Source organism: Rhagoletis pomonella, unplaced genomic scaffold (genome assembly GCF_013731165.1).
Source record: "Rhagoletis pomonella isolate Grant_MI unplaced genomic scaffold, Rhpom_1.0 Rhpom_scaffold_00007, whole genome shotgun sequence".
Classification (NCBI taxonomy): Eukaryota; Metazoa; Arthropoda; class Insecta; order Diptera; family Tephritidae; genus Rhagoletis; species Rhagoletis pomonella.
This window is the reverse complement of record NW_023458561.1, coordinates 6,925,307-6,997,395: the sequence shown is the minus strand read 5'-3', so window position 1 is coordinate 6,997,395 and position 72,089 is coordinate 6,925,307. Positions and strand designations below refer to the sequence as shown.

General features: G+C 37.1%; 1 protein-coding gene and 1 long non-coding RNA gene across 2 annotated transcripts; one reads left to right on the top strand and one right to left on the bottom strand.

The window, feature by feature from the left end:
• Positions 1 to 17,989: 17,989 nt before the first annotated feature.
• On the bottom strand, positions 17,990 to 67,014 carry LOC118742286 (mannose-1-phosphate guanyltransferase alpha). Its single transcript, XM_036474241.1, has 7 exons — positions 66,892 to 67,014; positions 66,635 to 66,833; positions 66,017 to 66,576; positions 65,823 to 65,959; positions 65,652 to 65,772; positions 65,444 to 65,587; positions 17,990 to 18,355 (listed from the first exon to the last, which is right to left on the bottom strand). The coding sequence occupies exons 1-7, from the start codon at positions 66,929 to 66,931 to the stop codon at positions 18,255 to 18,257; spliced, it is 1,302 nt and encodes a 433-aa protein (XP_036330134.1). The 5' UTR covers positions 66,932 to 67,014; the 3' UTR covers positions 17,990 to 18,254.
• Positions 25,578 to 26,151, top strand: LOC118742287. The gene is made up of 3 exons (XR_004993359.1): positions 25,578 to 25,774; positions 25,828 to 26,065; positions 26,127 to 26,151. It is a non-coding gene; the product is annotated as an uncharacterized LOC118742287 (long non-coding RNA).
• Positions 67,015 to 72,089: the final 5,075 nt, after the last annotated feature.

Genomic DNA, 72,089 nt, shown 5'->3' with positions numbered 1-72,089 from the left:
CACCCCGGTGGACGAACGACTAGCCACAATCCGCATCAAAGCTAGATTCTTCAACATCTCGCTCATCTGCACCCATGCCCCGACGGAAGAGAAGGATGAGGCGCCCAAGAATCTCTTCTATGAGCGCTTGGAACGTACATATGAGCGCTGCCCCCGACACGATGTCAAAATCGTGCTTGGCGATTTTAATGCCAAGGTGGGCAAGGAAGGGATCTTTGACGCCACTGTCGGAAAATTCAGCCTCCACGACGAAACGTCCGATAACGGACTGAGGCTGATGGACTTCGCCGGGGCCCGAAATATGGTAATATGTAGTACTAGGTTCCAGCATAAGAACATCCACCAAGCTACATGGCTGTCTCCAGATCGAAAAACGAGAAACCAAATCGATCATGTTGTGATAGACGGAAGGCATGCTTCAAGCGTTTTGGACGTACGTACACTCCGAGGGCCAAACATCGACTCGGACCACTATCTTGTTGTAGTCAAGATACGCACCCGCCTCTGTGCAGCAAAAAATGTGCGCCCAACAATGCAAGGAAAGCTTAACGTCGAAAAGCTGCAATCACAACAGACGGCCAATTTATTCGCCACTCGACTCACACACCTGCTCTCTGAGAGCACTCTTCAACAATCCAACGTACGCGAGCAGTGGAACCACATTTCCCGATCATTAAGTACCGCCGCCGAAGAAGTAGTTGGATTTCAGCGAGCCCGAAGGAACAACTGGTACGATGAGGAATGTCAAGAAGCCGCAGAGAAAAAAGATGCCGCCTACAGGGCCACGCTGCGATCGAGCGCAACGCGAGCAATGTGGGACCGTTATAGGGAACTGAAGAAGGAAGCGAGACGTATTTGCCGCAATAAGAAGAGAGAGGCCGAAATACGTGAGTGCGAAGAGCTTGAGATGCTGGCCGACAGGAAGAACGCCCGAAAATTCTACCAGAGGGTTAGGCGACTTACGGAAGGTTTCAAGACCGGGGCGAGCTCTTGTAAGAACAACAATGGCGACCTAGTGACCGATGTCCAGAATATACTTAAATTGTGGAGGGAGCACTTTTATAACCTACTGAATGGTAGCAGCGCTGAAAGTAGTGAGGAAGACGAACCCGAGTCCCCAGTTGATGATGATGGAGTAGCTGTCCCACCGCCTGATTATGACGAGGTACGTATAGCGATTACGCGGCTGAAAAACAACAAAGCTGCTGGAGCTGACGGCCTGCCAGCCGAGCTATTCAAGTACGGCGGCGAGGAGCTGATGAGGTGCATGCATCAGCTCGTATGCAGAATATGGTCAGATGAACGCATGCCCGACAACTGGAATTTAAGTGTGCTCTGCCCAATCCACAAGAAAGGCGACCCCGCCATACGCGCCAACTACCGCGGAATTAGCCTTCTAAGCATAGGTTACAAGGTCTTATCGAGCGTATTGTGTGAAAGACTGAAGCCCACCGTCAACGAGCTGATTGGACCTTATCAGTGGGGCTTTAGGCCTGGAAAATCATAAAAAAATAGATCAGGTATTCACAATACGCCAAATCTTGGAAAAGACCCGCGAGAATAGGATCGACACACACCATCTATTTGCCGCTTTCGACAGCACGAAGAGAAGTTGCCTTTATGCCGCGATGTCTGAATTTGGTATCCCCGCGAAACTAATACGGCTGTGTAAAATGACGTTGAGCAATACCACCAGCTCCGTCAGAATAGGGAAGGACCTCTCCGAGCCGTTTGATACCAAACGAGGTTTCAGACAAGGGGACTCCCTTTCGTGTTATTTCTTTGATCTTATTTTGGAGAAGATAATAAGAGCCGCAGAACTGAACCGCTCAGGCACAATACTTTATAAGAGCGTACAATTGCTGGCGTATGCCGACGACATCGATATTATCGGTAAAAACAAGGGCTACGTCTGTTCTGCCTTCTCGGGATTGGATAGAGAAGCAAAGCGAATGGGTCTGGTGGTGAACGAGGACAAAACGAAGTATCTCCTGTCATCACACAAACAGTCAGAGCATACGCGTCTTGGCACCCACGTCACTGTTGACAGTTACAAGTTTGAAAAAGTAGACGACTTCGTTTATTTGGGAACCAGCATTAACACCAATAATAATGTCAGCCTTGAGATCCAACGGAGAATCACTCTTGCCAACAAGTGCTACTTTGGGCTGAGTAGGCAATTGAGAAGTAAAGTCCTCTCTCGTCGTACAAAGATCACACTCTATAAGTCACTCATCATGCCTGTGCTGGTGTATGGCGCGGAGGCATGGACAATGAAAGCATCTGATGAGGCGGCTCTTGGAGTTTTCGAGAGAAAGATTCTGCGAAAGATTTACGGACCTTTACGCGTTAGTGATGGCGAATATCGCAGACGATTTAACGATGAGCTGTATGAGCTTTACAACGATATGGACATAGTGCAGCGAATTAAAATTCCGCGGCTCCGCTGGCTTGGCCATGTCGTTCGGATGGACAGAAACGCTCCTGCTCTGAAAATAATCAACGCGGGCCGCGATGCTGGTAACAGAGGAAGAGGAAGGCCTCCTCTGCGTTGGAAAGACCAGGTGGAGAAGGACTTGGCTTCACTTGGCATTTTCAATTGGCGTCAGTTAACAAAGAAGAGAAATGGCTGGCGTGCTGTTTTGGACTCGGCCAAAATCGCTTAGGCGGTTACAGCGCCAATTAAGAAGAAGAAGAGACAAAAAGAGAAAACTAAAAACTACAGTACTTAGCAAAAGTTAGTTTACATAAGGTAATAATATAAATTAAGCACTCCAGTACACAACATTCCGGCGCCCTTGATGTGTCCACTGACAGATCAACTTCATTCGGGTTTTGGAATTGGCGCCCCCGGATGTTTTTCATCGCACGGCATCTTTGCATTTTTCAAGCGACCACCCACACACAGTATATCCACTCCATAGCAGCTCAAGCACTTCACCTTACTCGTTGACGGCACCATACCATCGCGCTTTAGTGCATGGTACTCGTTGTTAAAGTAGTATTTTTGTAGGCAGAACGCTATGCGAACCAACGTTTCGTCCAGCATCGTTGTTGTGAGAGGCGGCAGTTTGTCGCGGCGACCTTTTATTCGCCGAAAAATACAAATAAAATGTGCCACTCGTTTTTGTGTTTGGATGTAATCACTTCTCCCTTCAAGCCACTCGATAAAGGAATTTTTCTTTACTTCGGCCGCCAGCGTTGTCGTCTGCTTACGGCGTTCTTCTACGTCTTCCTCTGGTGCACTACACAACTTGTTGGCAGGCCATTGGTCGCATGGTTTCATTAAGAATGCTGGCCCTGCAAACCAAAAAGATGTTAGTAACTCATCAACATCTGGATATAACGTCAGCTGGATTTTGCCGAGAGGGAACATGTCTCCAGATTGCTGATTTAGTTTCTTCTTGTATCAAGGCCACCCTATTGGCGACGAAAGTTGTCCAGGTTGATGGATGAGCCCTCAGCCACTCCAGCACAATTTCGGAGTCGTTCCATAGATATAGAGCATCTGGTTGAATTCGGAAATTCTGCTGCATCTTCACTACTAATGTAGCTAACAGATGAGCTGCCATGAGCTCCAGCTGCGGAAGTGATTTTGTTTTGAGGGGTGCAACCCTCGATTTGGCGCTCCATAATTGCAAGGTTACACCATTATCTTCATCGATCCATCGCACGTAGATGCAGCAACCATAAGCCCGCTGTGATGCGTCAGCGAACCCGTGCATCTCTACTCGTACATGCTTTTTTGCGCTCAGAATATAGCGCGTCACTTTGACATCTCGAATCGCACTCAGCCTCTCTCGAAACTCGACCCATTGGTTATGTAGGTGCATTGGCAGTGATTAATCCCAAGCCAATTTTTTTATCCACAAGTCTTCCATGAAGATTTTCGCCTTTGCGATGACCGGATTCACGAGACCCAGCGGATCGAAAAAAATGGACAACTCTGCTAGCACTACCCTCTTTTTTACGTTTTTTGTGGACGGTAGCTCTTGCCAGACATACCTGAAGTGGTCTGCTCCCAAACAATGGCGAGAGTTTTAATGATCTCGACATCGTTCACTCGTATTGGCATCTCCTTTTCGCCTTCGTCTATCTGCAGCATAAAACAATCGTTGTTTGAATGCCATTTGCGTAATGTTAAATGCGCTGAATTTGTTAGTGCACATACCTCACGATAGACTTCCATTAATTCCGCTTCTGTATCAGCTCCGCTGATGAAGTCATCCATGTAGAAATCAGATAATATTTTCTTCGATCCCAATGGAAAGTGCTTCTTACCATCTTCGCCCAACTGCTGCAGGCAACGAGTTGCTAGAAACGGCGCTTTCATCATTACGTCATTGAGGGACAAACCGCTGCTAGTGTTGCAACTACAATCAAAAACTACTCGAAGTTTTGTGCTGGTAGACTCCAGGCGTAACACGTGTTGATGAGGCGAAAAATACTTCAGCTGCTCAATGTCTGCTGCCGTTACCTTTTCCATGTGTCCGAGTTTTATATACTCTTCAATAAAGTCAACATATGCTTTTTTGGTGTTTAAATCTTTATTAAGCCGCCGTTCCAATGCCAGAAACCGCCGCTCAGCTGTGTAAAACGAATCTCCAAGTTTATCAACGTTGTTCTTAAATGGTATTTTTACGACGAATCTTCCACTGTCATCTCTGCGCACGCTCTAGCGAAATATGCGCTCACACTCTTCTTAGACTTCGTCGATAGTTGCTCCATCTTCCAGAATCGCTCCACCAAGTTAAGTCTTTCGTTTTGCTGTTCCGTCACGGCTACGTCGCTTACCTGGCTTTGAGCCCGCTCGCGTTCACCATCGACCATTTGTGTGCTTCCGGACACTACCCAGCCACATGCCGTTTTTTGTAATCGAGGTACACCGCTCAACATCTTTATTTGACCCACGTACAACAACTCAAGAAATATTTCTGGTTTCAGGTTTTCTTGATGTTGGCTTAGGCAATATATAAAATTGCAATGCTACTTCGTAGTTGTTGGTGCGTGACTTAATCATTGTATGAGCCTTTTTGGTGATGCTTGTTCTTACTCCATTAACGCCATTAAGGTCAAGCAGGCATGTCGCCTTTGGCAGCCTTAACATCTGCGCCAAATAGTCGCACATAAGGTTAATTTGCGACGCTGAATCTAAAATGGCTCGCGCCGGATGATACCGTCCACCAGTATCTTTCACCAGAATAACAGCAGTTTCCAAGAAAACTTCTAGCACAACTGCGGCACTGCAACTCGTATATAGTGATACTTTTTTAGTTGATGAGCTGCTCTCCTTATTCTCCAAGGTAATGACTTCATTCGAGACGGATCCTGTGTCGTCTTGTCTATGCAGCAATATGTGGTGGGAATGATTGCATGCTATGCATTTCGCAGCGCTACAATGCTTTAGCCAATGACCTTTTCTCAAACATACCAGACGTAGCTTGGCGGCCCGTGCAGCAGAGTAGCGCTCTTGAGAGTCACTACCTCATGACCACCTTTGTGACAAATGGTGCAAGGTGTATGCTCAATAGCCAGTGCCGTTGACGTATTACGCTTACCGGAGAATGTAGTATTTCTGAACAATTTCCCCATGAGGATAGCTGTGTATAATCAACAGATTCCTCCCATTTTATTTGCGACTCAGCATCCAGTTTGTCCATCACCAGGTATATTATGAGGGTATTAGTAACGTCTTGGTAGTTGCCCAGCGACAGCATTGCACTAAAACGCGCGTTAGTGGTATCAATTATTTTGCGTAAATGCGCAGCTGACCCTTTGGTGGCCTTTTGCATTTCAAAAAGCGGTGCAATGTGTTCTTGAAACATAAGCGCTAGTTTGAATCCGTTTCATCGAACTCCGCTATTGCTGAAAGTGGTCTTGGACCCAAACTATCTTTGAGTATCAAAAACCTCTCGCAGTTATCCAAGGTTTGGTCTTTATCGACCATTTTTGTAAATATAGCGATAAATTTAGGGAAATCAGCGTATTTCCAATCAAACTTAGGAATTTTAATTTCACGGCGTAGCTTTGACGCGGGTGCAGCAAACGATGCAGTCTGCGAAAAACTTTCATCCCCTTGAGCAGGACGTTGCTTGGGAATCATCGACATAATATTTGACTTAGCACTGACATATAATTCATCTACGTCACCCACGAAGGTAGCATTGGACGCCCTCTCCGCTTCCGGACAAATCTTATCGATGCTGGCCTGAACGGTAAGTATTTGCTTAAAGTAAGCCTCCAAAATACCAAGCCTGCACTCCAATTCCTCTTCGGGCAAGGAAGAACCTTTCTTCGCTATCAGGTTCTTAATTCGTGTTATGTTGCCTTTTGTTGACGCACGTAAAGATTTCAGCTCCACTAATTTTGGACTCTCCTTTTTGTCGGCCGCAACTTCCTCTTTCTCGGTTTCCGATGTCATTTTGGAACAATTCAATAGCAATTTCTCCACGCTCTCTCAGAGTTGTTCTCTCACGCAGTTTTCGATGCACTTGTGCTGGTCACAAAGATTACTTCTATGTTGATCCGAGGTAGTGTATGCTGCGTTACGTAGCTGCGGCTGATAAAAACACGTTTTCTGTTTTTTGTTAACCGAAGTTTATGGTTATGTACCAATAAACTCAACTTTACTCGAATTCGTTATAAACTATTGTTCGCAATCGCGGACCTTATGCTTGAAACACAATACCCGGCGAACGGCAAATTTCGCCAGCAGAGCGATGCCGACGACCAACTTTCGCCCAGCTAATTCGCTTACTGAAACACAAATTCGAATGCTGTCAGCTGATAAGGTGACCATGTTTCAAGAAGGAAGCTTTTACAACGAAGAGGGAAAATACCAGCAAGAAGAAGTTTACAATATAGAAATAGTCTTTAAATATAACCACTAGTAAACTTACGTTTTACTAGATTAATATCTGATAGAAAAATATAAGGTATATTATTTTACTTTTAAACAAAAATTACGATAACTTTTAAAGTATGGTCATCATGGCCTTTTTTTTGTCGTTGCCGTTGACCGCGGCGATAGAAATAAATCTATCGTCGCGAACAGTCGTCGAGCAAACTTCGTCGTTTGCTTTGGTTGTGCGCGTTCTCATATAAATCAGTGTGTTTTAATTATTTCGGCGAACATTCGCGACGAAAAATTTGCCGTTCGCCGATGTTGTGGTTCAGCTTTTAGCCTTCTTTTACGGGCGACACGACTAATTTCCTACTTCGCGTGGACTTGAATAGTCTGAAGTTTCTTTTTAAATTATATTGAAATTTAATTACAGTTGGACCAATGTCCCGGGTTTCGGCACCAAAATGTTAGGACATGATAGTTTCCATGACCCCGAAGTACGTAGAAATCCTAATCGCCTCGAGCTTTCGAATGAAACACCAGTTTGCTTGAATTTAATATACGCGTTTTATTCTGTTTGAAGGCTAAGTCACCACTAACCCTATGCACTCAATTGTATTTTTATATACTGCTTTACTTTCAATTCAGCACTGCCGTTATTAGTTTTCATAGAGTCCAGTTAAATCGAATGTTGTTTGTACAACTTTACATACATACATATTTATCCAAAATAGACAAAAAGAGAAAAGTGAAAACTACAGTACTTAGCAAAAAAAAACACCTTAGAGAAATAATATATAAGATAACAGGAAAAAGAGTTCTTTCGAAAAAAATTTGCTGCCAGTTGGCGCTGAAATTGTATATGTACATACAGTTGTGTCTCTATATAGCGAACGCCCGCTATAGTGAACTCCTCGATATAGTGAACACCGAAATATTTACACAGATTACTCTAAATAGTGAACAAACGAAAGCCTATAAATAGTGGACAAAATTTTAAAAGCAACGGCAAGCATAAATTGACAAAAAAAATACCAAATTTAACCGGAAATGAAAGCGGTTATTCCCTGCAATTTATCACTTTGGCCCCTATTGCGAGTGTCGACTGGCAGTAGAATAGAAATTTGTCGATCGAGTCGATCATCTTTTATTTTGCTATTGTGTAACTTGATCGATAAAAATTTGTATTATTGTGAATGGTTGACAGAATTATAAACAGCTGTTTGTTTGTTTACATTTGTTTCTTGAGTGTTTTATTTACATCATTTTTAAAATAATTGCTTTTATTATAAAATTAAAAAAATGGACACAGTTGAAATATGGTTTAGTGAAGAGGAAGATGATGCGGAAGCTAATAGATTAGTAGAGTTAGCTAAATCAAGGAGGAAATTGCGAGATTCGTCGGATCCCTTGGACTTGGAAGGTGTATGTACATGTGTGAGTTTTATGAATAGAAGTTGCGTTCCCGATGCTTCACTGTTTTTAGGCTTTACATGATTTGCAGGAAAAGCTGTTTTCCGCATTAATAAACTTTATGGAAGTTTAAGAAATACGGTACGGTTAAGTTTTTTGTACAATGATGTTGGGTTTTTGTGTCCAAACGCGTGACCCGAGTTTAAAAACTTTAACATAACAACATAACAAGTGTATTGAAAGAATTCAACTTTAATTTAAAATAAAGATTTCAAATTTCCGAGCACTAGTCAATTAATAAATTATGCAGTTTTTTTGTATAAACTTTTGATGTTGGCTCTGCGCAAAAACACTGTGGATGGCGTAACCGGAGTTATATGCACAAGAAATATTGTATATGTATTTTTTCTAATAGAAGCGGAGCTTCCTACCCTACTCTTTCTGGAAATTCCTTTGCCCATGTCTTCACTCTTCTGCATCAGTACGAACAACCGCGCAAGTTACTTATAATTTTTGATCTGTAATTCAGACACATACATGCATATGTATATTTCACTATTTTTTACAACTTCCAGTTCAATTGACTTACTTTTTATCCATTATAGTACCACTTTCTTATGTAAATTTTATAAACGCAAACTCCAACGACTATAAAACAGCAATAGAAGGATGAGCGATTAAAAAGTATTCACAGTCGCTAATTGAGCGACTAAGCGACACTCGCAATAGCATCGATAATCGATAATCGCTTAATAGTCGTTTATCTACTGCCAATCGACATTCGCAATAGGGGTGTTTATGTTTATTACTAGAATAGCTGCTACTATTTGATGCTAATGTTTTTTTGTTTCTTGTCGAGTTCCAGCCGCTTGTGAGTGCATGTGTGCTGTTTTACGTGTTGTTTTTTTTTATTTTTTGTGTGCTAATAAATTTAGCATTTAAATAAGTTTTAAGTGTTATCATGTCTGCGAGTAAATTCCTTTCGTTGAAGCAAAAATCTGAAATTGTTGAAAAAATCGGAAATTTATGGTGTAACTGCAGACATCTTCATAGAATGTTTTCACCATTGCTTCGTCCCTCACGTTCATGAATAATACATTTAAAACTCCTAACAGTTTTACCGAGTATGTTTTCGTTTTTAATTGTTATTAGGTTCAAAATTATTTGCTACAAAAGGGTTTACCAACCAAAGCTATCCTATGCTTGATAACGCCCCTAGCCATCCGCCAGAAGGTGAACTTAAAACTGCTGATGGCTCAATATTCGTGGTTTATAGGCCTCCAAATTTAAATCGTATTTATGCTCGAATTTATTTCATTATCGAAATATATGAATTCACATATCGATGGTCCTCTGCAATAACGAGAAAACTCAAAATTCAAAAAATCAAATCCCTTATTACTGTCTCTAATCCTTGGCTAACCCATGTCTAATCCTTACTAAAGTAAGTAGTAAATATTATACATGAATAGGATAACGTTTAAAGACATGAGCCACTTAACAATAGTACGAGTTTTTATTTTTTGAATTTTGAATTGTGTCGTTATTGTAGAGGACCATCGATATATTTGTGACAGGAAAAGATACATATGTATGTATACTTTTGCAAAAAAACTTAAATTCAGTCGGAAACCGCCGTTTACGAACAGCTGTTCCTTATCTATACTAATATATATTTTGAAAGCCGTTGTTTTCTGTTCGCAAAGCGCGAGATCGGCTGTACCAATTTTTTTAATTTTTGGTTAGAATTTCTGGATGGGCTTCTCATTGTCTTAGGCAAAAAAAAAGTTTAAAAATCCTATAGAATCTAACATACATGCCCACATAACAGCGCTGCTCACCAACAAATCATAAATAAGAGCGGCCTCTGCTGTTAATTTTTACATATCATCGTTTAAAGTACAAAACCGCGTATCGTCATTCTGCAAAACCGCGTAACTGACATTTGCTGCCAAAAATTGGATTTCCTCACACAAGCTCTTGGCTCAATCCTTATCCATTCCTCCTGAAATATACTAGCCACAAATGCGATTGCTTTATAAAAGAGAGAACCATTTTGAAATATGAGTGTTTTTACTCTCTAGAAAATAATTTATGCAACCTCACATGCGCGGTTTTGTATTATCTTGATACGGGGTTTTGCATTTTGTTGATACGCGGTTTTGGACTTTAAACGACGATATGCATGTATATAAATACGCATAAAAACCCTGCTGCTTTGTTTTTTTTACGTACTTAACAGGGATGGGCGTTTTTGAATTAATTATTATTCAAATAAAAAATAAAATTTTATTCACAATTTTTCTAATTTTGAATGACGAATAAATTTTTGTTCTTCATTCAAGCACTTTCGAATGATGAATAAATTTTTATAAATTTTTATTCATCATTCCAGTAATTTCAAATAACGAATAAATTTTTATTCTTCATTCAAGCACTTAAGAATGATGAATAAATTTTTATTCATCATTCAAGTAATTTCAAATAACGAGTACATTTTTATTCTTCATTCAAGCACTTTCGAATGATCAATAAATTTTCTTGATCACAGTTCCTGGTAGACGATCGTTGTAAATGTTCGTGTCTTGTATACATATTTATTGTGTGTGAAATATTAGAAAATATAATATCAAAATCTACATTCGTAAGTGCTTGAATGAAGAATAAAAATTTATTCGTCATTCAAAATTGCTGAAATGATGAATGAAAACTTATTCTTATTTTTTTTTATTCAATTATTCATTTTCCTGATTACGACCATCTCTGGTACTTAGTGAGCGCAATATTAAAAGTAGCATCCATCCATCTAAGACATAGATTCTATGTATATCGCAAAGCTTAGGAACGGCTGAACCGAAATTTCGGACACCTGCTGCAGACGTTCAATGGAAGGTGATAAGCTAACAAAAATCTCGATACACAAAAGGGGCGTGGAACCTCCCATACAAACCGAATTTTTCATACAGCATATCTCTGGAAGAGTTTATGGTAAAGTATTGGAACTTAGTATGGAGATATATGAAATCCATGCCATACTCTTGTAGGAAAATTTGAGCTATTGAAAAAGGGGGCGGGGCACCTTCCATACAAACCGAATTTTTCATACAGCATGTCTCAGGAAATGATCATGGTAAAGTATAGGAACTTGGTGTGGAGATATATGAAATCAATCGCATACTCATGAATAAAAGTTCGGACTTCTTGAAAAGGGGTCGTGGCACCTACCATATAAACCGAATTTTTCATAATAAGTATCTCCGGAAGTGTTCATGGTACAGTACTGGAACTTCGTATGGAGATATATGAAATCAATCCCATACGCATGGGGAAAAATGGGCTCTTTGAAAAGAGGGCTTGGCAAAGTACAAACGTACTGACTTTTCCTTATCATTGAATGTAGGTATTTTTCTGAGTGAAATCCTAATTGGCTGGAGGGATTTCAACAAAGCTTTGTGTGTGTGTTTGAGTGAGCCTCTGGATAGTTTAGTTTCACAATTTAACCCGCCAGTTGGCGCTGGAGTTGAGTTCTTACTAAAAATCTTTTTTTATGACCCAACCTGAATACTCAATACATGTATTGGCAGTCCAATTGCAAAAAAGAGCTGTGAGGTGATGCTGAGGTCGAGTTATTACTAAAAATCGACAAGTGAGAAAAGATGCCGTGAATGTCAGGCTAAATCGACCTGTTGCACCATTGAGTATATCGAACTCTCGTGTGATACGATTGGCCCAATGGATTAGGCATGGGTAACACTGGACTGCGCGGCGCAATTGCGTTAACAGCGTAGCCGGAGTTGCCGCGCCAACACCAGTATATGGAAAGCGCCAGCGCCATTAACACCAAGCAACACATGAGGCACACACACAATTCGCCTTAAATCTTTGAAAATTTACACGTACTTTGTTTTTGCTTTTGAGTGTTTAGAACGCAAATTTAAACTTTTACTCAAGAATGATAGAATATTGTGGCATTTACTACATTCCTAGGAATTAAATTCGGTTGGCGGTACAAGCGTTGCTCAGCGCTGAAAATTATAGAAATAATAGACATGACACCACTATATGGTGTACTGCACTGCGGGCAATGAGTACTGTGGTGCAGTGTTGCCATTTTAGTGGTTTTCCGGCTAGATTTAGCCGGTTGCGATAGCCGGAGAAATTTTGATTTAGCCGGCAGCCGATTTGTTAGCCGTTCTGCAGAAAAAAAATAGCCGTTTTTAGCCGATTTTGCTATTTGCCTTGTTTTCTTAAATTTCAAATATGTATATATGTTTCCATTTTTGACTAAGCGACCCAAAATCTGTTAGAAATGGCTACTAGCCTTATCGAGGAGAAAATTTTCATGTCAGGCAGGGTTGTATGAAATTGGGCCGATTTCGCTTATTTTTATTTTAAACGAAGAAGGGATTTTCTTCATAAAATGTTTGTTATAAATGTCTTAATTTTAAGTGTGAAGTTTTATTCGCAAACGTAGAAAATAAGAAATTGTTTCACTGTTAAGACACTTAAGATGCGTTTGTGTTTGGATATAGTGCCAACAAACAGAATAAATATTACATGTAGATATTGTCTTCCCAGATAGCGCATATTCAATTCCGCCTAAATTACAAAACATCATTTTTGCCCACTCCCAAAGGTTTAAGGTAAGGGAAAAATTGATATTTTCAAGCACTATGTACACATATGGGTGTTTTCATCGGAAGGTCCACCACGACAAAAAGAAATAAAAGTCTTATATCTAACGTATTTACAGACCGATTTGTCTGCTTTTTAAAATATATACTGGCTATGTAAGTAGAATCATGTTTGAGTAAAATGGTCTTCCTAGGTGGCGCCAAGGTCGAGATATTTCGAAAAAACCGTATTTATGGTCCGATTTGGTTCGAATTTGGCGTATGTAGTTGAAACATAATAAATCATAGATTTCCAGCAAATTGACCTTGAATTGGCGCTGAAGTCAAAATATAAAGTATATTCGACATAAAATACATGTTTTATTTGCGTTAAAAATTCATTTAAAAGCAATATTAACAAAAATATAACGATGGACATTGAAACAAGTTGCATTAATTCAAAAAAGTCTAAAAACAACTATAATTGCTCCAAATTATATTAAAATAAGTTTCATGAAAATAGCCACCCACAATTCGCAGAGTTTTGCGATTTTGTAAGAAAAGAAAAAATCACTTCCATTTTTTGTCACGTAACGACACTCTCTTTAAATGCTTATATTTCAGGACCAAGCAGTTCGATTGTTTTAATTTTTTGGTTAAATATAGAGCTAATTTTGTGCTATATAAATGCCCAAAAAAGTTAAAGAAAACAAATGGTATTCCTTTTTTGTATCACATTGAAACGTACGACTGTCACGTATGCGACGTATGGAAATACCCATATGTATTTTTTTAAACAAACTTTTTTGCTGAGAACTTATTTAAATTCCAAAAACCGAATGCGAACTTGAATTAAAGGAACCAACACTGAAGTGAGTCAAAATGAAAATAAAAGAGCACAAATTTCTATGTAAAGCAAAACTCTCTGGGAATCCTACGAGACATCTGCCGGTCATATGGCCGGTCATCTAAATGGGAGATCTGCAGTCTTTTGGTATCATATTTTACATCAGAATTGAAGGGATTTCTGAAAAATCTGACCAGTTCTTTTGTGTAACTGTGATTTTGCATCCCTTGTCAACATATGGCCTCGGTTGATGTTAACTTAAAGTCGTTGTTTTACTGCCTTAAAATTGAAGGGAAATTTTTACAGCGTTTTTTATGTGTATTGATTTCTATTTGAGTGTATTGAGAATCGGTCAGTCTGAAAAGGCCTTGTAGGGAAGACAATAGGTTTGTTCGCCGAAAATCCAGCGAGAATTATCACTCAAAATATCAGATAGTAATAGTAATAGATAGTTTTTTTTGCCGAATACCTTTTAAATCATTGGAATTGACTAAATTAATTAAGTAAACAGTTTGTAAATTTTTAAATTTAACGAACTTGTTTATTCAAATTATCGTCGACAAAAAATCCAACCATGTGCCACGATCACATGTTTTTCCTAATTGCAAATTCTTGCTGGCAAAATTTTTTCCGGCTCGAATTTGTAACTTCTCGCCAAGAAATAGTATTTTTACTCGTGATTTATTTAAATAAATCATGTGAAATTTGGTTGAAAATTTTAGCCGTTTTTAGCCGGTTTTATTTGCCAATTTAGCCGGTTCGTCCAAAAAGTTCTGGCAACACTGCGGTGGTGACACTCAGATGGCACCGTGTTCAATTCAGTACACTGCGCTATTGCGCTGACTTAGTGCACTGACACCACAGGGGGTGCAGGCGTTATAGATCTAGCGCCAAAAAAAATGCGCAGTTACCCATGGCTACAATGGATGTGATTTACCAATATTAGTTGCGATCCCGTACGAGTCCGGACTAGTCAGAATCAGTCAGATTTTACTGGAAATCGATCCCGTACTCGGTTCTCTGACTATTGAGAGGACAAAAATGAGAGTAAATACGGTTCTCTCTCTGTCAGAAGTTACCAGTGTCAAACGATCAGCTGTAGTGTGTTTGGCAACCAAATTGTAAACAAAAGAAAAGTGCACTCTGCTAATTCATGTTGAAAAGTATTTAATTACTTGTTTAAGTGAATTCTAATGAATTTGAAAGTATTTTTGGTTATTTACATGTGTGAGCTGAGTGTGTTTACATACAAAATAAGCAAAAAATTACAACCAAAATTTGGAGGTTATGTTGAAGTTGACAGAAGCTACCATTTTTTACTAGAAAGCGATCCCGTACTTTTCAATGTTACTCTCCCGCTCTGAGCGAATTTTTATTTTTTGACAGTCCGAGGAATACGGGATTGCACCTATTATTATGCCTTAAAGCTTCATTCGGACCCACCAGGGTTGAGTTGTGCAGTGGTAAATCTCAAATTACCACCTGTCGGAATACCTTATAAGACAGTTCCATAAAAGCAATTTAACGAAAATTTATTTTAATTGCATTTAATATAGAACCTGACAGAAAAAAATAATTATTCACTTAAATTGTTTTCATGAAACTGGCTTTTAAGATACTTCATCTCAGTCTATGTATGTATATTGTATTTCCATTTTGAAATTGCTACCAACTATAAGATGTAAATTTAGATAATTTTAATGCGCTGCTTAGCAGTTCTTTTTGGCAGCCGGAGCTTTCGTTCGTGAATTCCAATATAGGCCCAAAAAAGGAAATAACTTAGCTAATATTCCCCGTTATAATACTGAATCAAAAAACGAATTATTAAATCTGCTTTAAGTATTAAAGGCCTTGAATGTAATTATAATATTCTTTCTTTCACTGAAACTTGGTTGAAACATCACATTTTTAATTCAGAGATTCTTCCAGATAATTATCATATCAATAGACAAGATAGGGAAGACAGAATCGGCGGTGGCGTACTCTTCGCTGTAGACTCTTCAATACCATCTGAAGAAGTTAGCTTCCACACATTGATTCAGTAGAATTCAAATGCATTCGTGTACAGGTTGGAAAAGGGTCTATTTACATAGCTCTATGCTATATCCATCCCCGATCTGACATATTGGTGTATTCACGACTCATCTCTTTACTGAAATCAGTTAATTTACTGACTAAACCCTCTGATTCAATGATTGTGTTGGGTGATTTTAATTTACCAAGCATATCATGGAACATCATTGACAATGATGTCATACCTTTCGCGTCTAGTGCGTGCAACAACGTATTTTTAGAGGAGATGGCTGTAAGATGTAAGTTTGGTAAAGTATTAGATCTTGTTTATGTTGATGATGCATCTAAGTCCATTGTAAATAAGTGTGATCCACTAGTTTTGCCCGAAGATGTCTACCAGCCTGCTATGGATATATCTTACGAAGTTATAAGTGATGGTCAAAATTGCGGTACCCAAGCATACTAACCAAATATTCGCTTTGATTTTTCGAAAGCCAACTTTAAAAAGCTTAGCAAAGAACTGTCTAAATTATGGTGGCCTGTATATAAAGAAAATATTGAACAAAGCGTTGCACTTTTTAACTTTACTTTACATAAATTATTTGAAAAGCATATGCCTAAACGCATGTATGTTCCTGAAGAACAAACACAGTTATGGTTCACTAAAGAACTGAGAAATATGAAAAATAGAAAGTCACGTTATTTTAGATTACACAAAGAACCGGTTTACACTCATACTATGTAAAATACTCACTTTTGTGTCATAAGTTTTTTGAATTAAACAAAACGTGTTATAAAGCTTACTTGTGTAAAATCAAACGGCGTATAATATATAACCCCAAATCATTTTATGACTTCGTAAACTCCAACCGAAATGTACGTGGGTTTCCTTCCGCCATGAAGTATTAAAAATACCGTCTTTAGTGATAATCAAACAATTTCTAACATGTTCGGTCAGTTTTTTAAATACAATTATTCCATTAACTCACATGCTAACATTGACTATACTTTTAAACTATGTCCAATGAACTCAATAAATATCCCAGTAATATCTCCCGATGATGTAGTAGTTTATCTGAAATCCTTAAAGCAATCGTTCATAACCCCGTTACATAAAAGCGGTAGCAGATCTTCAGTGGAGAGCTACCGGGGAATAGCTAAGCTTTCTGCAATTTCTAAATTATTTGAAGCAATTATAACAAATCAGTTGACGAATTCTATCTCTTCTAGTATTTCATATAGTCAACATGGATTTTTCAAGGGCAAATCAACTTCTACAAATTTACTTGAACTAACGTCCTATATCTCAAAAGCATTCAGTGAAAGCAAAACTGTTAATGTTATATATACTGACTTCAGTAAAGCATTTGACAAAGTGTGCCACTCGTTGCTCATCTATAAACTCGATCTTCTTGGTCTTCCACCTAATTTTCTACGTTGGATCTCTTCATACCTCTATGATAGATCACAAAGGGTAATGTTTAAAAATACTATCTCTGACGTCATTGATGTTACTTCAGGACTCCCTCAAGGTAGTCACCTAGGCCCGGTTCTGTTCTTGCCTTTTATAAACGATATTTCTACAGATATACAATTTTCCAAAATTTTAATGTATGCAGATTAGTGATGGCACGATTAATCGAATAATCGATTATTAAATAGCTAAACCACCGTCCACTCTAGTTTAGCACGAGAATGCGTTTTTACTATTTGAGGCATTTGATGTCACCGCGGCCATCTCTGTGCGCGACCTCTAAGGATTTGGATGAAAGTTGAAGAGATTGAAGGTCTAGGTGACATGAATATACGTGTAGCATATTTTTTATTTTTTTTTGCCTATTTACACGGGACTTAAATTTTAAGAAAACGTCATACATACCTTTCTTTAAAGTGCTGTATCCTCGAAACCTTTTAACGAAACTTAATGAAGCAAAATGTTCCGTTTTATTTTGGGCTTTAATTATAAATTTTTACATTTATGTGCAACGTATAAAAAAGTAAAAAATTTTCTTTTGGATTTTTTTTTTATTACAGCATTTAAACTTTTATTTTTTACACAAACACATTGTCTATAATGTCAACTTTAAGTACCCAAATGGGCGTAATAGGCTACGAAGGCGTGTGGACTCTAGATCGTCTAACTCTAGAGCAATATGATAAATCAAACCGCACATTCGGTTCTACCTTCGGTCGGACTCTATATATAATAGACAACTGTTATGTTAAAATTAAAAATAAGTAAAATATTAAACAAAGCAGTAATAATAAATACTCAACTCGTAGGATTTATTTCAAAAATATGCTATTTGTAACTAGATATGTATGTATTTAAAAAATTACACAATGTACAAATGTGTGCATCTGCAGATATATGTAAATTGATATCCACAATAGCATTCGTAATACATATTAAAATACAAATGTGCTACTAATTTGAATTTGAACTTTTTTCGCTAGTTGAATACAACTAAAAAAAAGAATATTTAATATGTGCACATATATAAGTTCTAAATTGTTTAAAATTTTATAAAATTATTTCATTCTTGAAACTTCTAGATAACTCCTTGTGCGGCAAAACAATGCTGTTCAATAAGATCTTCTCAGATGGAACCTGTACAAAACAGCCTGAAAAAAAATATATATATATTTTATTAATTGTATGGTACTATTATAACAGTATTAATTATTCCCAAAAAAATTTTGGATGACGAAATGGAATCTGAACACATATGTAGGTATGCACAACAGTTTCATCACGGATAATAGATGTAAGTTACGTAATAGTGGTAGTAGTAAGTTAATCTGTTTTCATTAGTGTGGTCCAAAATGAGTAAGGTCGGAATTTTAACGCTCTCATCCCTTTATTTTGAAATAAAAAAATATCTAGGGTAAGAGGAAGGACATATGGAGTCTCTAATACGGCATCACAAAGGGCCCATGGTGGCCTAAGTGTGCCCTTTTCCTGAGGGATAAGGGCAGCCGAGATAACCTAACCTAACCTGGGGGTGAGAGCATACAAATTTAAACAAATGTATTCATAGCATCTCTAATGTTAACGAAACATAAAGGTATCCACACACCTATGCGATTCTGTACGTGCGAATCTGTTCCGACAAATATTACAACAATGCCGACGATAGTTTTAAATGAGGAACCACACACTTATACGATTTTGCTGCAGCGATTTATTCGAACATGCACAGTTCTTCTTTTCGTCGTGCCGAAATCGCAGACTGCCGCGTTTTGTGAACGCAAAAGGCTAATAGAAGGATTTTACAATATTAAAACAAAATTGAACGTAAGAAAACGAAACATATTTGATGTAGAAAAGATAAGAATTTTATTTTTGTTGAAAAATATTTTTTGCTTGTCTGTAGCATCAAAAACGGGGCGGATTCTTCGCGACAGAATCGCGTAGGTGTGTGGATACCTTAAAGTTTTAAGGAAAAGTTATTTTTTCAATCAATCTTCTCAAACTTCCTCAAATCAAAAACTTATAATTTACCCAACGTGCAGGTAAAAGAAGTTCAAATATTTAGTACTGGAGGAGATAGGGATCATTGTCTTTAAATGGCGTATTCTGACTGTTCAACCTAAAAGTGCTGAGGCCGAAATATGTTTTTCATCAGCAGGTTTTGTGTGTAACAACTTCAGGTCAAAATTAGGAGACTCCGCTTTGAATGCTTTGCTGCTCTTCGTACACATTTTAAGTGCAATAATAACAACACCGGCACAAAAAAGATGTGTGCTGTTAACCAGACCCATCTACCAACATGCATTTCGACCCGCTGAATCTGATTCTGAGGTCCGTTTGACTTGTACACTCTAACAAATTTCAAGTAAATTGCGAAAAAATTACAAAAAAATCGCCATTCGACATTTCTTTATGGAGTAGAATAACAAAAATTTCAAAAATCTTGTAGGCTTTCATATATGCAATAGTTGTCGGAGATATATATATAGAAACGATAATAATGTATAATAATATTATAATATTATCAACTGTCTTGCATTCAAAAGAGGGATCTGACCTGTCGTCTGCTTTGATAAGATCACAAAACTCTCCTTCCGTAGCTTTGGCGATATTTTCGCTTTGAGCTGAATCAAGAACACATACATTATTATCGTTTCTATATATATATCTCTCCGACAACTATTGCATATATGAAAGCCTACAAGATTTTTGAAATTTTTGTTCCATTTGTGCGTAACGAAAGAAAGATTTGTCCGAACAGTTTGGTGATTTTTTTACGCAGCGGATTACAACATTTATCAGGTCGACCCATTATTTTCTATATATTAAAGATGCCACGGCCGATTGTTCAAAAACTGATTGATTTGACACTCACTCATTTGACTTTTAGTTATTATTATTTTTTTTTTTAATATAGTGTTTCTTTAGCAACCCCCGCATAAATCCAAGCTTTAAACTTTGTGCGAGTCTAAAGCCCCATATATATGAATTTTCAGGTTTATTCAATAATTTTCCCTACTCGACCTTCAACTGACCACGCACCTGACGTGATGGAGGCTAACGGACCTCGGATTTGCATTCAGCGTATCGAATAACATAGGGATATATAGATTTCGTTTAATATGCATACACAAATAGTGGTTTTATATCTAAAGAGCCGTATGGTTGCACAAAAATTTTTTTGAGCACATTAGCAAAAGATATTGTAAGGAACATTTCGACCCCTAAAGTTGATTAAAATCACAACGAGAAATTAAAAAAAAATTATTTAAAAAATAAAGAGCTTGAAAAAAATTTAGAAAATTAAAAAAAATCCTACCAATTTTCAGAAAGCTATTTTTTTACGTACTCACAAAGTTTCATGAAAATCGCATGAAAATTTTGGTCGCAATAATTATTACAAAAAAAAGGTGCATAAATATTAAATTAAAAAAGTACATAAAACAAGTAAGAAAGTCTAAGTTCGGGCGGAGCCGAACATAAAATACCCGGCGCAAGTATTAAATATACAGTAACGAGCAAAACTGTAACATGGTTTAACACTTTTTGTTTCAACCACCGCTATATTTCCAAGTTCTAACGACTTTCATACTTTTGCTGTATATTCTTGTTGGTACATCCCTACTCCCTCTCTCATAATGATTTGAAGACAATACAACAACAATAAAAAAACCAGCAGACAAAAATGTAAATTAAGGCAGATGTTACAGTTTTGCACTCACTCTCAGTTTTGCATTTGACAGTTATCTTTTACCTAGTTGGAAGTCAGATGACTTTTTTCTATATTGTAATTTATTGAAGAAGTGATCACCAGTAAATAATATAGTTAATCAGGAACCATAAATGTAAATAATAGATTTACTACGGAAAGGCGGAACCGCACGAAAAGTGGCAAAAAATTTTGGAATTTGCTACTTAAAAATGTTAAGACTTAGAAAAAATATAGCCTAAAGTGTTCCCAAGGACAAAGGAAGTCTGTTAAAAAATATTACGGTACGATATCTTGTGAACTTAGAAGCAAGTAGCGATGCAGCCACTACTACAGAAGCGCTTAAGGTATTAAACTTTAATGCAAATCAGTAGACAGCGAGGCGAAGAATTGCCAAATTGAGCGCAAAGGCATCATAAAGAAGAAATAAGCAAATGTGATCATAATACATGTGCGAGTGTGGCAGCATTTCACTGCATCGCACGAAAACCGAACCGTTGCCTATTGGGATATGTTAGGCCGTTCAGAATGCAATAAAAAACAAATTTTTAAGTTTCAATTGAAGGTTATTTGGTCTGTGTGCGCTAATGGCTGGTAATAAAAGTTTTGTAAGCGGAAAATTAAGTTCCTGTCAAATTTTAAACCATTTTCGAATTCTGTGTACTCTTGTAAGCGGTAAATTTTGTCACCATCTCATAAGCTGGTAACAAAGTATTGCCCCGTGAAATATGCAATGCTGAATATTTTAACTGCATTACCAACGTAACTAGAATCGCGGTGACGAGAACTGGTAACATTTTTTGGTAATAAAATTTTCCGGTTACAAAATCTTTGGCAACGTGCAGAATTAATATGAACTTCACTTTAAAAAATTTTAATTAGAAGCCGGTTTCTCTCCTTGCCCCAGGAAGCAAACTTTATACTCAGTTGCTTCGTTTTTGTTGTATTGAAAAAAATATTAAATTTTTTTTTTCAAACTGTGGAAAAGTACCACTATTTAAGGACTTCATCTATAATCCCTCATGGCTTAAATTAAAATTTTCTCAACTACGCAAAAACTTTGAATGGCTAAGAATTCGCTAAAAAGAGTGTCTTACTATATGTCTTGTATGCAAAACTCTTTTACAATGTCAGCAAATTGTGAAAAAAGAATTGTAAGTTATAGCCATTCGAATATTCAAATTTTTTGTTATTAAACTGAAAGTTATTTTCGATGTAACTAGCAACACTCAGCCTGCTTTTTAAATAATTTAAGCTCCATCATATTATCGCAACTGGTACGTAACGACCAGGCAATATGCCCATAAAACGATTGACGATTTTTGTTGTATTAATTTCTTGGTCATATCAAACATTATTTTCTTCTTACTTTTTACAGTACAGTTTAAGGAAGTTGCAACGTTATGTAAAAACCTTAAGAAAATCCTAAAGTATTTTGTTTGAATTGAAAATTCAGTACAAATCAGTACAAATTTTGAAAAATCAGGACACTAGCGTACTGATTGAAGAAATTAATAAAATCAGTACAAGAGTTGAAAAGGCAGTACTGTAATAATGTTACTTCTTTTCAAGGCATTGTTGTTAGTATCAATTTTTAGTAAATTTAGAAATATGGAAGTTTCAAGCATTTTTGAAATTTACCGTTATATGAAAAGTGGCCGTAATTTTAGCCCGATTTCAATAATTTTCAACGTTTTGCTTTTATGTACAGAGTTTGGTACAAATAGGTATAACGGTTACCGAGATACATATATGTGATCACAATTGAGCAGTGCCACGTCCATTCTCCATAATTGTATCATAAGCGTATTTCTTGGTAAAGAATTATTGTAAGCATGAATTTTGAATAAATTAGCTTTACTATTTACTGATTTCACGAAGATTTCGTATTTCTTTAAATTACCGTTATATGGGATCTGGGAGTGCTTATTGTGCGATTTTGAAAATTTTCCGCCATTTGGTATGTTGTACCAAGGCCAACAACTGTGCCAAGTTTGAAAAAAATTGGTGGAGCGGTTACCAAGATATACACCATTTTCCAAAAATTTATAATATTCTTATTTTTTATCTAAAAAACACTGTAAATATCAATTTTATTCACTCAAACAGTTGACACCTTGCATTCATTGAAAGCGGTCGTGTTTGACTACTCTCGCTATTCGTATTATTCGCTCTTCCTACACGTGTGTTAAATATTTAATATCCACATTTCTCGTTTGTTTTCCTAAGTACTTAGTAGCCATGGCTTCCAACTCAGGAGGATCCCGATCCGGGGCCAGCAAAAAGAAAGAAAAACTTTAGCTATGATCTAACCAATAAGCATGATTTTCCGATTATCGGCTATGTAAATCAAACAAATAAAAACCAATGCCCAAAATATATTCTAATGAAAAGCAAAATGGAAAATAAACCATCGAAAGTATAAGCAGCGAAAAACCTAGTCGGATTTCATTCACAAGAGACGGCGACTTGGTAATCCTCACAAAAAGCTCAGCACAAACAACTCGATTTCCAACAGCCACAAACCTTTGCAATGTTTGTTCGGTCACCACCATTCTGCATCCGACTTTGAACACGGTAAAGGGTGTAATTTTTGCACCCCCACTAAAAAATCTCACTATGGACAAAATACTTGAAGGCTTACGCGATCAAGGTGTAAATGATGTTCAAAAAAATTAGAGGGCACCTTAACCAACACGTCGCTTCATATAATATCGTTCAACCTTTACGAACTACCAAAAGAAATGAAAATTGCATTTCTAAACTTCAAGGTTGATCCATATATTCCGTCTCCAATGCAATGCAAAAAATGTTTCACACTCGGCCATACGCAAAAGTTTTGCAAAAATCAAGAAAAGTGCGAAGTATGCTCGGGCAATAGTCACGATCCGATTCCATGCGAAAAAATACAATGCGTTAATTGCCAACATGAGCATAATGCCCTTCACAAAGACTGTCCCAGTATCAGAAAAAAGCGCGAAATTCTAAAGACAAAAGTAATAAATAAATGCAAATTTAATGAAGCAACAAAAATCGTAAATAATCTACCAACTACAATCGAAAACATTCCCAAAGAAGTTCTCAATGAAGCAATCGAAAAGCATAAAAAAAATAATTGAACTAAAAAAAAATACAAAAATCAAACCGAAATTGAAAAACATAACAATCAAAATTCCATCACAGAAGCAAATCAAAAACCTTACTCTTTAAACCAAAAACAAAAAACAAACTCAATAAGTAGTTCCCCCGAAAATTTTATTTCCAACAAAACAAATCCACCTCATTACACAAACAGCCTCTCCAAAACTAATACTCACGACAGCAATACTATTTTATACCAGAACACAAACAACTTCATGAATTCAACCCTTTCACAAATGGCAGAAATGTCAGAATTTGACGAAAACCTTTAAAGCTATTTTATCTCTTTCCGATTATATTCTGTATATATCGCTCCAAGAGAGAAATATTCATTTGATTTTTTGTTATGGTCCTAATTATTCTCCAATGGAATATAAACGGCTACCACAACAACCAACATGAACTCCAACAACTAATTCATCGGAAATGCCCAGATATAATATCTTTACAGGAAACTCATTTAAAACTTGATCCCAATAAGCTTAGAAACTATGAACACTACGTGTAACACACAATCAACATTCGCAAAAGGAGGAACAGCACTCTTTATTAAAAAATCAATAGAACAAAATTTCTTTACTCCCCCTTCTCATCTTTGCGCTGTCGGTGTTACACTTAGCGCCGACATGAAAATCACCATAATATCTATTTATATCCCTCCACATACAGGATTCACAATTCACGACCTAAATACTATTTACGGTAGTACTAACTACCCTACTATTCTTTTAGGCGCCTTTAACGCCCATAGTACATATGGGGCTCTAATAAAACCGACAAACGCTGTAAAATAGAACCAACCTCATTGTTTGCAATGACAAATCACCTACCCAATTCTCAACACATTCCACACATACTCATATTAACGTTTCTCTTGCTTCAGCAAACCTACTTCCATTCCTCTCTTGGAACATTGACACTTCTCTACACGGAAGTGATCATTACCCAATCTATATCTCTCTTAAGAGATACCAAAACCAACCAATGGGATCATTCTGCGCTCTTAAATTTAAGACAGACTATGCAGATTGGAAAAGAAATTATAGCCCAACAAGCAATGTTAACAAAGACGCCGCGATACTCAAAAAATATATTATCTCTGCCGCTAAAGAGCGAAATACACAACACAAGCGGCTTGACAAACCAAGCGAAATTTCCCTTTGCTTCAAGCCATTTGTGCTGTCTATGGGGTGTTTGAAGGTTTGACAAACCGCTTGAGGGAAATTTGAGCAAAAATCAAATTTTTTTGATTTTCTGGCCGCCATGTTGTCGTTTGATCAAACCGCTTGCGATGTGGGTGGTAAAATCGCCTCAATTGCAACTGAAATTTCACCAAGTGAAGACGTAAGGGAGAATAATGGTAGAAAACTAAAATGTTTTACATTGTTAACCGAAAGAAAACTAAAATTCTGTGCTTGAACGACTCATGTTTGCATGGTCTATGGCAAAATGGGAAAAGTATGTTTGACAAGCCGCTTGTGTGGTGTATTTCGCTCTTAAGTCTGCGTTCAAACACGCAAGAATGATAGAATACAAAGATTGCGCCGATAGGGGTGCAAAAATTTTTCGTTCTGCGCATCTACGTCATAATATAAAAGTTGTTGTTGGCGATCTGTCAAATCGCATACAATTTCGACGAAAAAAAGTAAATATAGCATAAAATTTAGTTGAAAGACTAAAATAAAACAATCTGGTGGCAATTTATTGAATCGAGAAGACGGTAAATTTATTTTGTGTTTCTTTTACATTATTTATATTATTATTTTATTTCAGGTAGTGAGTAGGGCGTTCAAATAAAAATTGCATTCTCTGGCCGCCGTTGCGCTGGCAAATGGAACGAGTAAGATTTCCAAATGAAATTGAAGCCACAGCAAATAGTGCATAGCTCCAAGGCTTGGAAACAAATATAGAAGCTATACGATGCCAGAAAGACTACAGAGAATCGAAGAGCGCTAACCAGGAAACAGCGTAAAAGGGCCAATTCGTTGAGCAAGGGCGTGCTCATAGCATGGTAAGTAGCATCTGCGACAATACATTACTTTTTACTAACTTCCAATGCGTACTTATTTCAGGAAATACAATGCAAACGGTGCCAACCATGCAACCGGTGCAACCAACGGTGCAGACACGGCTCCGGTTATCCGGGTTCACCCATTAAGGTAAAGTGTAAAGTACAATTCTATGAAGCAATTAAAACAGTATAGGGATGCGGTTTAGTTATTTGCACACACATTTTTGGTTGCTGTGCCCAAACGAGTGACCCGAATCTAAAAACGTTTACACACACTTGTAGACAAGTCTACGCTTTATTTAAAAAAAAAAAAAACTAATTACTATATCTGCAATAATTTTTTAATAATTTCGGTTTGAAATATGGTATTTTTGCAAACTTTCGAGCTGACTTTTCATAAATCGCGGTCCATCCTATTTCGTTTAGGGGGGTTTGGGGAGCCACGCCCCAACCCTTTCGTCCACCCTTCACCCCAAAATCGTTGTACAAATAACTAAACATTCCTCCAGCATAGAATTACAAACATTTAATTGTACTAAATTGAAATGTTTATGACAAGTTGATTTACGTAGTTTTAGGATTTTACCTGTGAATTGAAAAGATTAATATATAATATTCCAAGGTTTTAAATAATAAAACAAATTTTGCTAAGTCAATATTTTTGTATATTTGCGTTTTCTTTTGTGCGCTGTTTCAATAATTTCTTATATATATATATATATATATATATATATATATATATATAAATAAAGCAAGTTTTAAATTGGAAATCCTTGCTTTGCCGGCAGAACTGGATCCACTTTTTCCTAAGTTCTGGATCTGAAGGAAAAGTAAACAAACTGCACTCTGCCGCCGTTTTTCCACATTTCGCAACTGCGCACTTCATTTTACAATGTTTTTATTTTATAACTTTAACAAAAATATCACAAATCAATACGTTTTCCTCGCAAACCAATACGTTTCCCTCGCAAACCAATACGCTTCCCACCAAAAATTTTATATTATGACGTCAACACTCGAACAGCTGATTTGTAAACAAGAGTAACGGACCTGCGCAAAGCGCAATCTCTTTATTCTATCATTCTTGCAAACACGGAAACTCAAGTTTCTTATTATCGGCGATTTCTCTTTTGGTGTTGCCCTTCGCATTCACACACAGAAACTCTTTTGTACGCAATTGTTGTTGTCAGCTGTGAATCGCCAACTTGAATTACTCAGACGAACGAGAGCACAAAGCGTGTTTCCGGAGTAAGGGCGACTCGGTACCCGTCCCCTTTCCTCGTCGCTCTCTCCCCTACAAGCTTCGAGTTTCCACAACAAAAGTTTTCGTGTCTGAACGTCGACTAATGATTCTATGAAAAAGTTACCACGCTTCTCTCTCTAAAAACAAACCTATTGGTGGAAAACAAATCTCAATGAGCTAAGAGATAGAAAGCAAAAACTTTGGTATGTGTTCAAAAACCACTTAAATTCAGAAAATCGCATGGCCTACAAAAGAGCAAATGTGCTATTCAAAAGAGAAGTAAAGAAGGCCAAACGTGAAACATTTCACAAATTTACATCTTCGATTAACCCTACTTCATCCATGAAATATTTATGGAATCATGCCAACAAACTTTACGGCAACAATACTCACTTCACGATAAACAATATCGAAGACCAAAGTAGCAACACCATTTCATGTAAGTCGGAAATTGCTTCGACATTCGCACAAATATGGTCAGCAGAATCTGCTGATTCTAACTTCTCGTATACATTTATTAATTGCAAAAATTCCCTTAGTGGGAATATAACATACACCCCCCACCCAACGGCCAAATTCATTGAATCCGACATAACGATGATAGAACTCAACAATGCACTTTCAACACCCAAAGGTAACACTCCTGGTTTCGACAAGGTTTCCTACTCTATGCTAAACCACCTTCCAATACCAGCCCGTACTTTTCTTCTCAATTTGTTTAACAACATTTTTAATACCAAAAATAATTAATTTTATAATATCATTTTTAAGCAACAGAAAATTCCAGGTAAAAATCAATAATTATTATTCAAATACAGTGCCACTGATAAACGGGATCCTACAGGGTTCCCCACTATCAGTCACACTGTTTCTAATAGCTTTCGAAAAATTAAATAGTATTCTTGTAAGACACCCATTCTTTAACCATTGTATCTATGCCGATGAACTTTATGTTATAATTAACCACAAACACCAAAGTGAAATATAAAAAAATGTTAATATTTTATTTTCCGAAATCATCGACTGGTGCAATATTACAGGGGCTAAGATCTCCTTATCTAAAACTAAGGCACTACATATTTGTAAGAAACGTCGTTGTACTCCTGTCGATGTCTACATAAACTCAAATAAAATCGATTACTTGACAGATCTGAGAGTCTTAGGAATTATTCTTAATAACAAATACAATTTTATATCGCACATAAATTATTTAAAAGAATCACTAACTAAGAGATTGAATTTGATTAAATGCATTAGCAGCTACCATAGTAACGCACACCCTAATACTGTACTAAACATTATTAAGGCAATTTTAGTTTCAAAAATCGAATATGGGGAAGCTATACACGGACATATTGCAAAGTCTAAGCTTAGAACCATGATAAAAACATTACAAGGTAAATTCATTCTCTCATTTCGTCGGCCATGATTTTTTTCTGACGTTTGCCAACATTTTAAAATCATATAAAATTGAAAATAAAAAAATTAAATTGTTCACAATTGTTGTTGTTTGAGATTGAAAATGAGAATGTGTGTATGAGTTTGAGTTTTGATTTTAAAATTATATTGTTGGCAAACGTCAGACTGCCTCTCAATGGTTTTACCTTGTTATGTTTTTATCATGCTTAGAACTATAGAAACTGTTTACAATTCTGCTGTATTTTACGCACTTGGGGCATTCAGAACTACACCGCTACTTATTTTACAAACTGAAAGCGGACTAGGAACTCTAAGGGATAGAATTATCCTTAACACGGCTAAGCTTGCAACAAAATATTGCTGCCCACCGAAAAAGAACTGCTTTCTACAAGAGCAGCTTCATATCAAGAGAGCGATAACCAAAAGCCAAGAATCTACTGTCAGCGTTTGAAAGAATTGTCCAGAGCATTCCGAATTTTTCTTTGAATTCTAAACCTCGTCAAAGGTTTATACCATACCACCCACCGTGGATTTTCCAAAAAAAATAGCGTTATCACAACCCTTATGCACCTTCCAAAACAATCTACGTGCAACAATGCCTACATCACACATTTTAAGAATACAACTGAAGACTACAAAGACGTCGGCTGGCTCTTCCACTATACAGATGAGTCTAAAACAGCAACAACGGCAAAATACGCTATTGTTAACCACAACTACGAAACCATACAACTTATGCAACTTAGCGATGAATGTTCAGTTTTCACTGGTGAAACGGAAGCTTTACTCGATGCAGTTAAATGGTTCAAAACCCAAATAGGCAAACACGTCATATGTTCCGATTCTCAGTCTTGCATTAAAGCTGTTATGAACATTTCACATAAAAATGACTCTATTTTTGAAATAAGAGATATCCTCATTCGCTACCAAAACAAAATTAAAACAAGTAAGAGCAGCACTGTCTTCGGCTATGCCGAAGGCTTCATACCTTTCTTGAGTATCTGAAAATTTTACTTTAACAGATTACTGCATTTGAAAAAATTTATATATTCACAGCAGGCATAGATAGAGGAGATACGTGTAAAAAAAAATCATAACTAAACAATCAGAGGTATGGAAGATATACCTTATATAGCACCAATCTAAGTGATTTTCACTGCTGTGTGATCGGTACGTAAACCGGCAACACAATTTAATGGGTTTAGCTTCCTACATAAAGGAGATATATCGCAAAAACTGGTATCTGAACAATCAGTGGTATAAGAGATAAAACTCATACAGCATAAATGTTGACGATTTTCTCAGTAGACTTTGTATTATTATTTATAAAATAGCTTAAGAAATTTATCGGTTTTAGCTGTCCAAATAAAGGAGTTTGACAGTAAAACCCCATATCTGAACAATCAGTTGTATGGGGCAATAAACAGGTTATATTGAGCCGATCTTTGTTAATTTAACTGTAAACTTTCCGTTGATACTGATCAAAATAGTGGGACATTTCATGTTTCTAGCTGCATAGATGGAGTAGTTATAACAAAAAAACGCATATCTGAACAATCAGTTGTATGGGAGCTATATGTAAAAGTGGCCCGATCTTTGTTATTTTCATTGTATATTCTGTTGTTCATGGGTGGAAGTATTGCAAAATTTTATGTTCCTAGGTGCATAAATGGAGGAGTTATAACAAAAATTCTCATAACTGAACAATCAGTTGTATGGGAGATATATGTTATAGTGACCCGATCGTTGTTATTTTCACTGTAAGTATTCTGTTAATAATGAGTGAAAACGGTGCGAATTTTGATGTTCCTAGCTGCATAAATGAAGAAGTTATGGCAAAAAATCTCATATCTGAACAATCAGTTGTATGGTGGACATAGGTTATAGCGACCCAAAAATTTCATGTGCCTAGCTACTTAAATGGAGGAGATATAACGAAAAACCTTATATCTGAACAATCAGTTTTGTGAGCGCTATAGGTTATAGTGACCCGATCTTTGTAATTTTCACTCTAAGTTTTCTGTTAATAATGGGTTGAAATATTGCAAAATTTCATGTTCCCATCTGCATAAATGGAGAAGTTATAACGAAAAATCTCATATCTGAACAATCAGTTGTATGGGAGCTATATGTTATAGTGGTCCGATTCTTCCGGTTCCGACAAATGATTAATACATTATAAAAATACACCCACCTACCAAATTTCATCCGGATATCTCGAAAACTGAGAGACTAGATTGCATACAAACAGACGGACAGACAGACAGACGGACAGACGGACATGGCTAAATCGACTCAGCTCGCCGCTCTGATCATTTAAGTATGCATTTTAATGGGTCTATCTCTTCTTATTCTGGTACTTACAAACTTCGGACCAAAGTTATAATACCATTTCATGCTCATGAAAGGTATAACTATGTGGATCCCTGGACATGCTAGAATTCAAGGCAACATTATAGCAGACAAAGCAGCGAAATTTAGCACTTCAGCCCCAGTCATGCGAAAATATACACAGCATAAATCATATATCATACGAGCCATAAATGCCTTTCATTCAACAGATAAACGTAAGGTTTGGGACAATTACCGCAATCACTACAAAACTATAAACCCCTCCGGGAAAGCAGCCATCTATCCCTCCAACATTCTAAAAAAAAATACCTACAAATGTACAGTCGGCTCCACATGGGACATACACGTCTTACGCATTCCCACATATTTACTCGTTCCTCCCGCCGGCATGCAACGTTTGTGGTCAAGCCTACCTCTCCATAGAGCACCTCATATTCGACTGTAACATAATCACCAACATTTGTAACAATCATAAGAGAACTACGGTAGAATTATTAACAAACATATCCGAAGAAAAGGTCAAGATTTTTATAAAAATTCTCAGAACAGCTCAAATTTATTTTGATATTTAAGTCACTCAATAATATAATTATCGATGTAATTATAACCAACACTAATATTGTTTTAACTGTAGGCTGAAAACCTTAGTCGTTAGTGCCTAGTTCTTTAAGTGTATTGTATAATTTATTATGCAAATAAATGTTATAATAATAATATTCATTCAGAATTTAGTAAAGTACTTACTAAAATATCGCAGTTTTCGTATTTCTGAAAACTACCGTTATAAGGGAGGTAGGCGTGGCCACTGTCCGATTGTGCCCATTTTCAATACCATCCGTCCTACGCCGGAAAGAAGTACACGTGCCGAGTTTCGTTAAGATATCTCAATTTTTACTCGAGTTATCGTGTACAGAGGCGGACGGACGGACGGACGGACGGGCAGACACTCGCCGCTTAATCGATTTCTCTTTTCATTGTGATCATTTATGTATACATTTGTCTATATCTACCTCAATTCGTTTTGCCTGTTACAAACAACCGTTGTGTGAACAAAGTTATAATACCCTTGTGCACAAGTGTATTACGTTAAGATTTGTCTGTATTAATAAATATGTGAATTTTACAATCAGTTAGTCCAAATATTAAATAATTTTATTTCGTGGTATGGTTAAATGCCTTCAGATATTGAATTTTTACTCATATTTATAAAAGTTACGTATCAATGTGTGTCCCGGGATTAGATACTTAAAAAATATCATTTGCTGTTCATTCACTTGGCTGAGTATTAGACAAAACCACCTTTTTTTAAAGGATTGAGTCATAATTAAAAAAGTACTTTCTCCGCTTTTCGAAGTTAGCCTCACAATAGGAAATATGGGCTTTCGAATTTTGAAATTGGATCTTTGGTAAAAAATTATTTTTAATTATTGTATGTAAACAACTAAAAAAGTAAAAATATAGAAGTGGTCCGGATTTTGCTCTTATTTAAACGGCATATAACGTTTTTGTGCAAACTTATATTACAGGTCCCTTATAACATTTAAAAATCAGAAAAACATTTTTTTAAATATTTTTTCGAAGATCTGACTTTGACCCCTGCACCTGTAATATAAGTCTGCACAGAAAAAAAGTTACATACCGTTTAAATAAGAGCAAAGGCGGACCACGTTTATATTTTTACTTTTTTAGTTGTTTAATACATTAATTAAAAACAATTTTTTACCAAAGGTCCAATTTCGAACTTCGCAGGCCCATATCTTGATTTCGGATACTAACTTCGAAAAAATAACAAAATACTTTTTCACTTATGAGTCAGTCTCTTCAAAAAAAAAACAACTGGTTTGGTCCAATACCCAGAAAAAAAGTTGATTTTTCCGTATAGTGTTATTACGATGGGGTGAAATAACACAAACGGCAATAACGCAAAATTTGCTTTATTTCACTTTTAAATGAGAAATAATACCAAAATCTGAGGTTGGAAATAGAAAAATTTTTTCCTTATATCCCATTGCTTATTTATATTATTTTTAACAAAAACAGTTTACTGACAGAAGGAAAAAGATTTTTGTTTATCCCAAAAATACAATTAAACAAAAAATGTGATATATCCCAGCCAGCAAGAAAACGTACATTTTACGAACATATTTTTACGAGGGATTCTCGTACCGCCAAAAAGTTAGAGAAAAGCTCGTAAACGATAAAACAAAAAAATATAATAGAAAGAGGCTTGTAGTAATTTGTCAGCACAATAAAAAATTTTAGTTTTGTTGACAATTTTTCTTCAATCACAATATTTTATAAGTAAGTAGTTTGTTAAATATTCAATTTAAGAAAATTATTTAGTATGTGATTTATTGGCAGACTGGTGCAAACGCAAAGGACGATCTACCACTTTCTTTTATAATTAAACTTCTTGTAAGTAGCTACTACATATGTAATTCAAAAATACAAATTAATTTAACGAGTTTTGCAATTCTTTCACAGGCTGCGCGGAGCAACACTAAAGGATTTAAACGTTTAATTCCCCTATCTCGTAGGTTTATAGTTATTTATTTTTTTAATTTGCTAGTTTATTAGGTCTTTGCAGTTATTGAACTTAATGTTTTATTGATAACATGGCTTCTCAATTAAAAAGGCGTGCGAAATCCGAAGCCTTATCCGTACTAGCGTCAATAAATGATTCATTAAAAAAAAAATTATTACAGATGAGGTAGCATAACTTTTCTCGTGGAAGGGAACTGGTTCCAAAAGCAGCGCTATTGGCTTGGCAACGACTGCGGCAATAAGAAGTACGGATAATAATATTATTTATTACCACTTTTTACTTAATTAAATTTTCCGATTTCCAATGGAGTTTAATCTTTCACTTTATTTTCTTAGGTGCTTTTCGTCAAAAATTTAACTCCGACGAAGAAGTTTTTATTTCCGTTTCAAAGAAGCACTTCCAATATGCACACGACCGCCAAAAAAAATTGGCAGCCTATCGGCAAAAAAGATAAAAAATAAATTCAGCTACTTTATAATATATATTAAGCCCCTCTTATTTAATTGTTAATTTGTTAATAGATAGTTTGTTAATATTTATTTATCTGAAAATATATTCACATATATGTGACCTGGTCTACGAAAAGGGAGCTTACGTGCGAAAACTAGTTTTCTGTGAAAAAGCTGTTAAAAGTAAGCAACTCGTTTCGTTTACTCGTTTTTACTCTTCTTTCTCTACATTTTTAGTACACTTCTAAGCAAGTTAGGATTTTCTGCTTTTCACCACGTGAAAAAGCATCTCATCTTCCATCCGAATTAACCAAAAAGTGAAAATTGATTTTTTTGACACCTAAGCCCCCTTTCCGTAGACCAGGTCACATATAGTGCTGGGAAAAAATATTGGCACAGAGAATTTTTCGCCTTGAATGCAAAGTTTTTTATTCTGATCTCTTCTCTAATTGTTTTTTATAAAAATATAGTTAGTACGAAGTTCTACTTTCAAATCAGATTTTTTAGAAAAATTCTAAGTATGCAGTTTTATAGCCCATTTAATTTTAGTATAATAAAGTGCACGCTTGAATGGCTAGAAAACCTCTTTGTTTTTTGGCAATTTTTTATACGCAGTTTCTTCCACAAAAAAAAAAATGCCGCGCATAATTTGCACGGAAGAAACTGCGTGAAAAAATTGCCAAAAAGCAACGCGGTTTTCTGGCAACTTCAAGCTTGCACTATGTTATACTAACTTCTAACTTCTTCTACTTTCGCTCTAATTGCTTGACCTGGTATAATTCCGCCATGGCATGGAACAAACAAAAGTTGCCGTTCCTGTTCGCAGCATATAACACAGAGAATATTGTTTTGAGTTTTATCTTCAGTTAAAATTTCTGCATTATCATCACTGGTTTCACCATATCCGAACTGTGGATTTCGTTTACGAAGACGAAGCGAACATGTGGTACGAAATAGTGATGTAAAAATATGTAAAATTTTACCTACTCTCATAGTTCTAAATTTGAACGTGTTTGAACGAAGGGGCGATTGCCCCTTTATTTGTTTATAAAAATATAGTATAATCTGTAGCAAAAACCATATAAATCCAAGCTCTATCTATGCAACGTTTTAAAAAATCAACAAATTTTCGTAAAAATTTCGAACTTTTTAATTCGGTTTTTAAGAAATATTTTGAGTAAGCAGTTTTTTGGCCCATTTAATTATATTGCAAGTTTAAAGTAACTGATTTTTGGCATTTTTTTTTGTTGATCATGTTAGCAATTTTATTCCATACAAAACATTTTCGATGATTTTTTTGTTATATGCAGAAAATGAGCAACACAGCCATTTTATTCCAGACAAAACATTTTCGATGCTTTTTTTTGTTATATGGAGAAAATGAGCAACACCTTCCACGACAAAAATTCCCAAAAATCAATGGTACTTGAAATTGGGATACAAAACTGCATACTCAAAATGTTTGTAAAGAATCTAATTAAAAAGCTCGAAATTTTTACAAAGTTTTTTGATTTCTTTTTTAATTTTGCACAAAGATTAAAACTCGGATTTATATGGTTTTTGTTAAAAATATGCTGCTTTAAAAAACAATAATTAAAATTAAAAAATTTTTAAATAAATGGTGAAATCTTACCAATATGTGAGTGTCGTAAAGTTATGATAAGAACTATATGTATGCATGTCGAATCATACTTTTTGATACTACTTTTTGTATATTTTCGCGGTGAATGTAGAAAATTTCACATTCAACTGTGTAACCAGACATTCCTACGGGGATAACAGCAAAATGCGTAGAAAAAGCGCTGGGAGATGTTTAGTAGCGCTCTCATCGTCCCCCCACTAGAAAGGGGACAGTCCCGGCTTTCTAAAAAGGCGTATCCCCCCCTTGGGCTCCTCGCACAGGCCCCTAGGGAACCGTTTGAAAAAGGGAGAAAAACGGAATTTTCTTAGGCAAACTGAGCAGTTTGAAGTGGAATATCACCCAACTAACAGAAACCGTGGGATTTTTTAATAAAAGAAATTATGCCAAATTAGATATCAGGCGATTTTGAATAAAGAATAAAAAAGTAAGTGCGCCTGGCCCACACTGAAGAAGTGAAACTTACGTTACGTGGATAGTAACACCTAACAAAATATCGATAAAAAACCGATAAAAATATTGATAGCAAAACCGATGACAATTTCGATAAAAATCGATAAATATTGATAACAAAATCGATAAATATTGATAACAAAATCGATAAATATCGATAAGAAAATCGATAAATATCTATAACAAAATCGATAAACATCAAAAACAAAATCGATGAATATCGATAACAAAATCGATATATATCGATACAAAATCGATAAATATCGATAATAAAATCGATAGATATCGATAACAAAATCTATAACAAAATCGATAAATATCGATAACAAAATCGATAAATATCGATAACAAAATCGATACATATCGATAACAAAATCGATAAATGTCGATAACCAAATCGATAAATATCGATAACAAAATCAATAAATATCGATAACAAAATCGATAAATATCGATCACAAAGTCGATAAATATTGATAACAAAATTGATAACACAATCGATAAATATCGATAACAAAATCGATAAATAGCGATAACAAAATCGATAACAAAATCGATAAATATCGATAACGAAGCCGATAAATATCGATAACAAAATCGATAAGAATCGATAATTATCGATAACAAAATCGATGAATATCGATAACAAAATCGGTAAATAACAATAACAAAATCGATAAATATCGATAACAAAATCGATAAATATCGATAACAAAATCGATAAATATCGATGAAACCGATAAAAATATTGATTGTTTTATCGATAAGTCTCGAGAATTCCGAAAATCTCTAAAATCTCAAAATATTTCTTATTCCATTCCTCTTTAGTTACCTTTATTTTAATCTTTCTTCCCCTATCTTCGTCTTTACTTTTATCGGTATCCTCATCCTCCTCTTTGTCTTTACTTTTATGTTTATCATTTTCTTCAGCTACATATACCCCTTCGCCTTTGCCCTTATATAAGTGAAGTGTTTAAATTTACCTTGATCTTCATTTTTGCCTTTATCTTTACGCATCTTTATTTTTGTTTTTATTTTTACCTTTGCCTTTATCCTTTTCTTTATCTATGTACGTACTCACCTTTACTTTCATTCTTGTATTGGTCTTTTTCTAAGTGTTATTCTTTAACCTTTTATTAGCAATTTTTTGTTAAATTAATACCATATGCATACACACATGAATCACTTGTTTCAGCCCCAACCATTTCCGTTGCACCATTCCCATTGCACCATTTCCGTTGCATTATTTCCGTTGCACCATTCCCATTGAACCATTTCCATTGCATCATTTACGTTGCACCACTTCCATTTCACTATTTCCGTTGCACCATATCCGTGTGCAATTTCCCCTGAATTTGCCAATTTACTCCCAACCAACCTACCGCCGCTAAAGAAGTTTCACTTCAAAAAGTTAATTAAAAGAAGAAAAAACTAGTTTTTATAAAAAAAAAATATTTTTAACAAATGTATTTTTGCGTAGAATTCCTTTCTGCGTAGGCGGCCTTCGACCGCACTTAGGGATTATAACCCTCAGGCAGTAAATTCTCCTTTCTGTGTTTCCAAAGAAGGGGGGCTGAACACCTTTTGCAGAGAACACCTTTCTGCGTAGGCGGCCTTCGGCCGCACTTAGGGATTATAACCCTCAGGCAGTAGAATTCTCCTTTCTGTTTTGCGAAGAAAAGGAGCTGAACACCTTTTGCATAGAACACCCTTGTGTATTTTTATTGCTTACTGGGTTATATCCTATCTTCTTTTGTCTCTCATTCTTTTGCATATTTTGGAGTTTGACAACTGAACTCCGCCATTTAATGTGCATATGCAACCAAAGTCAGACGCGTGATTTTGAAGGTGTTTTTATTTAAGGAATTGTGATTAATTGATTAATATTAAAGTCGTAAAGCAAGTTATAACTAATCGAGTAAAGTGTAAAGTGAAGGGGAATACAAAAATGTATTGGTGAAGTCGCTGCTTTAAGGAGAATAGGAGTGATAAATGTACGCTAATTTCCGAAAAATGAGTGTTAAAATAATGCGTAGACCCTTGACTACAAGTGTGTGGAATTGTTTTTGGAACGGGCCACCCCTTTGGACGGAATAGCCCGAAATAGTTGTGAGCGCTACTAAACCCCACCCAAAGCGCTTGCCGGTTAGTTACCGCTATCGCTCAAGAACTATACTATTTGAACATTGTCCTTCCTCGGAGAGCGGATAGATGAAATTTTCGGGCTAATTATCGTGCATCTAGCGCCGAAGATTATTATCGAAAGGTAATATTTATACCGCTATTGCATAATATTTAGCTCGATCTCAGAGAAAGATTGCCGAAATATACATTACATAAACATTTTTGAGTTGAACTATTACTTCCATACATATAAAATTAGGGAATATAATACGCTACAAAAAGACGCTATCACTTTGGAAGGAGAGTATAAAATGTGGTCAGAACGATGAACAAATGAGGTAAGCGAAAAGCCATACCTAAAATCAGCAGCAGAAGTTCTTGGTAAATGGGACGACGAATATGCTTTTCCGTTGATTAACAAACTTCTCCGCATTCCGACTACACTTCTAGCTAGTAACGCTACTTCAGAAAGAAGGTACCCTTCGCCGGTTAAAAACATGGGCCCTAGTACCAAGAATGAAAAAGACTGATAGGTCTAGCACTTTTACACGTACCCTTAGGGCCAGTTTTTTAGTGCACGGTCGTGGTTTAAACTTTAAACGCCCGAGCTGGCTGCTATAAACTAATATTAGCCAATCAAATGTCAGTCAGCTGGTCAATTTAAACTCAGTTTACGTAATCTAAGTTTAAACTGCCACTGAAACTGGCCCTTAGATATTGAAATTGACACTGAACGGATAATACAAAGATTCCCAAAAGGAAAGCGCAAAATTGAGTTTGCGATTTAAATTATTATAATAAAAATTCCGAATAAGTTGTTAAGTTACTTAACTACACCCCTCATTTGACAAAGCAAAAAATAAGTAATTACATATGTCATATACACAAATATATACTGCTTTAATAAACCCAGAGCATAACTTTTTATCTTGTGCTTTTTTACAAAATAGTATAATTGTTTTATTACATGGGACTCTGTAAATGGACCTTGCGCCAAATTCACAACATGAAACTTACTTAAAGTAAAATTATATCACAAAACATTTTAATTCGGTCTTCATAAAAATTACTAGGACCTCTATTTGCGTGAAAAATAAATGAGGGTTCAAGCAGGTTGGATGCTTGTAGGTCATATAGCTTCGATCGGTCACTCCGCTGTGAATCAAGTTAGATGCCTGCAATTTAACGTTATTCGACAATTCGAGCTCAATCGCCCCTCCACAAATAAAATCCTGTATCCGCCACATGTTTAAAAAAATGTAATTAAATTTTAGTTAAAGGAATTTGGTAAGTGAAAAAGGTATCGCTATAAGGGTGTCATACAAAAGAGGTTTAAGAAGGTAGTAGTTTGGAAATATTTTGAATAGGGTTGCCACCTATTTGAGAAGTCTAATTGAACTATTTTATACCCAAGTTATATGAAATATTAACGATGAATGTCAAATGAAAGAGCTTCAAGAAATACTTAGTTTGACAATTTAGCATATTTTTGATGTGTTTGAGGGTTGCCCAGTTTAAAGGGCTAAACTAAAATTATTTATTTATTTATTTATTATTGTAATACAAACACAACAACCATGAGTTATATTTCGAGTGTTTGATACTTAATTAGTATATCACATTAAACCAAATGGAAAAATATTTAAATGACCTATTGATAGGAACGTTATTTTATACGCAAATACATTAAAGACTTACATAACTAGGGCGTAATAATAATATAAAAAATTAAGAACTCAAAAGCCTGGGCAAGGAAATATTTAATAGGGAGAAATTACTGAATTGATAAAAAGGAAAAGGTAGTGAAAAATCAGAGATGAATAAAGGAGTAACTGACAGATGATCTATGTACACACTTGAGTAATCATTCTGTAAAAAATCGCATTAGTTCCCTTCTAAAGTGCAATGTGCTTTTTACGCCCCTGATCTCCAAAGGTAAAGTATTCCATAGACGACTGCATACACAAATAACTGGCGCTCAGATACTTTGGAATTAAAGGTCGTATAAAGCAATTCCGAAGAACGCGCTGATCGAGTTGCTTGAAATCGTTCATAGAGGTAAGAAGGATTCTGGTTTACCAATACTTTATGTAGTTGTCTTAGAACCTTGAGTTTCAAATAGTTATTAAAGGAGATTGAATATATTCTTATAGCATGTTCGGACATGTGATCTCTGCGCTTAATACCAAAAATATATCGGGCAATATTATTAAATAAGACATTGAGCTTTCTGTTGCACGTAGTATCGCAATTAGCATACAGTTCGCAACCATAAAGCACGGTTGGTAGCAAGTATGTCTTGGCTAAGAGCAGTCTGATTTTAATAGGTGTAAAGTACTGGGTAATCCATAAGGAGCGCAACATTCCTTACACTTTGCCTATTACTGTAAAAATGTGGTTCTTCCATGTCAATGTTCTATTGAAAGTCACGCCCAGGTTTTTGGCATCTTCAATGTTGGACACCTTCACTGCGTTGCATTTAGGTTTAACTCGAACATACACACATCCACGCATAGAAAACACAGATGCCAGTTGTTGTTTTCTTTTGAGTTGCATTGCGAACTGCAGAACTTCACGGCTATTCTTGGTGAGGCTCTCGTGGATATCTATTCTCCCGTCTGCTTTGTGCCCAATGTCTCGCAGCGCAATAGATCTCTTACTCTGCTTGCAGAAATGTGTTACGGCGCTAAGAGGTCGACATCGGTCGCTAGCAGAACCTAGCTTAACTATAACTGCCGTAGCTTTGCTGTTGTTGTTGTCATTATTGGGAACGGGGAATATATCACGTACCGGTGGAACAATCATGTTGACAGCGCTACATAGCTTGGAGAAGGTATCTCTTAGATTCTCTTCACTCGCCTGCCGGATACCTCTTATGATAGCATCAGACGAGACAAGAGAATTTTGACACTCGTCAAGTTGTGCTTTGAGTGTATGCACTTCAGAGTTTAGCCGTATAATACGAGAACTCTCATTCCCGTCATTAGGTTGAGACCTTAACGTTTGCACATCCACGCGCAGCTGCTCAACGTGAGCGCACACAGCTTCAGCTTTGACTACACGGGCTTAGATCTCTTTGATGGCAAATTTTAAGTTTTTAAGATCAGCCGTCAACTCACCAAAACGCTGCATCACTCGCTCTTCGGATCTCTTCATGCACTCGGAAAGTTGTTCGATGATGCTCTCTTTCTGCTGGTCCATCTTTACGCGTATTCATGGTTGCCACTTGCCAAAATTTTTTTCTACCAAAATCTCTTAAGAAAAGTTACCAAAATCTCTTTTCACTTAAAAAAATATATACAGATAAATACTGCTATTTTTCATAGCAAATGTGTATGTACTTATTTTATTTATTTAATTAATAAACCGAAAAACATTAAAAAAAAATTAAATTAGTTTAGTGGTATAACAATAGCTTCCAAATAATTTATAAAATCAATCTAGACATACATACGTTGATATATGCAAGCACAAACATATGTACATATATCGTCGCACATAGGGACGAATCGACAATTTAGGACGACAAAAATGTTTACTCCATATGTATTTGACAGATTTCAATGAAATTTGCTGTTGAGGGATTTTCGTGGTCACTGATTTCAAATATTAAATCAAATTTCCAAATTTCAAAATGGCGGATCCTATATGGCGGACGATTTGTTCAAAAATGGATAAATTGTTATAAAGCTTGGTATTTACTCCATATGTATTTGACAGATTTCAATGAAATTTGGTATTTAGAGATTTTCGTCGTCACTGATTTCGAATATTAAATCAAATTTTCAAAATTCTAAAAGGCGGATCCAATATGGCGGACGATTTTTTTTTAAATTACTATATGGTATGATGGTATGACTCTGGATACTAAGCTTCATAACAATCTATACTTTTTTAAAGAAATCGTCAGCCATATTGGATCCGCTATTTTGTATTTTGAAAACTGAATATCAATTTCAAAATCAGTGACGACGAAAATCTCTGGATATAAAGCTTCATAACAATCTATGCATTTTTAAAGAAATCGTCCCCATATTGGATCCGCCATTTTGAATTTTGAAAATTGAATATCAATTTCGAAATCAGTGACGAGGAAAACTCCTGGATACCAAATTTCATGGAAATCTGTCAACTACATATGGAGTAAACATTTTTGTCGTCCTATATTCTCGATTCGTCCCAATAAACGACTTAAGAACAAGTAATTTTTAGCAAAAAAAAACCGACTTCAACTCTCATATAAAAAAAAAAAATATATATATATATATATCTCATGATCCACTACTTTTCCCAAACAATGCAATGCAATTGCTTAACCCTACCCGAATCTTTCATGCTTTATTTTTAACCGGCTTGAAAAAAAGAAGGTTATCAATTCATCGGAATATATATATTTTTTTGAATATATGTTACCGCATAACTTCGGAAGGCGTTAACCGATTTCTATAAATATTTTTTTAAAGGAAAGGTGGCCCCATACTTTTTAAATCCGATCATCATGGATCATGAAGAAAGCAACGATAATCTTAAATTTTTATATGAGAATTGAAGTCGATTTTGTTTTTTTGCTTAAACATTACTTGTTTAAAATTGCGATTTAATCCATATAAAAATCTATAATTAATTTTTTATGGACATGCGAAATAATAACGCTAGAAAAAATCCGTTAACAAAAAAATTTGGATTTTTTCGGCCAACAAAAAAAGTATTCCCGAGTTTCTTAAAAAAGTGAACAGTATCGACTTAAATTGAGAAAGTCTTATTTTAACATCTCCTTAACCTACTCTACAATAATGAAAACGATTTATGGACCTTACCGAAAATTGCCAGATGGCCGAATTTTTATACTATTTTTACTGTACTACTGTCGCAAACAATGGCCCGTATATATAGTCAAAATAACTTGCAATGGGATATCTGTCAAAAATGCTGCTTTTAACTTTACAGTATATTTTATATTGACTATAACTACGGGCTAATATTTCAAAATATTTTTTTAGAAGTGTAGTCAGTAGTGCCGCCATTGTTACTCAAATATTTTCGGTATACGAATATGAGATAACTCTAGTTTAGTCGAAGTAAATCGATAGTTTTTGGGTAAAAGTAGTGCTGCCACTGAAACTCGTAGGATTTTTATAATTACGCACATGCACAATATAATTCATTTCTTTCTAACAATGCAAGCAGAAGATTGGTTGCAAAAGTTACCAAAATCAAACAAAAGTTACCAAATTACCAAACGGTTTAAAAGTTACCAATTTTTGTAGAAAGTTACCAATTGTGGCAACCATGCTCGTATTTGTGAAAACCAGTTATTTGACTGCGGGCTCTCGCTTCGTGCACTTTGTGTTATTGGAGAGGAAGAAGCTTGGCGGGCTGTTTTTGTTCTAGTTGACATCTCGCGAAAACAATATAAAAAATGTATTTGTTTATTTTTATCTTCCTTTCGCTGCTTTCACACGAAATTTTCACAATAGTACGATAAATAAAGGGCTGGCCTGGACGGGACTTTGTTTGAGTTAGTTAAATTATTTTACTGAGGAAAACCGCGAATATATGCACAAATTATTGCCGCATTGTCCGAAACAGGTCTACTCAGCGCGCTTGTACATTACAATTTAATAAGTTAAATGAATTACTAACCGATGGTTATCAATGGAAATGGGTTTAAAATCCTTTATTTAAGAATTTTGTTTAGGAGGGTTGCCACGTGTTTAAAAAATTAATTTCCACTTAATTCATCAGTAACTTGAAATATTTATACCAATGTCAGACGAAACATATTTAAGGATTAAGTGAATTTTCATGTTTGAGAGAAGGTGATTCGTGGTAACATTTTAATTGTCCGATACCTTAGAATATGTATGACCCGGATATAATCAAAAATCTGCGAAACCTGAGAAAAAAATTGTTCTGCTTGTTTTTTGAAAAGAAAATCTGACAACACTGGTGCCACGTGAAGTGGCCAGTCAGCAATTCAACAAGTTCGCTGCAGTCCAGTCTGCTCAGTGAAAGCAAAAAACTAATTAGCTTTCTGAGATTGAAGATAACATGCGTTTTGCCCATCTGCAGTTCCTCGATGCTTCCCAGTCATTGCTGACCCAGTTTCTGATGGTGGCTTCGATAGCCCAAGTGGGAGTGCAGTTCTAGCCAAATGGTCAGATGTCTCATTACCAGGTACTCCCGAATGACATGACACCCAGAGTAAAACAAACTTTTTATGCTCGCCAACATAATTTGGTCGAGACTTGCATTGCCGAACTAGTTTGGAAGTAGTTAGAGGGCTGGCCAATGCCTTAAGTGCAGCTTGGCCGTCAATTCAGACACATAAACTCCTTCCCCTCCACCTATTTTCCACCACGTAGTCCATGGCCTTGAGGATTGCAAATACCCCAGCCTCGAGGATCAAAGCATATTATCCCCATTAACTTCGATGAAGACCCTAGAGTCTGACCCAGAGTCAGTTTTGGAGCCAAAGTGAAGATTGGACAATGTGTGAATCCGGGCTCAGTGCTGGTATTGAACCAACATTCAGCCGCAGGGAATTCAACATTATAGAATATCTTCAACGAAGGTAATGGTGGTATACTATCCTGTGGCATTGAAAAGACACAAGTGCTCAGGTCTCTGCCGTCAGAAATTTCCGCCTCATCTCACTCAGTGTTATACCAACATCCGATTTTTTTTTGTTCTGCAGCTGGCCTTTAGGGCTTGCCCACGTATGAAGACACAAAGTAACGGTAAGTGCAGCAGTGCATCAATAGCAGCGCCAGGTGTTGTAGAGTAAGCTCAAGTATAGCACACGTCAATAGTTCTTTGAAGTTTAGCAAGTAGACTTCCCACGCTACTGATTGATTCAGAGATTCCCTTAGGTGACAGACCCCACATGTTGCCAAAGACCTGTCAATGCTTTGGAGGTCTTGTGTTCCACGTGAGATTTCCACCATAGTTTTGTATCCAGAATTACTCATAGATACTTGACATCGGGAAGAAATCTTAAATCATACTCCTTTAAGTGTGAAGGGAATAAGGTTGGATGGACCTTCGCTTTTGGTGAAGACCACAACACTAGATTAGCGGTGAGCATATTTCCGTCACACCATGCGTCAATCATATACAGTATTGTGTGCGCTTTCCTGCAAACAGCCGGCAGAGGTTGGACCGTGACTAAATGGCCACATCGTCCGCATAGGCTTGAGCGTAGTTATCAGTCATTAAGATTGACAAGAAAATCAATTTCCAGGTACTAGAGCAAAGAGCAAAGCACACCGCTCTGAGGGCAGCCCTGGTTAACTCCGCACGGACATATTGACCTGCCTCCGTCTGCATCCTGGTGACCCGCTGCGCCAGCGAATCGATTTTACCAGTACAATCTACTCCATGCCGTAGAGCAGAATCGCACATGCTAGCGAAGGTTGCATTGTCAAAAGACTAGAGTGGAAAAAACATCGATGGTACTATCGATGCAACGATGTTTTTGCATTTTTGTTAAACATCGATGGTTGATGGCCATTATCGATGTTTCTTTTGTACACCTCTGCGCATGTAAAGTGAAATAATAATAGTTTCTAGATTATAACCTTTCTAAACATAAATCAAAATATTTTTAAGACCTTCGATAAAAGATCTGTTATCTCTTTTTAATAGTTTTATGTTATTCCCAGTGATTAAACATTTTACGTTTTTACGAGCTTTTATTTACCTTCACTTACATACATATATCTCCTAGAATTTTGCTATCAATTCTAACCAACTTCCCGATGAGCTAGAGACTTGAAACTTTAAACTTAAAGTATTTTTACATATAAATATAATCTCTATCAAAGATAGTTTTTTAACCCCCCCCGTTTACCAGGGTGTCCAGATTGTTTAAAAAACCCAATTTCTGAAAAAAAATCGCCAAAATTCGCCAATTTTTTTTCTTATAAAATTCATGAACTCAATTTAACAAATATTTTATTTTAAAAATGAGATCTTGTTATAATATATTTTTTAAAACCAAAAACCAATATGATACCTTCAGAGGGTAATAATAAATAACACAAATCACTTATATAATAGTGATGTACAAACAATTTTCTTTAAAAACACGCATACTTTTTAAAAATATTTGCTTCAAAACATTTTGCAATAGGACTGCGCAATTATTAAATTTATTATAACTCATATTAATTGATTAATCGCACAATCCGCTTTTAAGGGCTCGGCGCTAAAAATTAAATAAAAACTTATAACAAGGTGAGATCAGCTATTTCCACAATTTCTTCAAAATTACCTATAGTGTCAACATTTCTGTTGTTGTCATATATTGAGCTATTCAACCTTGTTAACATACTGTTTGATATTGGAAACGTTTTGCAGCAGAAACTATTAGCCTTCATATAACACTTTATTCGAACTAATGAATTAAGGCTTTGTCATCCTATTTCGAATCTTAGCTTTTGTTGAATTCATTACGGAAAAAACGCGCTCAACAAAGCATCTGAGTCGGATGAAATGGTTCTGAGAAAAGTTATTCCATGGGAAAGTAAAAAGATTTAAATATTCAGTTTCCGTTGCTTTTCTTTCCTTCAAAGTCAAATAGTGAATTGGCAGGTCCCTGAAAGTCGCCCTCTTGTGATTCATACACTTTTCTGGTGACAAAATCAAAGCCTTTTTAAAAGTATTTAATTGACTAGGTAATCGTTTCAAAAGTTCTTCGATTAGGGTGATTAAACACTTTTGACAGTCTTTTAATATGCTTCTTAAGTCAAGTTTATCACGCAGTTCATTAGCCTCTTCTGTAAAATTATCGTGGAAAAGTTTTGTATATTTTTATAATTGGAAAAAATTTATTTGAAGGGAAAAAATCGCCAAAAATCGCCGATTTCCTAAATTTTTACGCGCAAATATCCATAAAAATCGCCAAATTGGCGCAAAATCGCCAAATCAGGACACTGCCGTATACACAGGCAAATCTCAGATTATTAGTTTCGAAATTTGTTGTGAGTGATTATTTTATTATTACAGATTAACGAGGTACGAATTTTGTATGGCTAGTCTCTTTTTCTAATTACAGATTAGGGAGTTAAGCTCGAAAATAAGGATAATCTACTTATGTATATGCAAACCTAGTATTAGCGCAAAACGGGATGATATTGTAATATTAAAGAGGAATTAATCCACCAGATGGCGTAGGTTTAGAAATGTTTGAAAACCCCATATTTATGGTCCGATATTGCTTTCATGGAAAGAAATAGTTCCACAAAAGGTGTTTTTGATTTATTTTATTTGCAAAAACATATTGGGGCGTATTCATAGTCAAAATTAAGTTTATACTTAAAGCTATTTGCGGCTTTTTGACATAATTTTTAATGGGTCCAAATCTCTCCAAAACGCTACAACTAACTTGAAGTATCAACTTAATTTTGATTTTAAACTCCCTATTTTTTCCCAACAATCGATGTTACATCGATGTTTTGCTTTAAAACATCCTCGCCTAATAGGCATGTTGGTGCAAAAAAAAGAGGATGTGATAAGAGCGCCCGCTTACGAATACGCAACTTTACCAATCTTTCCCCACATTTTAGCATGAAAGATCTCATGCTAATAGGCCTGTAACTTCTGGAGGTAATATAGTCATTCTTACCAACCTTAGGTATAAAGGCGACATCAACCAATCTCCACTATTGTGGTATGTAGGCAAGTGCAAGCGACGCTGTGAAAATCTTTTTCAACTGTCAAAAGACTCAATGGCATATCTTATGGCATCTTCGTTCGCATCTTCATCTCCATCTCAAAATTAGTTTTGACTTCAACTTATCAGGACTTCGAAATTTGAAAGATATGAGTAATTCAAAAAATTTTTTTAAAAATTCAGTGCAATTAGAAAACCGGTATGGGTATCAAATTAAAGAGAAAATTCTGTAGAGTTAAAACAGATGAAATTTTTTGGTGCAAAAGGGACAGGTAGGTACTGAAAATGTCTTTTTAAGGCTTAATTCTTAAACTGTAATGTAAAATTCTTTAAAACGAGTATTTTCGAATAGGTTTCCGATATATACACAATGCCTAGAAAAAAAATTCAAAAACAATTTAATCCGAACCAGTTATCTGAATTTTAGTTGTTGTTGTAGCGGCTACTAAGCCCCGCTAGGGTCGATTCATCCGTAAACGTTGTCGTCCGTTTCAGCTAAAGGGAAGCCCAGGAAGTGTGCGACTTCAACAGGGTCTGTCCATAGGGACAGGGACGTCAGCTGCGTGGGGTTCTCAGGGCATGTGAAGAGCTGCCGAGAGTCATGTGGCGACTCTCCACATGCCGGGCATTGGTTGGGCACATCCTCATTAATTCTGCTCAGGTATGAGTTTAGCCTGCTGCAATAGCCAGAGCGAAGTTGGGCTATTGTGGTACGGGTCTCTCGAGGCAGACAAAGTTCTGTCCCGTCCACGTCCGGTGGTTGTCTGCCTAGAACGGCATTCACAGGGCTGGAGTCTACATGACTCGAGACTGATTCCCTGTAAATGCCGTTCAGGGCCTGTCGGTAGGCTGACGGGTCCAGAGGTTGTTTAGTGAACCTCTGGACTTCGTCCGTCAGTTCGTAGAGATGCCTCCTGACGTGCCTTGGCGAGGGCTCTTCTGCAAGCAGCTGTTAGCTGGGATGACCACGTCTGTGGCGCCCCACAAGGAACTACGTGCAGAGCATTGCGTTATGCTCCTTGACTGGGAGCATCTGGGCCTCGTCGTGTAGGTGGTGTTGGGGCGTCATCAAGAGGCATCCAGTCGCTGTTCGTACTGCCAAGTTTTGGCAGGTCTGTAGCTTCATTCACTGCGTCCTGCTAGTCCCAGGCGACCACACGGGCGCTCCATAGTTTAGGACCGGCCGGCCAATTGCCTTGTATGTTGCCAACAACGTTTCTTTATCTTTGCCCCAAGTGCAGCCGGCCAGCGACTTGAGGACATTGTTGCGGCTCTGTACTTTGTTGACAATTGCGGTTGTATGCGCCGAGAAGGAGAGCAGACTGCCGAAGGTAACTCCGAGGATTTTCGGGTTATTCACCGTCGATATTGCTACGCCATCAACGTGAATACCTAGTTGCAGTCTGACCTCCTTCGTTCAGGTGGTGAATAGGGTTGCCGAGGATTTCGCAGGAGATGGGGCAAGGCTCGGTTTTCGCTTACCGGACCATTGCAGCGTTTTTCAAGCGGAATTAAACGTCATAATGGAGGTGGCTCGGTGGCTTATAACCTCCGCCCCTCCAGGACGGTCTATCTCTATCTATTCTGACAGCCAGGCTGCTATCAAATCTCTTAATTCTAACGAAGCAACGTGCAAAGTAGCCATCGAATGCGGGAAGACTCTCAACCTGCTGGCATCAAAATGCTCCGTGACTGTTGTATGGGTCCCTGGATACAGGGACATATCCCTGGAAACTGCCTAGCCGACGAGCTGGCAAGGAGGGGGACGGAAATATCTGTAGTCAATTCTGCTCGGAATGCGGGCATACCTCTAACATCCTGCAAACACAGACTAAAGGCGAAACTCGTTGAGGAGGTAAATATAAGATGGGCTGTGGAAACCACCAGCAAACCCGGCAAATATGGCCAAAGATTGATGTAAAGCGATCCATAGCTCTCACCCGGCTGGACCGCTCCTCTCTCAGATTAGTAGTCGGGGTAATAACCGGACACTGCCTGATGGGCACACACGGAAAGAGGTTAGGATACCTCACCAACGATTTCTGTCGCAGTTGCAGAGACGAGGAGGAGGTGGAGACCATCGAACACTATCTCTGCCATTGTCCCGCCCCACAGTGCCGCGACTCCATACAAATGATGGACAAAAATAGAAGGAGTGGTCAGAATTGGCTGAAACTTCACACCTAGAAGTATTATGCCCCTCTAATTTCAAAAATGAAATCGGTTTTTCTGTACCGGTTACTCATTTCGAGAAAACCGAGTTTTTCTTGCATTTTTATATGAAAATAGTCATTGTGGACATGTGTTGATATAAGTGGAAGGAGGCATCAGAATGGGCTGAAACTTTACACCTGAAAGGACTATATCACCGCAATTTAAGAAAAAAAAAACGTTTTTCAGCATCTGTTACCATTTAATTAAAAAAAATTTTTTTTTACAATTTTATAAAAAGGTAAAATAACTCATAATCATCGTAGACATATGTTTATAAAAACCGAAATAGTATTCAGAACTTGTTGAAACTTTACACCTAAAAGGACTAAGCCATGCTTATTTCAAAAATGAAATCGATTTTTCGGTACCGGGTACCCATTAAAAAAAAAAGATTTTTTTTTTACATTACTATATGAAAGACAAATGAGGCATAATCATTGCTGATTGTGGTGTTTACGAAAACCGGAAGGAGTCGTCAGAATTTATTGAAACTTTACATCTGAAGTGTCTATATTACTCTAATTTTAAGAAAGTAATCGGTTTTTTTGTAACGGGTACCCATTAAAAAAACACCGAGTTTTTGCACGTGATTATTTAAAAATGAAATATGGCATATCATTGTTGCTAAGTGTTCAGAAAAATAGTCTTAATAGTCAAAATTCGTCTAAACTTTACTTCCTAAGTGAATACATTATGGTAATTTGAAAAATTAAGTCGGTTTTCCTTACATGTTAACCTTTAGAAAAAAAAAATTCTTTTGATTTCATTTAAAATAAAGCATAGTCACTGTTAAGTAAGTAAGTAATAATAACTGTTATATGGTAATAACATATAATATGTTAATAAAAACCGAACTAGTTGTTATAATCACTCAGTTTCAGTGTCCTCAGAAGAGGAGGAAGTGATCACTGATTCAAATGATTCCATGCTTTTGTCTGCTTCGTCACTTTCAACAATGTATTTATTAAAGCTGAGATCAGAACCCTTTAAATATTTGTTTCTCTGTTTTATATTTCTTTTAAATGCAACTAATGGATCTGACGATAATATCAAACGAGTCATTAAATCCGTATTGCTTTGTACTCTTCCAGTTTTTCGAGAATGATTAAGCCGATAATTTCTTATGTTTTTGTGTGAACATTCTAAGGCTTCTTCTGATAATGAACCTGATAAAATAGGTGGAAATACAGATTAAGAAAATAAATGAAAACATAGCTTTAAAATCATTACCTATTGGTAAATCAAAGTATTTAATTACATCACATCCATGTACTAAAACTTTATGCACTGAACTTGGCATGTTATACCAACCATAATTTCTAAGGTATAACTCTCTTGTTTCGTTCAACAAAACACTAAACTCTTGGGTTTTTATTTGTTTTCCACAAGAGAGGACTCTTAGCACCAGAGAAAAATTCATGAAATTTTAAACTCGCGTTGAGCAACATTTTCCACTAATAGTAAAACGTTGAAATTTTTGCACAGGTAATGTAATTAGTTAGGTGAACAAAATTATAAAAAGACTCAATCAAAAAAAAAAATATTTAAAAAAATTGGACCTCCCTGATGTGCATACATTTGTACTATCATTTTCGCAAGCTGTTTTTGTTTGCTGCTTAAGCAAAATAGTACTCTTTATGCAGATGAAGAGTAATAGGTAAGTTATTTATTTTTATTTTCTTTTTGTTCGCCTTTCGTCTAATCATTGGGCGCTGTAAGGTGTCTCGATTGCATTTATTTCCTTACCCGAATTGGTTAACATATTATTTGTAAACTGGTGTCATTGCTCTATATATATATATATATGTATATATATATATATGTAAATCTTCGTATACCTTTGTTTTTGGCTCCCATACCGTGATGCATATTTAAGTATTTTAATTAGCTGATAATTTTTTTCATTTCAAAGCACCCTGTACCTCTTAATTTTTTTTTTTTGCACTTTTAGCTTTAATTCAACACCTTATTTTTGAAAAGCGAACCAAAAATTTAGATCTTAGGGCATTCAGAAAAAGTATTGTAAATATAGATCAGCTAAAATAATACCAAAAAAAGGCATTTAGTCACTTTTTCAAAATTGAAAATTTTCAAATATTGGAAAAAGTTGGAAGAGATTTTGATTGTTTCTGTTAGTAGAAGGTCCAAACTACCATAACCAAAAAAAAAATTTCACGAACTTTCAAGATGTTTTTTTGTTTTTGTCTCCAAAGTTTACCAATTTTCGGATTTTGGTATGTTTAATCATATATTTATTTATTAATAAAAAAAAAATATTTGTATATATTTTTTTTCCATGAACCATACATTTTTTGGTTTGTCGCATATATCTTTATCAAAGTGCAAAAGTTGATCTTGCTAGGAATAAAAATGTATTTTTAACAAATTTTTAACTGCGACCACTTTTATGTGCGAATCGCCGAAATGAAATGGTATGTAGAAAATAGGTGTACTTTGAGGGGGTGTGTGAGGCTGAAAGTTGTTTTTATCACAAAATAACTTATGAACTTCTCTTAGTTGGAGATTTAGCTGTAACTTGACATCAAAACATCTAAGTTTCAAGACAGTCGATTTTTGTATTTTTGTCCACCTTCGCGGCACTGTGCGCCCTGGCCAACATGCGCAACCAATTCTTCAACATGTACTTTGTAGATTGTTTAGCCGATTTGAACTCGGCGAACGTTCTCGACTTTTTGTGCTATATAAAACGCACTCGGTGGTTCAATTACTAAGGGAGGGAAAGAAACAAATGGCTTCGGCCAGTGGTATCACAACAGGCTTTTCCAGCCCACGTGTGCTCCGCGCTCTGCGCGGGGCAGCCACTCTAACCTAACCTAACCTAACCTAGGGCAAGGCTCCTTGCAGTGAAGAAGCGAGAAAGTTCGACGAGGTAACCGTTTACTTTCGAGCACAAGTCATCAATTCCATTCCCAGACGCCATGATCGAACAATCGTCAGCATAAGAGACAATATTGACAGGGTGTCTGGTGGTTGAGGAAGCTTTAAGATGTAATAGTTAAACAGTAGTGGGGACAGGACACCACCCTGTGGTACCCCCTGTTTAATTTTACGTGGCTTGCTGGTTTTGTCTCTGAAAATTACTGACGAGTGTCGACCACTCAGGTAATACTCCGACCACCGTTTGAGTCCCTGTGGGAGTGAGGAGGCCCCTATGTCTTCTAGCAGCGTTGACTGACTGACAGTGTCGGACGCCGTGGACAGGTCCAGCGCTACTAGAATAGTTCTCGCATAGGGGCGGTTTCGGTTAAGGCCACGAGTTATCTAAGTGTTAATGGCGTTAAGTGCTGTTGTTGTTGACGCTTCGCTGGGGTCTAGTGTCGCTACCGGAGAAAGGAGGATTATCGGGCGATAAGGCTCTCCTTTGTTGGCTGGTTTCCCCCATAGACAAGTTGAGGACCTCCGTTAGGTACGCTACTCCGCAGGACCCAAATTTTTCAGCATCAACATGCATATTCCGTCGGGTCCAATGGCTTTGGAGGCTTTCACCTTCCCGATGGCTACCCTTACCTCACCGCTGGTAAAAACAAGAGGCACACTGGGTTTTGGCATTTTGTGCAGCCTTCTGGTCACTCGACGTTTGGCTTTATCCACCGAAGGATACAGAATGAACTGCCGGCTAAAACAGTTCGCGCATCGCTCCGGGTCCGACGAAGCGTGGTCACCAAAGTCTACTACGACTCTGTCGTCACGCTTCGTCGGGTTGGGCAACGACCTCACGGTTGAAAAAAATTTGCTCACACCAGAGGCGAAGTTGCAGGCCTTCAAATGCTCTACCGCTTAGTTAAGTTCACAAGTTGCCGGATCTCCGAACTGAGATCCTTGATACGGGGATTTCCGGGATCGGCCTGACGAAGGTTGTCAGGGTCATCGGCTAGAACAGCCGCTTCAGCAGGAAAGTTCGGACGTGGATCCTTAATACATCCTGCTGGGATGAAGCGAGCTGCAGCAGCAGTGACAACCCTGCGGAATTTACGTTCACCTATGTGGACGTCGGTTGGTATGGGTAGTGCAGTGAAGGCGCTTTCAGTAACATCCGCGAAGCCTTTCGAGTGAGCTTTGGAAAAGTTGACATAGGTCCGGTGATCCGCGGAAGCAAAGTCGGGAGGTTTATCAATCGAGATGACTATGGGCAGATGGTATGATGCTAGGGTCAGCATAGGTCACCATGATACGCTGTTTATCAGACCAGCGCACAGTGGTTGCTGCCATAGGCCAAAATTAAAAAAATGTATTTAACAGTTTTTGATCCAAAATAGGCTTAGCAATCAGTTTTTTATCCAAACTTCATGTTGTCATATATTTTTTGTTTTTTTCTAACGGTTGTTTCTGAAAAAAACAACAAAAGTGTCATCAATTGTTCATTTTATTTGTACAACGTCAGTACGCTGAAAATTGAATTGGATTTAACGTAATTAAAATATTGTGAAAGGTTGAGTGAATTAAAATTGTTTGCAATCGATATTGTACACAAAGGTATTGACTTTATTTCTACAATTAAACTTTTAGATAATTCGTGTTGTGTTTTATGCAAATCGTGGTTTTAGAAAAATAAGGATTTTGTGTGTTTCCTGGTTCGTCTTTCAAGTATTTAGGTAACGTTTTAAGTATGTTTCCCTTATCGGCCCTCAATATTTTTATTTACATATTGTTTGTTAATACATTAAGATTATAAAAATGTTCAGTGTAGATGCAACGGCCTGCAGAGGCTCGCGTAGTATTCCATAACGTAATCCAAGCTCTTTATTTTCTACAGTTTGTCTCATGTTTATTTTTTGATCTAATTAATTTTCCAATTCAAAATGTTTCTAAGCACAAGTTACCACTGCGAATTTTCTCGATTGCATGTTTTTGAGATTTGGCGTGAAAATTCCGGTACGCATTCCCAGAAAGTTCAAAATGTGCTGGGTGCAATAGCGAATGATGTTGAATATGGGTATTTCCATACGTCGCATACGTGACAGTCGTACGTTTCAATGTGATACAAAAAAGGAATACCATTTGTTTTCTTTAACTTTTTTGGGCCATTGTATAGCAAACAATTAGCTCTATATGTAACCGAAAAATTAAAACAATCGAACTGCTTGGTCCTGAAATATAAGCATTTAAAGAGAGTAGCGTTACGTGACAAAAAATGGAAGTTGATTTTTTCATTTCTTACAAAATCGCAAAACTCTGTGAACTGTGGATGGCTATTTTCATGAAACTTATTTTAATATGATTTGCAGCAATTCTAGTTGTTTTTGGAGTTTTTTGAATTAATGCAACTTGTTTCAATTTTCTTTTAAAACCCCCAAGTGTCCATCGTTATATTTTTGTTAATATTACTTTTAAATTAATTTTAAACGCAAATAAAACAGGGTAAATTTTTTGGAAATATATGATTTATTATGTTTCATCTACATACGCCAAATTCGAACCAAATCGGACCATAAATACGGTTTATCGAAATATCTCGACCTTGGCGCCACCTAGGAAGACAATTTTACGCAAACATGATTCTACTTACATAACCAGTATATATTTTAAAAAGCAGATAAATACGTTAGATATAAGACTTTTATTTCTTTTTTTGTCGTGGTGGACCTTCCGATGGAAACACCCATATGAGGGTTTTGAGCCAGATCGGTACGAGTTGCAAAAAATGTATTAATTAAAATGTAAAAAAAATTGCATTGTATTGACAAAGATCCAAACGCCAAAAATCAGCAGTTTTGAAAAATCATTACAATTGGCTCGAAAAGATCATTTCATCATTTCATTAAAATGTCAACCAACAGTTTCCACCAATTCGAATCGTGGGCGTCCGAAAATAGATTTTCTTGAGCGTCGGCGAACATATCGGGATAAAATTTTTACCCTAAGGTCTGTTAAGAGTAAAAACTGTAATATGTAAAAGAGGGCGGGGTTGGACACGCCCACATAAAGTCATGTGAAGAATAATAGGGACACGACATTATGACCAGTTTCGGCTATTTTTCTTTTGTTTGTTTAATGTTTATTTTTTAACCGACTTCCAAAAAAGGAGGAGGTTATCAGTTCGTCGGAATATTTCTTTTTTTTTATGTATGTTACCGCATAACTTTTTGCATCGGAAAGGTAGTGGCTCAGAGGTGGTCCCATACTAATCTGGTTAAGATCCGATCAGTGGATCATGAGATATATACACTGAAGAGCAAAACTGGAACAATAGAACGGAAAGTTAAATTTGTGGTAATGAACTTCTTCAGTTTATTTACTTTATGGTAATTCAAACTTGCATTTCGCCTTATCGATGTTTAACTAAACGTTTGACCATAAAAATGTTAAGATTAGCATATGGAAACTCAGAAAAAAATGACCAAACAGAAATGAACTGGATTGTTCCAGTTTTGCACCCTCTTAGTAATTGCTGAATTTTATAATTCGAATAGGAGTTCTGGCTCATTTCCTGCAGTTTTGTAATCAAGGCGCGTGGGATTTTCGCTGTGAGTGCTTTAAGTGCACATACCAAGCAAAAAGAATTTAAAGTTTTTGCAAAACGGTCAGAAAGGCCACGCTATAAAGAAAGAAATCATATCGGGCAAATGTCTGTTTTATGGTTATCTAAACAAGCGATAAAAGGGCGGACCTCAGTCAGTAAGATCAAGAGACCACAAAAAATTGCAATTTGCCAGGCTAGGCATATTGGAGGGTCTCTAAATGCCTATAAACTTTGGTTCCAAATCAAAAATGACTGCTTTTTCACCTCAAAGCAAGTGACTGGACATTATGTAAGACATGGGAACAAGTTGTTGCAGCACAAAGATGAAGAGGAGAAAGCCTGCTTTGACATCCAGAAAAATTTTTAGTCAGAAACGCATTTTTACTAAGAAAAAACATTGGATTGGTATTATTTTGAAGCGGGAATTTACAAGTTCTTCATAAACGGCCACTATTCCACCAAAATTTACTACTGATTAGGGCGCGGCCCTTAATTTTTTGACTCTGAGGATAAAATTAAACGTTTTCAGTTGAAATATTGGTTCAAGTGCTGTGCACCTGCATCAGAGATACGCCTAACTTCCCAAAACATTTAAACTACTAGGTTTGTATGTGTACATTTAATGATGTAGGGCCGTGTTACGCCTTAGGTAGTAAGAACTGTGGTAACATCGATGGTAAAAATAAAAGTGACAACAAATGAGCATTTTCAAAGAATTTGGCAATTTCTGAGGATATTTTTCGCAGGCTTTTATCATTTTTAACAGGACAATGATCAGAAACATCCTCCAAAACTGAGACCAAATTGGTATAAATCCCAAGTTTTTATAATTATGGAGTGACCTGCGTAAAGCCCAGATATGATTCAACAGAAAACTTATGGAATTATTTGAAAATGCCACTGTTGAATTGCGAAAATTCGCCCAATCGCATGCAAGACCTTGGGCATGGCGTTGAGGAAAACCGGTGCGCGTTCGCAACAGAGTTCGTCTAAAACCTGTGCGAAAGTACCCCAAGATGACCATAAAAGCTAAAATATTCAAATTGGTTATGGCCAATTTATTAAAAGTCAAGCAAATGGTACAATTTTCATATCGGGTGCAAAACTGGAACAATCTAGTTGCTACGTTTTTTTGCAATTTTCTTCTTTATCTGCTTGTATTAATTGCAAGAAAATTCACATTATGTATTACTGTTCCGGTTTTGCTCCTCAGTGTATATATATTTTTTTTTTATATGAGAGTTGAAGTCGGTTTTTTTTGCTAAAAATTACTTGTTTTTATAAAAATACACCTCACTATCTAACAAAAACCATATATGTCCAAATTTCAAACTTTGTAAAAAAATAGAAAAATTCAACAAAATTTTAAAACACCAAACTTTTTAAATAACAACTTTTAGAAAAAAGATAAGTATGCAGTTTTATAGCCCACTGAATTCTAGCTCAAGAAAGTGCAAGTTTCAAGTGGCTAAGAAATCGCTTTAATTTTTGATAATTTTTTTCCTGGCGGTGTCACGCATATTTTCCCATTCAAAGTATGTTTGACAATAGTTCTTTGTATGGAAGCAAATAATAACACCATCCGCAAAAAAAACGATCAACAATCACGCGAATTTTTAGCCACTTCAAACTTGCAATTTCTTAAGCTAGAATTTAATGGGCTATAAAACTGCACACCTAGATTTTTTCTAAAATTTCTTATTAAAAAGTTTGGGGTTGTTTTAAAATTTTGTTGAATTTTCCTATTTTTTTTACAAAGTTTGAAATTTGGACATATATGGTTTTTGTTAGATAGTGAGTTGTATTTTTATAAAAAATAATAAACATTAAACAAACAAAAAATAGCCGAAACTGGTCACAATGTCGTGTCCCTATTATTTTTCACATGACTGTATGTGGGCGTGTCCAACCCCACCCACTTTTACATATTACAGTTTTTACTCTTAGCAGACCTTGGGGTAAAAATTTTATCCCGATATGTCCATTAAAAGAATTTTGGGCCTCTCTCCCCATATAAATGCAACCACTGAATTTTGGCTTTCAGTTTTTAAAGTTAGATGTATTTACTCTTACTTACTAGAAATAATACAGTCAAATTCTTAAGTTTATTTTCGTTTTATTCGGTATCGATTACCGTGGAATGAGCCTAAAGTTATTATTAGAAATGAAAAACATTAATTTTATTATTATTCTAATGTACGTAAGATAGATATTAAAGAAAATGCAAAAGATCCCTTTGGCCAAATATTCAAAATCTGGTTTTACGTCATTTAAAGCCGTTCGTAACAGTTCTGTTAAATGTTGGTTACTCCATAGGTACGTTCGTTTAAAATCTCCAGTAAAAAATGTCCAACAGCAAAATTCCGGCGGAATGTCATCTGTTCTCTCACAAGAGAAAAATATTCCGAATAGTACGCGAACAGAAAATTTACAGAAACTTGCAAGTTAGACGAACAGCAGAAAGAAATTTTGTTTACATTCAAATGTATAAAATTGAAAACATAAGAAAACAAATCCCGAAGTCTTATCCTGACACAGTTCTCTGACTAAACGAATACTTCTTCTACTTACTTTTTACAAATTTAATTAGTCGCATTTTACTATTTTAACCTCCAAACCATCAAATTCAATTTAGGTATTTGCGTAAATTCCAACCAGCTGTTTTTTTTGTTGGTAACTTGCTGTTGGCAAAAATTTTTCCAGCAGAAACTAGCAGCTTTCCCTTAAAATGAAATGTCATTTTGCTCTCTCAATTCCCCCTACTTTGCAAGTTTTTAGCATACGCGAACACAAAAAGCTGATAGTTTTTATAACTTTCAATAATTATCAGGTTGTTGCCGGAATTCAAGCAATGGCAAAGCTTTATGATGAATTTCCAGTGCCCTATCTTCTTTTAATTCCAAAAGCTCCAACTCTTCGCTTTTCTTAAAAAGGAGTATTTCGGATAATTTCGGATGTTACATAAAAAATGGTTTATGAAGTACATTTAAATAATTTCAAATTGGCAGATCTTTTTTAAAAAGCAGCGAGAGCATAAAAGAAAAATAGAGAGTAAAATTGAGAGCAAGAGAAAATTTTCAGAAAATGTTATTGAACGCAAGACTAGTAAAAACTTGCAACTTAAGCCATTTTGACACTTTTTGACGGTTAAGTTTTGGCGCGCGATTTTCTTTTTAGTTGGGAATAGTTCCCATCATCATAACATTAAAAAAAATACAATAGATTTAAGTTTTTCATCCATATTTTCATTTCACTAATTATGTTTCATGAAATCATCCTCTTAAACAGTTTGTTTACATTTGAATTTGAAACATAACCTTACTTTTTAACTCCTGCAAATTCCTGCTAGTAAAATTTTTACTTGCAAGAATTTGCAGCTCTCTCGGGTTGTTTTGGGTTATTGAATGCATTTCCAGTAAAAACTTGCAAGTACTAGTAACAATTCGTACCAATTTATTTATATTGAATGGACCTATTGTTCCGATCTCAATTTGCGTATGTGTATAAAAAAAGAATAAAATAAAAAACCAAAACAATGGAAAAGAATGTCCAGCAAAGAAATATGTATTTTAAAAAGTAAAGAGCCAAAATGTTCTAAGCAAAGAGAATGTAAAAAGAGCCGCACTTTGCTAAGCAAAGAGCCGCATTTAGCTCAAAGAGCCGTGTTTTCCCACCGTTGATATAATCCTACATTAAAAGATAACTTCTCTGTCTGCAACGCGCATTTAGCGATTCTTTTTGGTAAATAGAGGAGAAACGCCAAAGACAACAGATAAGCCACAATGAACGCCGCTAAGAAAAAATGCGTGATTGATTTTTTTCATTATAAAATGTGATGAAAATGTTGTTGTAGCGGCACTACTAAGCCCCGCTTTTTTCGGGCCTACGTTCAATCATTTTCGTCAAGCTCAACTAACGGGAGGCCCAGGAAACGAGCTGTTTCAATGGGTTCGGACCAGAAGGAGAGGGGTGTTAGCTGAGTCGGATTGAGCTGGCATGTAAAGAGGTGGTTGGTGTCGTGGGGCATTCTCCACATGCCGGGCACTCGTTGGGGATATTGGGGTCGAGTCTGGACCGGTAGCTGTTGAGGCGGCTACAGTATCCAGACCGTTATTGACCCAGGGTAACGCGGGTCTCTCTTGGCAATTGCAGCTCCGTCTCTTCTACAGGTGGTGATTGGGCTCCTATTACGGCATTCATAGGTCGAGAGTCGGGGTAGGTGGTAACTGACTCTCTATGGATGTCGTTGATGGCTCGTCTGTATGTCGTCGGGTTCAGTGGTTGGTCTACGTATTGTTGGACTGCGTCCTTGTATACTAATAGGTGCCCCCAGACGTGCCTGGGCGGAGGCTCCTCCTGAAGCAAAGGTCTGTTTGGATGTTCACTTCTGTGACACCCCACCAGAAATTGCTTACAAAGCATTTTGTTGTGTTCCCTTACGGGGAGTACTTGGGCCTCGCTGTGTAGGTGGTGCTCAGGCGTTATCAGAAGGCACCCAGTCGCCGTCCGGAGTGCGGCGTTCTGACAAGTCTGTAGCTTCGTCCACTTCGTTCAACTAGTCCCCGGCGTCCAAACTGGCGCAGCATAGTTTAGAACCGGCCGGACCTTGTTGCGGCTCTGTACTGACAACTGCGGTTGTGTGCGTGGAGTGGGAGAGCAGGCTATCGAAGGTGACCGCTAAATTTTCGGGATGTTTACAGTTGGTATTGGTGTGCCATTGACGTGTATACCTAATTCTAGCCTGACCTCCTTCGTCCAGGTGGTGAAGAGGGTCGCCGTTGATTTCGTTGGGAAGGGTGTTAGGCTCCTTGCAGTGAAGAAGCGAGAAAGGCTGGAGAGATAGTCGTTTACTTTTGACCAGAGCTCATCAATTCCATACCCGGATGCAAAATTCGAGCAATCGTCAGCGTATGAGATCAGGGAAACTCCCTCAGGTGGTTGAGGAAGCTTCGAGATGTAGAAGTTAAATAGTAAGGGGGAGAGAACACCACCTTGTGGAACCCCTTGTTTAATCCTTCTTGGTTTCGAGGTTTGATCTCGGAAGATTACTGTCGACCACTTATATAATTCGCCGACCATCGCATCAGTCCCTGTGGGAGTGAGGAGGCCTCGATGTCTTCTAGTAGCGTGGAATGCCAGACGGTGTCAAACGCCTTTGACAAGTCCAGCGCTACTAGGACCGTTCTCTCACAGGGGCGGTTTCGATTTAGGCCTCGAGTTATTTGGGTGTTTATAGCGTTAAGTGCTGTTGTTGTGCTGTGCACTTTACGGAATCCGTGCTGGTGCTTCGCTGGGGTCAGGTGGAAGGTGAAGTATGGGAGTAGTAGGGCCTCAAGTGTCTTAGCGACCGGGGAAAGGAGCGTTATCGGGCGATAAGAGTCTCCTTTGTTGACGGGGTTCCCCGGTTTCAGCAGCGGGTCCACTCTCCCTGATTTCCACACATCAGGAATGATGAGAGTGGCCATAGACAGGTTGAGGACCTCCGTTAGGTAAGCTACTCCCTTAGGCCCTAAATGTTTTAGCATCAGCATACAGATTCCGTCGGGTCCAATGGCTTTGGAGGCTTTCGGCTTCCCGATGGCCCCCTTCACTTCACAGCTGGTGAAAACAAGTGGTGCACTGTTTTTTGGCAGCTTGTGCAGCCTCCTGGTCACTCGACGTTTGGCCCTGTCTACCGAAGGATGCAGTGTGAATTGCCTTCTAAAGTAGGCTGCGCATTTCTTCGGTCTTCCACTCTGTCATCACGCTTCGTTGGGTTAGACAGGGACCTCACGGTTGACCAGAGCTTACTCACACCAGATGTGAAGTTACAGGCCTTCAAGTGCTCCTCCCACTTTTTCCGCTTATGCTGATTTACCAGTTGCCGAATCACAAAATTAAGGTCCGTCAGACGAGATCCCCGGGGTCGACCTGGCGTAGGTGGTCACGCTCATTTGCCAGTACTCGGTAACTTCTGCGAAGCCGTCCCAAATCAGCTTTGTTGAAGTTGACATAGGTCCGGTGGTCCGCGGGAGCAAAGTCGGTGGGCTTATTGATCGAGATGATTATGGGTAGATGGTCTGATGCTGGTGTTAGCATAGGTCGCCTTGAAATGCTATTGATCAAACCAGCGCTAGCAATTGTGAGGTCTGGCGAGCTGCTGCAGCTACCAATAATCCTGGTGGGGCCGTCGTCGTTCATGGTGCAGAATGTCGAATCGTCTATCTGCTCAGCCAAAAGGTTTCCCCTACGATCATTGGGCAGGCTTGAATGCCAGAGATCGTGGTGCGCGTTGAAGTCACCTACTACCATTCGGTTTTCACTCTGAGTAGCGCACCTATGTCAGGGTGATATCCTGCCGGGCAGCAGGTGACAGGGGGTATATAGACGTTGAATATTTCGAGTTCGACATCGCCTGACCGGACAGCTATGCACTGACATTCTAGTGTGGTGTCCCTCGGGTCGATGTCTTCTTCGGTAAGCCGATACTGCACCGTGTGGTGTAGGAGGAACGCTAGTCCGCCACCGTTATCTCGCGATTCGATATCCGGTTTTCACTCTGAGTAGCGCACCTATGTCAGGGTGATATCCTGCCGGGCAGCAGGTGACAGGGGGTATATAGGCGTTGAATATTTCGAGCTCGACACCGCCTGACCGAACAGCTATGCCCTGACATTCTAGGGTGGTCCCTCGGGTCGATGTCTTCTTCGATAAGCCGATACTGCACTGTGTGGTGTAGGATGAACGCTAGTCCGCCACCGTTATCTCGCGATCGTTACGGAGCACATTGTAGGCGGCGCAACCCAACAGAGTTGAGTTGCTGTGCAACTTCGTTTCTTGGACCGCAGCTATCAATATGCCATGCCGACCCATAAAGACTGCTATCTCCTCAATCTTACTCTGTAGTCCGTTGCAATTGAGTTGTAGGAGTTTCGTATGCCTTGGGAGGCTAGTCGCGATACAAGGGTGAGGGAGGAGTGTGGTCTACCTTGGGCCTGTTGCATCTGAGGCGCTTGCTGTTGCTGCCTGTTGGTAAGCGCCTGCAATGAGGGCGCTGTTGTCTGTGTCAGCGGTGCTCTACAGAATGGGGCACTGTAGTTCGCAGTCCATTCGCGCGTGGTGCGTAGACCGGAGCATAGGCGGAAGTGACACCAGCCAAGACATGAGTTGCATTGGTAAAACCCGAGTCAATCCGGTACGTGGAACCGGCTGTCTTGGGAATGCGTGATGTGTGATGAAAATCGAACTGCGTGGTTACATATTGTTTCGCTCCAGAATCGCCTCGTAAGGCTTCATTGTTGCCATATTTTGTGACACACGTTTTAAAACTCGTTTTCTTTTCTGACACCAATAAATCTAAAAACTGGGTAGATGGTGAACTAAATAATTCGAAAATATAGGCCCCTATTATGAGATGCATTCGATCTTCGACTGAAGTCGAAAGCGTTGATCGAACGAATTTTCATTTGGTATGATGAAGATGAAAAATAGCGCTATTTCGAATTTCTCTCGTTTAGGTTGTTTACAATAGTATATTTTTCACCGCTGAGAAGCTTTGTTTACAAATCGGGCAAACTAAATACATATTATATATTTATTTATATTTGTGCAAATTATGTAAAATGAAATAAGGCGAGTTTATAAAAATTTGGTAAATATGGGTATAACGAAGTTCTGGTCGACGATTCGTAACAGGATGGGGACTTAGTAAACTGGGCAGGATTAGAAAACGTTTAAGTTTAGTCTTTCGAATATATTTTGACATACAATATATTTAGGAAATTCGTCTACAAATTTATTCCACTTTTTCTGCATTTCGCACTAAAAAATTTAATACAAACAAAAAAAACATCAAAAATCGGACTCAATCAGTTTCTTGCAAATTTTATAAGCTTTTAATAAAAGAAAATTACCAAATTGGTTGAGAAATAAAGACTCCAGTGAATTATCAACATTAAATTCCATTTGACCACTGTACGCTGCGGTGTAGCGATTAGCCTGGGTTCAAGCCCGGTTAAACCCAACATAAAAAAAAAAAAAAGTTTTTCTAATAGCGGTCGCCCTCGGCAGGCAATGGCAAGTGTATTTCTGCCATGAAAACAGCTTCTCATAAAAATACAATCGCCGTTCGGAGTCGACGTAAAACTGTAGGTCCGCTCCCTTGTTTGACAACATCAATGCGCACGCCACAAATCGGTCAAATACTAACAAATGTGCAAGCACCAATCTATTGTTATTATAGTCGCAAAGAATTTCCACCACCTTAGCATTTATGTTGAAAATAGAACTTGACCGGTAATGCGGAAATGCTTCTTTTCATAAAGAAAAATATATAAATTTTTAACTCCAATTCTAATTAGATACTATTAAATTTGAGTATAGAAATTAAAGAAATAATCTGAAATAGATTTTTAAATAGAATCTTCGATAAACAGAAAAAATACCGGATTCCGGATATCTACCGGATAACCGGCACATCCCTAATCGATATAATGGCTTCGCTTATATTTGCCTTACCTGGGTTGTTTTGCAACGTGTTGGCTCAATACCCGTAGCAGATCACTGATAAATGCATGTGATTTCAAAACAAAAGTATCTTAAAAATTTTTTTCAAAATACGTACATATTTTGTATTTAAATACTTTTCGGAAAAGTAGTGTATATTTGTGTTTCAAATACTTTTTATGCAAGGTATTTGCTATGTACGAAAGTAATACTGAAGAATTCCCAAAAAAAACTATCATTATCTCCAATCGCTATGTGTGTTTAAAATTCAATGCAATATCTATGTAGTAGAGACTTACCCAATATAGTTATGGAAGGATTAAGTTTGCCCTCCTTGTTGAAAAGCGGTGGGTTTTCCATTTTAGCGAATGGCTTATTTGGATCAGGGTCAGACGGAGTGCCTTCTACTCGTGACCACTGTCCAATAGTAGACCCTCGACCTACTACAAAAATTGAGATGATAAATGTATATTGAGTACCATTCAATCGTGTAAAATTTTTTCTTACCAATCGAATGCAATACTAGTGTATGATCCTTTATGACTGCATTTTCAAGTATTATTGATTCTCGAATTCGAACGCCGGGTCCGATGGTCACACCCGGTCCTATCGATACATTTGGGCCAAGCTGGATAATTTGCGATTAAAACTATTTCACAATAGCGAACATAAACTCACTGTTGCACTATGATGGACTGTAGCACTCGGATGTACATAAACGTCCGGATATATTGTACAAATTAAATTAGAATCATACTCATTACGTTTCACTCCAAAATTGGCTAACCTTTCCGGATGAGTATTTTTGTATAGTTCTATAATTAATACATTGTACATAAATTTTTCATGCATAAAAAGAAAACATTTAATACCTAAATAATGACGATTTGCATAAATAGCAGAGCCGGCGGTTTTTAATTGTGACCACCAGTTAGGCACTGGCATTGCATAGAGTTTATTAGTACCAGCAAGCGGCGTCAAAACCTCTTGCTCCCATTGTATGTGTCCTTGATCTTTGCCGTTACCTCCTCCATTAGTCATACTCGGGCATAAATATTCCTGACCCCTCGAATAAAACACATCAGCAAGATGAGAAAATATATCTACGGAGCACACGTAGACACCACAATTAATAAAGGTTGACACGTATGAACTAGGCTTCTCTACATAATGCGATACAACACCGCTATTACGATCAAATACCAGGCATCCATAATGTAGCGATTGTTGTCGTGTTGCCTCAGTGCTCATAATGGTCACCAAAGCCGTATCGACTCTCTGTCTATGAAATGCATATAAATCTAGCAGTGGGAAATCAGCGCATACGTCGCCATTTAGTACAAAAAAAGCACGAGGATTTCCTGAACGTATTTGATCACGAAAGTGGTACATGCCGCCTGCAGTGCCTAATGAAGTAAACTCTTGCAAATATCTAAAATAAAATATCAGGATACGTAACGAAACGAAGCGCATGTTATGAAGATAGGTACCTTATATTAATATTGTAAAGATTTTGCATATCACTGACAAAGTTCTCCATTTGAAGTTGAGAATAATAGCCAATAATTAGAATTTCTTTTAGCTCTGGAACACGCAGACATGCCTCTATGTGATGCTGAATGATAGGTCGTCCGGCAACTGGAAATAAAGGCTTAGGTGTGTCTAAAGAAAGCGGGCGAAAACGAGTTCCTAATGAAGTCAAATAATTATATAACTCAGTTCAAACTGTAAACTATATATTCCATGCCTTTTTGAGGTCCTCCTACTAAGATTACGGCTTTCAACATTACCAAGAACTTATGTTGCCAAGTTGGCTTCGAATCAGTAGTACGTGTTGTTTTCCGCCTGTTAGAGAAGTAAACACTATAAATGCACTTTTGGACCTGCAAAATAATCGACTGAACTATCGATTTATAAAGAACCATATTTGACCATCTTTTATTTTTCTATAATACCGCAATAACGTAAAGGCCACACATGCAAGTAAAAAATAACCGTTAGTACTATGTTCACGTTGAAATATTAAGGGCCGGTTACTCAATGTCCGGTTAACACTAATCTGCGGTTAAACATCATTATCGACGTCTTCGACTCCATGCATACAACAGGGAGTCGATAACGCCGATAACTATGTTGAACCGGAGATTAGTGTTAACCAGACATTGAGTAACCGGCCCTAAGTCGAGTTTAACCCCTTGAGTTTATGAATAATACCATGTTCTGACCGACATCGAAAACATGTTTTCGTTGCTAAAACTGGTTTTCGACTTAAAACTTGTGTTTTCGTCCATGTAGAATCTGTCAAACGAAAACCAGTTTTCGCTGAAAACTACTTGAAAACCCACGTTCCTCATTCCAATCGGTGTCTTTACTAGTTTTTTTTTCGATTATTTATCGAAGTGGAAGTCATATTTTATCATCTTTAATACGTCATTTCGGATTTATTGTTAATTGGCTGGCAAAAGTAAAATAAGACTGAAAGTAAGAGGTTGCTAATGAAAAGAAAATGAAAGAAAAGCATTTTGGTTATGTTTTTGTTTAGCAAAACTGTAATCAGAGGTTGTAAGAAATGTCAACGAAAACGCTAACAGCCGGTGTGAACAGCCTTCAGCCCACAATCCCAAAACACGTTTTCAAAGTGTTTTCGTTGTCGGTCAGAACATGGTATAACTGTCAAGTGTTTTCATTGGGGTGTTTAATAATGATACGCTTCTTTAAAGTTAGTATACTCCTTTATTTAAACTATAAAATATACAAAAGGAAAGAACGATTCTAGAAAGGAACTGTCTGCTCGACACGTGCGCAACAAGTGTTGCTCTTGCTATTTGACAGTTATATCTTGATGTCACATAATAAATGTATGATGAATGTATGTCTAATTGTACGTGAGCAGGGTTGTATTTTCATCCAACACCTCTCCTGTTGAATGATGATGTCCACCAAGATGAGTTTTAAGTCCTTATTACGGTTTACAACTCGAGTCAGTTGAATTGAAATTGAAACAACTCAACTTTAAAACAACTTAACTCTTTTTTGGCATTACGAATTACAACTCACTTCAGTTGAAGTTGTATTGATGTTGCCAACCTAAAAAAGTGACGATTTGACAGATAATTAAACAGGTGATGATTTTGTGGCGAAAAATTAAAACAATATACTTTACTTAATGTTTACGAGTGTTTTTTTATTTCAAATAAAAAGTAAAATGGACATAAGCGTCGATTTATTTTACAACGATGAAAATGTTGGTCCCAAAACTAAAGTGTTGCGTATACGAAAAAGGCTTCGTGATCACTCGAATCCTTTGGAACTTCCAAGCATCAAGTAAGAAAAATCGTAGCGACAATTGAATGGCATTTTAATAATGTTTTTTTGGAGATTCATAAGCTACTTTCGTTTAAATAAGGAAGCATTTGCCTTTTTTGCTAAACGAGATGGAGGAACATTTCCAGAAACGTGTGCGAGGAACGGCTGTACCTCCCATATTGAAATTATGCGCAACTCTCAGGTTCCTTGCTGACGGCAGTTATCAAAAGTCCAGTGGAAATGGTTTTAATGTTGGACTGGCCAAACTACAATATCTGTAGTTATTAAGGAGGTTTTAAATATCATTGAGCAGCATATTTGTGGAAAATGGATTACCACCCAAATGACTGAAGAGGAGCAAAACGCGTCAAAAATTTCATTATATTCGGTGATTTCAAAAAGCGGATTCCCCGGAGTAGTGGGTTGTATCGATGGGACTCTCTGGGGATGCTTTTACTTTTGCTGCTTCCAAATTGCGGCTTGCCTCCTCCAGTTTCGGGATGCTTCTCCATCAGCTCAACTAGTTTTTCAAACTGTTGTGTCGTTGTAACTTTATTTTTTCTACAAATTTGTAAGAAATTCCTGATTAAGATATTGGTTTAAGACAAATTAAAAAAATTTAATTACCCGCTTTCCATTTTCGCTTAAAAATTTTTTCAAAACAACTGCTAGTAATGAGTTGTCGACTCTCGATACTTTTGTCAACCGAACTAGCACAGGGTGGTAAACGGTAATACCACAAAAAAGTTGTAAGACGATTGGGGTTTTCACAGTTCGTTCCAAATTGTGTCTTAAAATGTAGACGTCTACATTTTTAGACATCTTTAGCATCAAACTGTGAGCACCCCCCTCTAGCAGTCGTCGCAAAATCGTCTCAAAACTTTGCTGGTGTTGCCAGACATTTATTCTTTGCGTGCATTTTTATATGGCGCCTTTCGTTTTTGCTTCTGAAAAATTGTAATTATTTAACTTAATTACCAATTCCCAATAATTGTTATTTCTTTTCCTAGATTTGTTTCTTTTTATCAGAAATGGCGCTCAAATTAAATGCAAATACAGAAAACGTGCCCAATAAATAAAAAATGTGATTAGTATTGCCATAATGCAACCCTGCTGCGAGGTTGCAAAATGTAGACGCGTAAATAACATACCTTTGAGTGTGACAAAATGTAGACAGCGTCGTTTTCCAATTTTGTATGGGAAACAACAACACCACAGATTTTACGGCTAGAAAACGTCTTAAAATGTAGACGTCTACATTTTGAGACACTATTTGGAACGAACTGTGAACACCCCAGATATAAATACAACCAAAAATTTTTTGACAGGTTGAGTTGTTATCGATAATACCAAATTGTAACACGGTGCAGCGAACAAAGGTGGCGCCGTCAGTGGTACCGCTACTTTGGTTTTGCCGATTTTGACAGTTGTGGTAACTTGCAATTAAACCTTTGTTTACAAATCAGCTAAAGAGAAATTTAATTATAAGTGAAAAATCAGTTATTGTGTTAATTTGCAATTTGCAAGTGATTTTTTAGTTGAAGACTGCTTAAAAACTAATTCAATGAAGTGCTGTGTGTTATATTGCGACGGCCGTCAAGATGCAAGAAGGGTAGATGCAAGTGTAGCGCTGAGACGAATCGCTGCATTTTGTGTACATAGGGCACGGCAAATCCGTTCCCGAAATGTTTCTCTATTATTATATTAACAGCATTTCCTCACAAGGATTTTGTTTCTGCTCCACGCAGCTTCCATTAGCAAGTTAACTAATCAATCCCGAGTGTACTAAAACGTTTGCTGAAGCAGCCTCAATTGCAAAGCAATGGAGTGCACTAAAATGTTCACTATTCTCTAATAGATTAGGTGAAAAATGCAATATTTTCACATTTAGCAAAATTAAAACACGTTTTGCGCTGTAAAGTGAACTGCTTTGGCAGTTTCAACTCGTTCTACTTTTCGCTCTATTCTTTGTTTACTTGTGAGACACAAATGTCAACGCCCAGGACGGCGCAATCTTGTATTCTATCATTCTTGAAATTGTAAGTTTTCAACTGAAGTGGAGTTGAGTTGTAAACCGTAATAGGGGCATTATTTTTTAGTCTATGAGTATCTCTTCACAGGTTCACGTTTTCGTGTAGTCCGTCTAGGTGTTTCGCATGTAACAAAATCTGCTGCCGCAGTAGCTTGAGGTTGTGGTGGAGCCTCCTGGGTTACTTGTAGTGCTATTCTGTAACCAGTTAGCGACAATTTTCGGGTCGATATCGGAACTTTGCCACAAATTTTACGAATGTTCTATTCTATAACAACTTTCGTTCGATTTCTGTCGCAAAATTTGAAATTTGTTTTCCGATAATCGTCGCTACGTTAACGATGGAAAAAATTGTGTTGATACGCTTTTCGACAACTGTTTTTTTAAGTTTTTGTATAAATTAAACGGCAAATAAATACATTCATATGTATGTTGATATAAGATAAATTTGAATTGAAACTGTTTTTTCGCTAAAGGATTCATAAATACGTAATTTATAATTAATGGTTTAAGACAATTAAGTAATATCTATATTTAACCTGTTTTGTCTTATAAATAGTATGGCCTTTAGTTTCTTGGCAATGTACAGCGTAGTCGATCGCGCACACTTGCGACAGATTGAAGATCCATTTTTATTGGAAAGGGAAGAGTTCGCAAAGCTATATCGTCTTACTCCCGATGCAACGGAAACAATAATTGACCACATTTATAGTGAAATCAAGGGAGCACGTATAAGCGCAATATCAGTGGAAAAACAGGCATGGCATGAAAAAATAAAAAATACCATAAATACCATTGTTTAGGTATTAGCTGCTCTACGATTTTATGCAACTGGATGTTACCAGAGGCACGTGGGTGAGCAGTGGGGAATATCGATGAGTCAGCCTTCAATTTCAAGAAGTATTCGCAAAGTGACAAATGCCATAAATAGAGTAATGTTCCGGCAGTATGTACGCTTTCCAATGACGGCAACAGAACGGCATGAGGCTATAGAACAATGGACTTGTTTTCAACATTCTTCCCCAGAAGCAATAGGGGCAATAGATCGCACTCATGTTGCCATACGAGGACCGTACGAGCATGAGGAATCTTATGTGAATCATCACGGCTATCATTCCATTAATGTACAAATGGCAGGCAATCAAAATTTATTTTCTTCCTGGTACTTGTCTTATGTGGCATTTTTTTTTGGAAGATATGTGATCCTACTTTGAAAATTTTGAATGTCAATGCGCTTTGTCCCGGAGCACGTCATGACTCCTTTATATGGAGTGCATCCGCTGCATATGAACGAGGAGAACGTGGAGTTTATTTGATTGGTAACGGTGTAAGTTATTAATTATATATAAAGTGATAGAGTAATATGTATTACAGGCGATTCCGGTTACCCACTTGAGCCTTGGCTTATGACCCCGCTACCACATGAACAAGAAGGCACAGCGAGGTACAGGTACAATGAGGCACTCTGTAAAGCTCGTAACGCTATAGAGCGTCTTTTTGGAGTGTTGAAAAATACATGGCGTTGTTTATCAAGGCAAAGGGTTTTGATTTACGATCCAAGATTTGCAGGCAGAATTGTTAACGCCTGCGCAGTACTTCATAACATAGGG

Excerpts from the sequence above, each read along its gene's own strand:
- LOC118742286 (XM_036474241.1), bottom strand. The coding sequence starts at position 66,931 with ATGTTGAAAGCCGTAATCTTAGTAGGAGGACCTCAAAAAG. Across the intron at positions 65,588-65,651 it reads ACTAGTATTGCATTCGATTG|TAGGTCGAGGGTCTACTATT; the intron begins GTAAGAAAAAAT and ends CAATTTTTGTAG. Across the intron at positions 18,356-65,443 it reads TCCTTCCATAACTATATTGG|GCTGTTTTGTACAGGTTCCA; the intron begins GTAAGTCTCTAC and ends ATTTTTTTTCAG.